The sequence below is a fragment of the Eleutherodactylus coqui genome, chromosome 5 (genome assembly GCF_035609145.1).
Source record: "Eleutherodactylus coqui strain aEleCoq1 chromosome 5, aEleCoq1.hap1, whole genome shotgun sequence".
Lineage (NCBI taxonomy): Eukaryota > Metazoa > Chordata > Amphibia > Anura > Eleutherodactylidae > Eleutherodactylus > Eleutherodactylus coqui.
Genome location: NC_089841.1, coordinates 67,429,965 through 67,490,912, shown reverse-complemented (window position 1 = coordinate 67,490,912; position 60,948 = coordinate 67,429,965). Strand labels below are relative to the sequence as shown.

Sequence of the window (60,948 nt, the reverse complement as noted above, 5' to 3'; positions counted from 1 at the left end):
ATCCAATACATTTGGTCCATTTATCCGCCGTTCCACCATCGTATCAGGAAGCCACATATTGTAATCTCAACCACAACTGCCCATTTCTGGGCGGTGGGGGCCACTGCACCTACCTTCACTGTACAACTCAACAGCTGCTAGAACCACACAATGTATCAACCTGTATTAAGCCAATACCTTCCAAAATGATGTCCTTCGAAGGGGCGGGGGACAATGTCCTTTGATGCACATATAAAGCTTTGAAAACGCAATAACTTATAGCATATAATTAAACAATCCCAAGAAGCGGTCACAGCTTTACCAGTGCTAAACTGCAACCACTACCAAGCAGCCGCCTGAGTCAGGCGCTGGGCCATTGGTTAGGAGCGTGAACAGGTTAGTCTGCATTTTACTCTATTTTTGCACATATTTTAATGACCAGTGTAGCACTAACTACCTAAAAAAAAAAATATATTAATTGCACTAATGTTTGCCGTATCCGGGTACAACAGTCCGTATTCCAGTATAAGCATCAGCAGCTTCACACATCAATTCTTCTCAGTTCCCATTTACACTGCAAAGAGAAAAAAAAAAATTCAACTTCTCAACGGTCGTGCATGTAAAGGTTCAGAAACCTCCTCATTCCTTGGAAGGGGTTAAAAGGTTTGGTGTGAAAGGGCACTTCTTACGATATTTTTGTAGCTGGCGTTTTTGTGAAAAAGGGAAAAAACGAGTAGGACACATAACATGTTAAGACGCAGCAGGTTTGGCCGCTCTCTCTCTGCGCTCCTCTGAACGGAAAGCTTGTCGTAGGATTCTCTTATCCGAACATTTGTTAAGAGCCTATTGTGATAGGAGGTGGAGGAAAGGATTCAGCTAGGGCCGGCGCGTGCCATTAGCTCTTCCAGTGCCTTGTCCTGATCGTTGTTATGAAGTAACAAAACTTCCTTTATTTCTTTCTGTTCAAACCCCATCTCTTTAAATTTGCTCATCAGCTGAAGAAATACCATCGTCTGCAGAGAAAAACAAAACTAATTGTAGCGCAAAAGTATAACATAACATATAGGTCTTTAATACATTAGATCTTATAAGTCATATTTTTGTACATAGGAGAGAGTATATACCGTGTTTCCCCATTAAGACCTACCCCGATAAGTCCTACACTGATTTTCGGGAGGAAGGGGGTAAGGAGGGGGCCTTGAAATGCAAGCCCTACCCCGAAAATATTGAAATTGAGCTCTTGCTACGCTACCTGAAAAGGAAAAAAAAAAGGCCAATACTCACCTAGTAGACGGCATTCGGGTCCCTCGTGCTTGTCTCAGTTGCTGCTGCAGGCTTCTGTGTAGAGCATTTCTTCCTGGTAGCGGGGCTTGAATACCCCTCTTCCTGCAAGCGATTGGTTAATCGAGTGCCGATTCTGATTGCGTGCTGCATTAGCCAATCACAGCCATTCAATAAGTGGCTGTGATTTATTAATCAAATGCTGGCTCTGATTGGTTAATCGAGCACCACGTCAGCCAATCAGAGCAATTGCTTGCTAGAGGCGGGGTATTCAAGCCCCGCTACCAGGAAGAAAGTTTCTGTCCGCATTCAGGAGTACAAGGAAGCCTGCAGCAGCGCTGGGGACCAGCGCACGGGACCCAAACGCTGGCTGCTACATGAGTATTATAAGACACTGCCTCTTTTGGGGCAAAAATTAATTGATTAGGCCTTATTTTGGGGGAAACACATTAGTAGTTCTATTCTTGTACATAAGAGGCAGTATTATAGTAGTTCTATTCTTGTACATAGGGGGCAGTATTTTAATAGTTCTTGTCAACAGGATATACCTAAGCGTGAGAACATCCTGTTGGGTGCTTTGTAAATTACGCTCATACTATAATACAGTATAATGCAGGCGAGCTTCTTTAAATGGTAGTAGTGTTGGGCAGGAAGGATGAATGGACTATAGAGCTAAACACTGGACACATACCTTCTCCTCAGAATAATTGTACATCTCCAAAGCCTCATCCACCAGCAATGGATCAAAGCCCTTCTCACACAGCTGGGAGTGGATGAACAAGTACTCCAGCACCTGTAATAAAGAAGAATTCATAGTCACTAACACCTGTATAATCCATCATTTTGAATAAAACCCACTAGAGCCTAACTTTGCAACCATAGCTGTACCAGACACTGGGACCTTTATATCTCACTCCCCATATCTAAAAGGCTACGTATTTAGAACTTTGGCTATGTACTATAGTGTTTCCCCGAAAATGAGACCTACCACGATAATAAGCCCTAGCTATGCTACATGGGTGGGAAAAAAAGCAATACTCACCCAGCAGACCCCTGTCCGGATCCCTCCCACTGGTCTCCAGCAGGCTTCTGTGCAGTCCTCAGCGCCGACATTCTTGTTTGCTGGCAACAGAGTTTGTAAACCCCATCTCCAGCAAGCGTTTGCTCCGATTGGCTCTCGAGTGCCGCAGCTCAGCCAATCAGAGCCTGCTGAACCAATTACAGCATCACATTGAATGGCTCTCATTGGCTGAGCCGCACCACTTGAGCTAAGCCGAGCAATTGCTTGCTGGATACTGGGTTTTCAAACCCTGTTACCAGCAAACAATGGTGTCGGCAATGAGGTCTGTGCGGAAGCCTGCTGGAGCTCCAATGCTCTGCAGGAGGGACCCGGACGGTGCCTGCTAGGTAAGTATAAGAAACCCCCCGGAAAATAAGACCCTGTGCCCCTTTTGGGCCGGAAATTAATAAGACAGCAGCTTATTTTTAGCAAAACACGGTAGCTAAAGCAATTTACCCTAAAACCCAACTACCGTGTTTCCCTGATAAGCCCTATCCCAACTTTTGGCTTGAAATATAAGCCTTCCCCCCAAAAATAAGCCCTAGCTAAACTACATTGAGTCGGGGGAAAAAAAAAAAAAGGCACACAGCAATACTCACCTAGCCAGCGGCGTCTGAGTCCCTCGCGCTTCGGCAGACTGCCTCCAGCAAGTGAGTGCTGTGATTGGATCACGAGCACCATTGGCTCAGCCAAACCAGAGCCGGTGCTTGATCATTCACACGTGAAAATAAGACAGTGTCTTTTGGGGCAAAAATTAATATAAGACAATCTTATTTTCGGAGAAACACGGTAGTAGTAAATGCCACTAACACAAATAGATTCCAACTGTACCTTTCTGACTAGATGTTCTCATACCCAGAGGTCTGTACTGCATGCCATACACTACTGTATGGGGCCTCTATGTGGCACCAAATTAAGAGGGAAAATAAATACAGCAGGTTACACATAATTTCTTATCTCATGAATTCTGTATTACCAACATCCTGTAGGAACTGGACAGTAAAGTTAATTGGTCCGGCAAAAGACCAAAAAAAATGTAATGCTTGATTGTGCATGTGAAATAATTTATCACATGTTCTAAGGCTGAAGCAGCCGTCCATACATTGGAATCACGTTATTTACCCACATGGCAAGTTATTTTTGGAAAATTCTATATACATACACAGGGTTATTACAAATGATCTTCCCAATTTGAAACCCCTCATAACTCACGTTTAATGACCCTCAGATACATAGGTTTGATATCAATGGAAACAAAACATTTTTGCACATCATCAAAAATGTTTTCCACATCAGAGGGGATCAGTGCGGCCCCGTTTGTAACTGGACACAGAGCCTGTCAAGTTCCTGACATACACGTTGTAGCGGATCATGATTAACAGATGCAATGGCTTCTTGGAGGCGTCCTAGCAGATCATACATGGTGGGCGGTAAGGGGGGCATGTAGACTCCAACACTCCCCCAGAGAAAAAGATAAGATGTGAGATCCGGGAAACGTGGACGCCAAGGAAGAAGTTCACCATCATCACCATCTGCACAACCAATCTGTTTGAAGTCAGAAGTGAACTCAACGGGCGACAACCGCTGTAAAAATGGGGATGAGGTGGGGGCCAGTCCTGTTGGAAGATGAAACAGGATTTCCTGTTCCCGCTGCAGCAGATAATAATTGTAATCAGTAGGAATATCGTCGCAGACGTTTGCGCAGAATCTTCCACAGTCGGCTGTCCAATTCTCTGCTTGCGCCGATGGTGGATTTCTGAGGACTTCATGTGAACTTGCACAGATGCATCCAATGATGGATGGATGGATGGACGGACGATTTTCACTTACAGATGCAACATTTCTCCTTAAGAATTGGAGCACCACTCACGAATTGTGCGCTCACTAGCTGGATCACCACCTAACTTTGCTAGAAAATGACATTGCACAACAGACCGGTAGACATGAAAGTCAGTGACAGAAACCGCTCTCCAGTCTTGTTCGGAAGCCATGTCTCATAACCCCCTAGCGATGACTATGGCAGAATAAAACACCTTGGGTCTTATTTACCAAAACTGTTCAACAGTAACACTGTCCTTGTTGTCCGTAGCAACCAATCACTGCACAGCATTCATTTCTCTAGCTGCTGTGGTACAATAGAAGCTGCGCTGTGATTGGTTGCTATGGGCAACAAGGACAGTCTTACTAAATGAAGCATAAGATCATTTGTAATAAATATGTATATACATATCTATATATCTCCACACATACCCACCCCCTCCCCCTTCACAAAAAAATGCCCACATAGGAATGTTAATTAAGCTTGTGACTGAATTTCAGCAACTTGGACAGACATCATCCTGTTTACAGGACTGGGCTCATTGCAATGGATGTCAGTCAATCATCCGGTCCACAATCCCTCCTTGTGTTCACACCAAGCCCTCCGCCTGGTTGGCACAGTAATGGAGTTGCTACACGGGGTAACAATACAGCATGAAAACTTATCACAAGACTGATGTACTACTAAAGATTTCATCCTCATGTCAGGCTCGTGTCCTCACCCGCTCCACGTTCTGTCCTTGCTTCTGTATGGCTCTCATCACATGTTCATAAGAAAAACCCATGTTAACAATGGTCTCAGCACATTGCCGCTCACCGCTTGACAGGAGTTGGAGAAGCTCTTCGTGGCCCGGGAAACTGAGCTGCCGCACATTAGTTACACTACTGGGCACTTTGGAGACTGCGACCTCATGAGCCAACACCTGCGAAGAAGAAGAAAAGCTACTTAAAAGCACATTGTATTTTTCCAGGCATTTCAAATAAAAAATTGCCTTAACAGGCCAAAGTGCATGAATCTTAAATAAATAGGGTTTTATTTAAAAAATATATATCTATTGCACCATTTGGTTACTGCAGCTTCTAGTTATCAGTTCTATATAACAAACTGCAGAATGCCTTTCACTAGCGGATCAGTTTCCAGCTACCTCATTAAGCTTCCTCACTCTACAGCTACTGTTGCTAACACATAGAAGTGGCTCATTCCTACAGTCCTATTATATTATAAAAACCATGGAATAAATGGAGTCATTTCATAAATACAGCACATGACTTACACCAATCAACCATAACAATCACTTAACGGCACAGGACATAGTTACATCCGCTGATTGTGGACGTTATCCCTTTAAATGGCGCCATCAATTCTGACAGACATCAAAATGTCCGTCAGAATTGAGCTTTTTGGGCCAGACAGTCTTGAAGAAAAAAAAACAAACAAAAAAAAAAAAAAAACACAGCAACATGATCAAAAAGTCAAATGTACTCCAAAATGGCACCAATAGAAACTACAGGACGTCTTGCAAAAAATACAGCCCTCTCAACTAGGTCGACAAAAGAGAAAAGTGACGGCTGTCGGTAGATAGTGTTTTTGCTGCAGTGTATACACCATAGAAACAAGTCCCTCAAAGATGGTGGAATTGCTTTTTTCCCCCCTTTTTTCATTTCACTCCTTAGAATTTTTAAAAACTTTTTCAGTCCCTAGTTTATAACCCGTACATAGTACCATTGAAAAATACAATTTGTCACGCAAAAAAATGAGCTTTCAGACAGCAACGCTGATGGAAAAATATAAGTTATGATTTTTTAAAGTGGGGAGGAAAAACAGAAAATGAAGGGAAAAAAAAAGGAGCGGTCCTTAGAGGGTTGTGTGGTTACTGCACAACATGACTATTTGTGCCGCTGTGCTGAAACAAGAGCAGCAGTACTTACTTGTTCCCTCCGCCACGATCCAGCGCTGTAGCTCCGCTGTGGTCTCAGCGTCTGTTATGGCAGATGAAGTCACGAGTTTGGGAACTGAATGCTGCAGCGTTCATCCAATTTCCCGGGACATCATCTGCCCCAACAAACGCCTGGACCACAGCGGGGCAGTAGATTGTGGCAGTGCTTTATCTTCTGGTATTTCCAGATGTGTGATGGAGTCTCTGGCCGGAGGTTCCAACAGATGTGCAACCGCTCTTTACAGAACAGTTACAGGTTTCTCAACATCAACCTACGTTGCACAATAGTCCATCTATTCCTCCGGAAACTGTCGTAACAGTTCTGCTTCACCGTTAGTGAATTGGTTAATAAAGGCGATGTACGCAGCACACTATGTATAAGCAGCGCTCCCAAAACCGTTCCATACAATTTATAGACATGCTGTGAGGGAAGCAATTAGAAAATGGCATAAAAAAGGAAAATCTCGCTATTTAATTTCCAAAACACTGGATATACCTCACTCAGCAATTCAAGGTATCATTTCAAAATACACAGAAATAGGTTAAACTGCCCTTGGAAAGAAAATGGGCCGCCCGTCGAAAAATTTCTGCACAAGACAGAAGAGCGTTGCACAGAATCGTCCAGTGTCACTTGCTGCAATTTCAAAGAAGTGGAAATAGCCGATCAGCTGATGAAATTCCACTGAAACTGCAGCACAGTGGTACAGAGCGGAAGAGAACTCCGTCCCTGTTTAGTGTCCGACACTGGTAACTGTAGTGACAGCACGCATTAAAATCAAATGACAGCTGTGCTTGTACTTACAAGTGCTGGCCACTAACCAGGAGTCGGAGCTAAATGCTTCCGCTCCGTACTGTATGTTGCAGGGCCGACAGCGAGAGCCCAATCAGTGGACCCCAGCCAATCAACTACTGATGATTTATCCAGAGGATGGGTCACCAACAGTACTTGTCTAGAAAACCATTTAAGGTCTTTTTACATGGGCAATTTAATCAGGCCCAAACATTCTTCTGAATGTTCATTCACCTATCGGGCCAGTGATAAGTCTTCCCATGTACAGTTCACCTATGGTAATTAATGATTGTAGTAAAGATAATTATCGTAATTTGTCTTCATAAGTAGATCCTTGGCCCGTGTAAAAGAAAATGAGACAATCGACAGGTGTGTTGATTAGCGCTCATTACATCGAGCCGAGAAGTCTGCTTGTCTGAATGTTGTGGCTTTTCGCAATGTATGTTTCTCTAAAAATCATTTTAAAGTCTGTTGAACCGTGTACAAGTCTGCAGAATCCTTGCTTCCCTTCACAGTCACATGATAGAATTCTAGCAGCCCACGGGCACCAGCGTGGGGGACTCGTTGCATGCATATTAATACAGCTTATATTGAGCTTTTTAATAAACCTGTATGCAGTGAGCGACCCCTTGTGGTGACAACAGACAGCCAAAATTTCACTATGTAACTTGCAACACTGAGGAAATCCTGAAAACATGACCTGTTGGTGGTCCCCGAAGACTGGAGTTGGGGAACACTGTTCTAATGTACGGAGTTGCTTTGTAGCTGGAAGCAGATAACTCAGTACACTGCCCAGTGGCCCAGCATGGTACTGCAAGCTGAGTTTCAGTGAAGTGAAGGAGACTCAGTCTGCAATACCATGCCAGACCACTGAGCAACGTATCAAGCACTCTGCTTCTGGCAACAAAGCAATTGGCGAACACCAGCCAGTTTTTGTGGACTTATCCTGAACTTCCTTTCTTAGAAATGGGACAACTTCTTTAAAGTCTATTCTGCCTTCCTCTAGAAGTAGAATTTTTTAAGCTGAAGAGGACTTGTGCAAGTCTCACTAACCCAGTATTATGGATTCCCATTACTTTTCTAATGGACACAGCTATCTCTTACCTGTGTATCACTACTTAGACAGGTCCTCGAAATTCCTTCTGTACCACTGACTGGACCCACAGTGGAAGGAGGTAATGCACAATTCAACATCCCCCTGTCTAAATGCAGGGAAGTGCCCCACATGAGGTGTCCATTCAGTTCATCACCATTATGAGACGAGCGGGATTTTAAGGATTCAAGGAAAGTGCCATTCGTCAGGCAGTTAGAGCTTTCATGGGCTATCTTCTGATTGTTCTCATCAGAGTCTAGTTTGGGGAACGATAGGGATTTGATATTGCTGACCATGGTCATGGGGGCAAGTGACACTTTGGAAGACGGGGGCAATTCACAGTTTTCCAACTGTGGTAAAGTGATAAAACCATTGGGTTTGCGGAGATGCTTCAAGTCTAAAGCTTCTTGTTTCAGGGTAGACTGAGTGTCCTCGTCCTTCTGAGGTGATTGGGAGTTCAGGGTTTTGTCAGCATTACTTGAGTCTGAGCTCACAACAACAGGCCTCACGTGAATGTCAAGAATGCTCTTCAACTCTTCTCTGTCATCAAGAGTTTTTAATTCTAACTTGTCGAAGGGATCCTCCTCACACTCAAAGTCGGCAGGGTTAAAGTCTGCCTTACTGAGAGGAGGGCTCAGCACTTTTTGCAGCATGGCACTGCTGTTGGCAGGGGTCGGGGTTAGGATGCTGTTGTGCAGGAGGCTTGCAAGGACAGGGTTGATAGAAGGAGGACATCCTCTATCTTCATCATCCTTACTCTCCGCCTGAGCATCAGAAGCAGCTTGGTAAAGAGCAGCTTCTGCCTTCCTCTCAGCTTCCCTCTGCGCATGTTTGATCCGTTTTACTTCTTTTGCCCACTGGACCGTTTTCTTCTCCAGCGTAAAGTCATACTGTTAATGAAAAGAAAAACACAGAAAGGCTTACAATGTGATGATCACTATATCCCAACATGTTCCCATATGTCCTACTGAGGTCACAGGGAGCGCCCCAGAGTTGTTGCTATTGAGAAGAGTCTATGGGTGGTCACCTGATTTAATTGGACATTGTGTAATGTCAAGTTTCCCCGGCAGCATTACAGTAGTTGCACAGCAGATGGAAAAATCTGCTGCAAATCTGCCACGCATTTCAGATTTCATTGGTTTTTCTACCAATTTTACCCCTCTACATTGAAGGGGTGAAATCCACCATGAAAATCCATAGCAGAAATTGACATGCCGAAAATTTAGAAACTCACCACAAGTCAATTTCTGTGACTAAATAAGCAGTATGTGGTAAGACCTGCACGTATCTACACTGAGAACGTGCAACCTTTTCGTTACCATCTGCATACACACTTATGTAAGCAAGCGCTCTCATACTAAAGAAGCTTCCAATTACAGCTATATACTGCGTTTCCCCCAAAATAAGCCTTACCCCTATTTTCGGAGGGTGGGTGGAGGTTCAAATATAAGCCCTCCCGCAAAAATAAGCCCTAGCAAATGGAATTTTTTTAAAAACCTTAAGGCTGGGGTCACACAGGGCGGATTTGCCGCGGATTGCCGTTGCATATCCGCACTGCGGCAAAACCGCTGCGTTTGCAGTGCAATGCAACACAAATGAGATTTGCCAAAAAGCTGTTCTCACAGGACGGTTTTTTTCCACACAGCCGCAGTGCGGAAATGCAACTGCGTCGCAGTTTTAAAAGATTCAGCATGTTCATTCTTTGGTCTTTTCCGCAGCGCTTTTGTCCATAGACCTCTATTGAGGCAGCCAAAACTGCACCAAATACGCGACAAAAGTAAAAAAGCGCTGCGGAAAAAACCGCTTGCAGATTTTTCCGCACGAAAATCCGCAGAAAAATCCGCAAGCCCAAATTAACCTTTGAAGCGGTTTTGCCGCAGAAGCAGTTCTTCTGCGTCAAAACCGCAACGGAAAAACCGCAGCAAAACCGCGACAAATCAGCCCTGTGTGAACCCAGCCTAATACTCACCTAGCCGGCGGCGTCTCTTGTGCTGGACCCCGGGGCTGCAGCAGGCTGTCGTGTCTTCTGCACTGACACAGAACTCTCCTTCTGGTGACGGGGCTTTGAATACCCCGCCTCCAGCAAGTAAGTGCTGTGATTGAATCGAGCGCCAGCCAATCAGAGCCAGCGCTTGATCATTCAGACATTCAGTAAATTACATCACTGAATGGCGGCGATTGGCTCATCGAGCGCGGTCTCTGACTGGCTGAGCCGCGGAGCTCGTGAACCAATCACAGCACTTGCTTGCTGGAGGCGGGGTATTCAAAGCACCGTCACCAGAAGGAGAGTTCTGTGTGAGCGCCGAGGATACTGCAGCCTGCTGCATCGCTGCCGGAGATCAGCAGCACCAGGGACTCAGACGCTGCGGACCAGGTGATTGTAAGCCCCTTCCCCCACCCGAAAAAAAAACAAAAAAAAAACTGTGCCTCTTTTGGGGCAAAAATTAATATATGACAGGGTCTTATTTTCTGGGAAATAGTAGTAGAAAAGTGAGCAGTAGGCAAAGTTTGTTTTTTTTGTTAACGCTTAACTTGTTTTTATACTCAGTTGTACAGATTTGCAAGATTGTCGATCACAACTGAATAGAAAAATCCTGATCGCTCTTACTAAAACAAGCATACAAATTTTGATAGGGTATGGAAAATGAGGTCCAATAATACAAGTTGCTTGCACATTATGAAACCTAAAAGCTATGGACACCTTCACATGGAAATTCTTTATTTGCAAAATTCCAGAGACCGATTTTTTTTTTCTCTAAGTTTTCACACATCCACCAAACCCTCACCAATCCAAGAATGGGAGGGGGTTCAATTGATTTCCATTGAGAGTAGGCTGCTCAGGCTCACAGCCGCTCCCATTTATTTCAGTGCTAGCTCTGGGGATTTCTGAGCTTTGTTTCCCAGCTTTGTGCTTGGCAATCTACGGTGCCCTCACTAAAATGAATGGAACAGCGGTGCGCCTGTGACACCTCTGCTCTATTACCTTGTAGACTAACTCGACCCCCATTCTCAGGCTTGGTGGGGGGCCCTGTGGTAAATTTCCCACCAATCATCAGTTTTCACCCATCCAGCTGATGAATGAAAACCTGAAAAAAACTCGGTCTCCAGAATTTCCCTTTAAGCTACTTTTTAAAGTGTCTTAATGACGGATGTCCTAATAATTTGCTGTTCTAACATCTGCAATTCCTTCCTGTAGCTGTTGATTCCGCTGCCTCTGACACAAGTCAGACAGCACACTGCTCCTGCTCCACCCTCCCTTCTGTTAGGCCTCAGGTCCACGGGGAAAATCTAACCCACTACGGATTCTCCATGGAGAATCCGTAGCGGGTCCCTCCTGCCCCGCGGACATGAGCGCTTAAAATAAGAATAAACTCCCCTCTCGCACGCTCCGGATCTTCCCTTCGCCGCGGCTTCATCTTCTCTCCGTTGCGGCCGGATCTTCTTTCTTCGGCCCGGCGGATGTGCATGGCACGTCGGTTGCGTGCCGCGCGTATCGCCGGCCGGAAGAAAAAAGATTCGGCCGCGACGGAGAGAAGATGAAGCCACGGCGAAGGGAAGATCCGGAGCAGGTGAGTATATTCTTATTTTAGGTCTCCCGCGGATCAGGACGGCTTCCATAGGCTTCAGAGACCCGCACAAAAATGGAGCATGGTCCACATTTTTTCATGCTCCATTTTTTTTAAAATCCCTTTTATTGACCATCCGCAGGTATTTATCTACCCGCGGGTGGTCAATGCATCCCTATGGGATGCGGATCCGCGGGCAGGATTAGAGTTAAAATCCGCTGCTGATTTTAATTCTTCTTTTGCCCGTGGACATGAGGCCTTAGTGTGTGAGACAGCAGCAGGGAGGAGGAGTGTGGAGAAAGGAGGAGGAGCATCCAAGTCTTCTCGGGGGCAGATCACACAGGATGTGCTGTACTACTGGGTGAATATACAGAGCATCATTACTGTTGTCACCACTTGAATGAGGTTGGGGGGCTGATTAGCTAAGACATACACCGATATTGTGGGGTTCAAAACACACTGTTTGCTCCATGCATGTTCAGGCCATGGTTGTGGCTTGCCACTATATTTCGTCTGTGCTAGATTTCACTGTGTCCTGATTGCTGCTGCACAATACTGAATGCAGACAGGAAGATGGTTGGAGAGGACAAAGATAGTGTGGGAGGAAGGTGGAGTAAAAAAAAAAAAAAAAAAACACACTGGGAGGTGGAGTGTGCAGACTTTGGGTCCTTTTACACAGAGCAAGAAATTGTTGGAACAAGCGAGTGATGAGTCATTTGCTTTAAAATGCCGTCACTTTACAGATAATCTATATTCTCTTATCGTCAGGGACTGTGCCAGGAAACGCAAAAAGCCATCAGTTGTTCCCAAGTTCTGACTTGCAAACAACTGAACAATGATTTTCATGCCTGCATAAAATGAATGACAAACAATAAGCAAAAGAATTATCATTCATCATGGAACCGTTGCTTTGTTTACACGGAACCATTGTCACTTTGTTTCCCACTTTCCAATGAATGACAATCGTTCCGTGTAAAAAAAGAACACAACAAAAACCCTCAGGAACCACTAGAGCGGTGTACTGGGTGTGCCTGGAGGGCATCACAAACTACTGCTGCCAACTGGAAGTGCAGTGTGCAAACAAACGGACATGTGCCAGCAGAATCCGAGTGATCAACATATTCTAACAGATATCTGGGTGGCTGTATTTCAGCATATATAATGCATTCAGACGAGTTTCAGAAATGTACGAGTGTATCTAAACACTCCTTTAAAACATTGTATTTATACACCAGAGCTGTTTATTAAAGGTTTATTAAAATTTAAAGGACTTATAGGCCACTGTGACTTCTATACACCAGAGCTGCATTCACAATTCTGTAGGCTTCAGAGCTGAACTCTCCTAGTATTCTGTGCTTCTTCGCGTCCGCACATTGCTTACTCTAGAGATTTACCTTCCACTAAGTGGTGTCTTTATGGAAGGCACTGTAAAGCTGTGTGATGCAGATAAAACTGCCTTCTATATCCTGGAAGCTAAGCTGCTCTGGGTGTCTGACACCAAGCTTGCTGATCGTTTTAGGTACAGCCAATACAGAATTGGAACTGCAGCTCTGGACCATCATATAGGCTTCAAGGCCCCCTTGTCCGTGGCCCTGACAGAATATTGCCAGTGATAGTCCACCGCAGGGGACCAGGGTGGGGTTTACCGACAGGCTCACCACGGAGTTTAAATGTGACATACTTCATACTTCAGCAAAATCGAGAAGAGGCTTTGCAAAGACATTAAATACAAAATTTCCACTTAAAGGGGTTGTCAGAAATATATATTTTTTCCTTAAAACTACATTCCCCCCTTCAAAGAACAGTCATATACTCACTTCTTCCTGCTGTGTCGCACACTGCTCATCCGCGTCTCCCGTGACATGCTTACAGCCTGCGACGTTCTCTACACAACTAGACTGCAGCCAGTAAGCAATGGGCACGGAGGATCAAGCAGCGCCGCCGCCGGAAGAGGAGAGTATATGACAGCTGCCTTCTTGCATATAGAACTTTTTCCCCCTCTTGAACAACCCTTTTAACCACAGAGGCAAATATACAAATGGCTATTAGATAACACACAGATGAAAAGCAGAATCCCCCACCTGGACTTCACTGATGAGCTGGCTGATGTCCGGCACGCAGAAACCAACAGGTAAGCCAACCTTATCCGGCACTCTGAACCTGTCACCAATCTTAAATGGGACATCCTCTAAGTAACTGAAAGGGCCTTAAAAACAAATTGCACAAAAAGAAGCATCAGTCAAACAGTCCAGCTGCGTATTCATTGTATAATAAACAGGTTCTGAAACTTTCTAAAATATCTTAGGGGAAGTTTATTAAGACTAGATGTTTTTAAAAATGCCGTTCTTAAGGTGGGCGGGGGAGGGGAAGAGTATTCAGATTTAAAGAGCTCCCAATCCCCAAAACGCTATAAAAAGCAACATACTCATTATGACGACAGAGCGCCACTTTGGCACCATGGCATCTGACAGGTGACGACACAAGGTTTTCTGGCCTGGGGACATTCCGTAGACCTATAGCAGTCATGGAGAAGGACCAGCACTACTGCTGTACATATAGGTGTCGGTATCTAGTATCTTTCACAGATATCTTCTACATACCTTAAACAGGTTGTCCAGTTGTAAACTACTGATGGCTTATCCTTAGGATAGGCAACGGTATTAGAGCAACATGTGTCTGTTCCCTGGAAGCCCTGCAGATTAGCTACTCACCAAGCTAGTGTGCTTGTGCATGGAGACGATTTCTGCAGGAAGCAGACAGCCTTGTTCCCACTGCAGTGGTCAGTGAATGAGAGCTGTGTCTGTAATACCATATCTGACCACTGCAGTGGGAATGAAGCAGGCTGCTACCTGCAGAAATCAGCGTATGAGCACACTGACCTAAGAGCTGATCAGCTAGAGCTACTGGCTTGCAGATCCCCGGTTATTCATCGTTGATGGCCTATTAGGTCTGTCATTCAGTGAATGGAGGCAAGCATGCCGGAGAACTCTTCCAGCCACCTGCCTCCATTCACAGTGAGCAGGCAGTTGTTCATATGTGTACGGCTGCTTGTTGACAGGGAGCAAAAGGGCGCTCATTAGTTACTTCACTTCAGTGAATTAAAGGGGTTTTCCCGCGAAAGAAAGTGGGGGTATGCACTTCTGTATGGCCATATTAATGCACTTTGTAATGTACATCGTGCATTAATTATGAGCCATACAGAAGTTATTCACTTACCTGCTCCGTTGCTAGCGTCCTCGTCTCCATGGTGCCGTCTAATTTTAGCGTCTAATCGCCCGATTAGACGCGCTTGCGCAGTCCGGTCTTCTCCCTGGTGAATGGGCCCGCTCGTGCCGGAGAGCTGGTCCTCGTAGCTCCGCCCCGTCACGTGTGCCGATTCCAGCCAATCAGGAGGCTGGAATCGGCAATGGACCGCACAGAGCCCACGGTGCACCATGGGAGAAGACCCGCGGTGCATCGTGGGTGAAGATCCCGGCGGCCATCTTGCTAAGGTAAGAAAGAAGTCGCCGCAGAGCGGGGATTCGGGTAAGTACTAAACTGTTTTTTTTTTTAACCCATCCCTTGTGTTTGTCTCGCGCCGAACGGGGGGCCTATTGAAAGAAAAAAAAAAAACACGTTTCGGCGCGGGACAACCCCTTTCAGACTAAAGGTCCATTTACACGGGATGAAAGTCGGGCAAACGATGCCCGACACTCGTCCCTGTGTTTCCTCGCACGGGAGCAAGCATAGCTGGCTCGCTCACTGAGAGGCCAGCATGGCGGCGGGGTAGTGCAGGAGATTTCTCTCCTCTCGCTCCCCCGACCCTCTCCATTGGCATAAAACAGCGGCCGTTCACAAACGAACGGACGCTATTTAAACTGAACGATGAGCTCATAGTCCATTGTTTATGCTGTATGAAAGATGAGTTCATCGCTCAGTTTAAATAGCGGCTGTTCAGTAGTGAACGGCCACTGTGTTATGTCAATGGAGAGGGGCGGGGGAGCGAGAGGAGAGAAATCTCCTGCACTGCCCCACCCCCCTGCTGGCCGCTCCATGAGCAAACCAGCATCAGTAGCTCCCGTGTGACAGCATGGGAGCACAGACACACAGGAACAAATGTCGGGCATCGTTTGCCTGACATTCGTCCCGTGTAAATAGACCAGCGAATAATGGAGCGATTTCTCATATGTGTCAGGTCCCGCTTTTACATAGGATGGCTATCGGTCGAAATAGCTTGTTTGATTATTCGGCCAATAGTCAGCGCGTGTGTATAAGTACCCTAAGGATAGGCTATCAAAAGTTTACAGCTGAACAACCCATTCAATACAGAAAAAGCAGATATATCAGAATCCCCAACTCCTTACTTTTATTTGGGATCCGCGTGGTGAAGCAACTGGTGAATGCTATATATTTGTATATAATAAAACCACATACGTGAGAAGAGATCTATGCACGTCTGGTAATAAATCATCTTTTAGTCTTACCGTGTAGATCTGACGCCGACTTCCTTGAAGCCATTTAGAGTCTGCAAAAACAGGAAGACAGTAGTGAGAGCAGAGCAATGGGATTTAAATGAAAGCCACATGACATGCCAACTGTAAATATTAATTCAGAGGATATAGCATGTTATCAGTCCGATCCTCAAAGACAAAACAGCAAGCGCAGTCTTATGGCCGCCTGCCAACACAGTGTTGTCTAATTCCAGTAACAACTAGTAGAATTACGAACGCAGCTCTGGGTGTGTATGGAGTATAAGGGTCTTTTTAGATGGCTTGAATTGCCGCAAGCTATGGAACTGATAATTTCATTACTGTTGGGTGTACATTCCCAGTTGGCATGGGGAGATGTGCTGCCAACAACGATAATCTGTGGTGGTGCATGGATGAGCATTCACTGGTTCGCAGAGTGATCATCAGCACTTTCACACAACACGATGATCGGGCAAACTTTCCAACAAATGTTCTGGCCCAATTAGGGCTATGTAATAAGGCGCTTATAAGGGGTTGTCTGGGCACCTGCAAGGGGAGTTTTCCGGCTAATCAACATGTAATGATGTGCTTGGCTTTTCAAAGAAAACAGTTAAAATTAAAAAAAAGGTGGTGTGGTGTTGTCTGGGACTTAGGACATCAATAGAAAAGATGCCCAATTCACAGGATGGGTCATCAATGGATGAACGGCGGGGTCAACTGACGATTAGCTAAATTCCGATGCTGCTGTCAGCACTGAGTGCATGAAGCAGACTGCGCTGCCTGCCATTCAGTGGTCCAGATTGCTATTACAGTAACAGCTCCAACTGAATCCAATGTGAGCTTGGTACTGGTGCATCTTGTCTCCACCGGAAGCTTGGGGCTGACTGGCCTTTGTTGGGGTTTACGCCCCCTGCCATGCCCCTAGCTTCTGATTGGCTGCTGGTGTGTCTGCAGTACCGTCCCAACAGCTGTTCCATCCCCACAGTCACTTGCTGGACTCCATGGATTCTTGCGTCTGCAAAGAAGCGGTGGCGCCCAACACCGGCCACACAGCAGCTAATGGGCCAGCAGAAGTCACTTGTCAGACTCCATGGATTCTTGCCTCTCCAAGACAACGGCAGCACCTGACACTGGGCACAGAGCAGCGATAGGGGCAGCGGGAGAGACTTGCCTACCGACCAGTCGGGGAAAAGGAACTGTCATGTGGCATCGCGAGCTGTCTGGGGACAGAGCTGTGAGGCAACATCCGGCCAGCACAGTACAGCGGCAGAGACATGACGGCCCACCACAGCAGACTTTTACAGCGGGGTGGGGAGGGGAAATGGTAGTGCGGTGAGGACGACACTCACAGCAGAGGTGGTAGAGAGCTGGCACGAAACACTCACAGCAGGGCCAGGAGCACAGCCTCTGCTTATGGTGATACTGATGGCAGCGTTCTTCGCCAGCGCATATGAGAGGCCACACACACATACAGCACCGGTTTCGAGAGCGGAGATGGGAGCAGCAGCGACGCTAGGGCAGGGACGCAAGCAGCTGGGTTTCCAGGGCAGATGCAAGCGGACATGGTACACTGACAGTGGGTTCCTACAGCGTGCATCAGCCAATCAGCACCTGTGGCCATCACCTGGCCCTCCCCAGTATCTCAACCCAGCTAACCCATGTCTCCACCCACACAGCCAATGGAGACAAATCATGCTGTTGCTATGTTGTCCGTGCTATCTGCTTCCAGCATCGACAGCGGCACTCGAAATCAGCTGATCGTCAGGGATCCTGAGCGGCACATCCCCACTGATCATAAACAGAAAAAATGCCCACAGTACAAGACTACTTCTTTAATCCTTTCCAATCCAATTTCGGATTCAGGGTTTCCTAAAAAGCTTTCTCTTATTGCTGTTACACAACGGTGCCATCTGCTGGCTAAGGTCAGTGTGTGTGCGCCAGAGAGGCTCCGACAGCAGAGTGGCTGGCAATAGACGGTAAGAACACCCTGTCGGACGACTTCTGACATTGGAGCTGTACAAGCTTCAATCAGAACGTAGGAAGACATCAGACTGTGGATTGGAAAGGGTTAAGGCTCGATACAAGAGCAATATAAAGCAGAAGTAGACGATTTGACCAGACAATGAGAACATCCATAAACATTACAGAAAACAGGAAAAGGAAATATAGGAGGTAGCAGCTAGGTTGAAATATACGTGGTCTGGTGCAAAGTACAGTGTATTAACAAAACCAAAACCATATTACGTTCACAAGTATCGGTTCTTTTCATGTGCAAGTTCCATCCATATCGTAACTACAGAACTTGTGCGTGAAACCTGCCTGAATGAATGAACCTTAAAGGGGTTTTACAGTGAATTACTATAGATGACCCATCATCAGGATAGATCAATAGGTGATCGGCTGGGGTCTGTGATCAACCGATCAACTGTGCGAGCGCATGCTGTCAGCACCGCAACAACAGAGATCAGGACGGAAGTCTCTTTACTTACCTCCCATGTAGTGGCTAATGCTAGTAACTGCAGGCACAGCTCCCACTGGTTCTAATGAGCCATGCCTGCTGTTACAAGCGCCGGCCACTACACTAAGGTTGGCGCAGAGGCTTCCGCTCCAACCTCTGTTATTGCGGCGCTGACAGCATGTGCACGCACAGCTGATTGGTCGGGGTCCGTAGAGGCGGAACCCAGCTGATCAACTATTGATGACCTATCCTGAGGATAGGTCATCAATAGTATTTAACTGGAAAAAAAAAAAAAAAAAAAACTTTAAAAACGACCAAAAAACTTTGTAGACTGTATGTACACCAAAAAGGTACTTCTAAAAACTACAGCTTGTTCCACAAAAAGCAAGCCCTCACAAAAGACCAATAGACAAGACATACACCCCCCACCAAAAAAAAAAAAAAGTTACGGTGCTCAAAATACGGTGATAGTAAGAAATTTTTGTATAAAACGTTTATCTTTTAAAAAGTAGTAACACGCAAAAAACAAGACAAATTTGACATCGCAAGCATACTGACTAGAGATGAGCGAGCGTACCCGGTAAGGACAGATACTCGAGCGAGTATCGTCCTTACAGAGTACCTGCCTGCTCGCCTGCAAAGACGCTTGCAAGTTATGGCTCTGAAATGGTCAGAAAAAAAAAAAAGAAAGAAAAATCTCTGGTATTGAAGGAGTTAATGTAACCAGTTAATCCAGCTGATCTAGTACACATCTTGTCAGAGTCATTGAATGAACATTAAGTGGATCTTGTATTAAAAAAGCTGGCTAAACCACTGATTCCTCCCCCCCCCCACCCCCCCACCAGGGCTACCAAGGGCTGATTTTTGCAAATCACGGAAAGAAAATGTAAAAGTACGTAATTGGTTGTTGTGGGTGACGGTGACGACTTGTAATCTTCCTGGAATGACCTGTTTATATGATTATTTGAGAACATGCCAAGTCATTAACTGAATCAGAAGACTCTGATGCTTCACTGCTCACATGATTCATTATGTAAATACTTTGGAGACTATTGCCAAGTCATATGAACCATTTCTCGCTGAACTTTGGATCTGAGATCAACAAGAAAGCATCTAAAGTTAAACAGTAACTGCACTTGTAAGACATCAGCTCATATATGATGTAATACTGACCAAATACCCATCCACTACCGCTTCATGCTAAAACAACGCATCATCTTATAGTTTGCTGATCGTGGGAAAAGCAAATGTACAGGAGTGACACCAGAAAGGTTTCCAGGCTAAAATCATATACAGATAGAGCAAAGGGGGCAGTACTATCTGTACCTACATGATATACAGGTAGAGCTGGTACTATTGTATATTGTCACCACCGGAAATAGGTGTGGAGACAGGATTGAGGGTGCTTGACAGGCCGGTTACACCCCCTGTTCATGATTGGTTGCATGGCTGGCTCCCCTTCCTCAGCCTCACAGGTCCTGGCAGTGAACACTGCGGTCTCCTATTGCGAGTGTCCCGCTGCCAACTCCCCTCCCGCTCTGACTGTTGCCGCCAGCGCCCTCCCAGCAGCGCTGCTGTCACTGTGGTCTCGTCTCCCCTTACCATGTCCCCTTAGCGGCCCCACTGTCACTCTCCCTGGTGGCTGTAGTCTCCCACCTGCAGTCCCCTTTACCGGCCCCGCTGTGACTGTCCCCGGCGGCTGTAGTCTCCCACCTCCGCTCCTCTTACCTGCCCTGCTGTCACTCTCCCCGGTGTGGAGGAAGCTGATCGGCTCGGCTCCCCTTTACAGACTCATCTGTCACTCTCCCTGGCGGCTGTACTCTCCCACCTCTGTTCCCATTAGCTGGGCCACTGTCAATCTCCCCGGCGTGGAAGGTGGTGATCGGCAAGCCGGCTCCCAATGCAGTGGGGGGGGGGGGGGGAGAAGCCAGCAGAGAGACCCGCCGGTCGCCACATGTCAGCGCCGCTGTTGGCCATCCAGCTCCTGATACAGTGGAGGAGAAGCCAGGAGAGATACCAGCCGGTCGCCACATGTGAGCGCTGCTGAGCGCCAATGGGGCGTGCACACGGCTGACAGCCACAGCATGGGGGAGGACAGTCTTTGCCACGGAGGGGTGTTATGTTCCCCGGCCCAAGTCTGCATTGATTTTTGTCTGTGCTGGAGGGTTACTTTTCCTGTTAGGCTTACATTATTAGGTCTACATGCTTCTATGTTACAGCTGTAACATAGAAGCATTTACAGCTAATAATTTAAGCCCAACTGGAAAAGTAACCCTAAACTTCCAGCACAGACAAAAATCAATACAGACGCTGGTAGGACCTTCAAGAATTCACCCAATGGGGAGCTAGGGGCGTGACAGGGGCGTTCCTCCTTGCAAGCCCTGTCAAAGTCCTAGCTTCCGGTGGTGACAAGGTAAAATAGTACTGGTAGCGCCAAGGGGGCAGTACTATCTGTACCTCCATCATATACAAGTAGAGCCAAGGAGGCAGAACTATCTATATGTACATCATATACAAGCAGTATTCCATAACCTATGGCTCTCCACCTGCTGCAAACTATAGCTCTCACTGTGCTGCAGGCAGACGTAGCCTGTCAGGACACGAGGCAAGATCTAGTTTTGCAACAACTTTCTATTTAGAGAAAGGAGGGTAACAATATGTACGTGTCTTCATTATAAGCTGTTGCTATAGTCAGTGGTAAAAAGAAAAATAATTACTAAGGATGCCCGTACATGCAGCATTTCTCCACTGCAAAATGCAGGCGCAGCTCCATTGATTGCCTGTCGGCCTCTGGACTTGTAAATTCAATGTGTTGAGTCCGGGTGCCGGCCGGCCATTATGCAGCAGGCACACGTTAATAAAGATAATAATGGGAAGAAGGTATACTAGTCAGATGCATGTAGAAGCATATTAGAGAACAGTTTTCTAGAGGGATCTGCCTGTACGCAACCACAAATAAACAGCTAACTTGTAGCAAGCAGGCCTGGCCATACTGAATGACTCTATTTATGGGAAGTGCACGTCACCTTAATTATGCAAGTCAGAAGTAACCGAAAGTGTCTGCAAGCTTCTGGGAACGTTCCAGCGTCAGATTACCTACATGTTATAACGCAGACTATATAATATGAAAACATCAGGATGCCCCAAATCTGCATGTACTTCTAGAGGCTGCCTGATACCACTGGGCTGGGGTTCAGCACGCTGATTAACATAATGACCTCCCACGGGCTAATAAGGGTAAGCAATGGCCTATACATGCAACTAAATACCAGGGTGAGCCGGCAGGAGGGTTATTTTAGGCACTAAATTACAGGTTTAGAAATGAAGGGTGGAGAAGGGCTGGCAGCGTGCACAATATTTGTCTTGTACTGTGTACACGGCTTTCCTTTTCCTCTTGGGAGAGATTTATGGTTTCCTTTTGACAATATGCAAAAATAAATATGTGAAGCCATATTAGAACAGTTTTCCTTGCATGAGATTTAGGCAGGGCTCACAGGAGCGGGTTGGATTCCCCAGTAAAACACATGCAAATGATCGCGGAAACAAATTGCGTACGGTCGCATGTGTGTGTGGTTTTCCGTGTAGATGGACAGCGTATCTTCTGCACGGAAAACTACCCGCAAGCAGGGAATGACATCAAAAGTCGTCCAACCCTCTGGAAACACCCTTCTATCACTCAGGAGACATTCCCTTATGCCCTCATGGTGAGATGTTCTGAGAACCTTCAGGATGGGATGCTGCTCTCCAGGCTTGGCTGGTTTATACTACTTTTTTTGGAAGTAGTATAAAAACAAAACAAAAAAAAACCACTAAGGCCACTCTCACAGAATGCTTTTTACCACAACTACGGTAGTGTGGCGTCTCAATCGCTACGCTAACCACAGTACAATGCTCTTATTTATTTCAGTAGGGCTTCGCAGACCTGCACTCGTGCTTCTAAAACTGACTTTCAAGCACCGTCTGCCCTATTTGCATGCGCTTTAGCGCTTTTTAAAACGGTATTTAAAAAAAAGTTTGGTACAATGTTAGCCAGTAGAGCAAAGTGTGATTGTTCTCAGTGAGAGAAACCAAGTAATCCTGTAGATATGATACCTTGAATGTGAGGCGGTCTCAAATTTCTGTGTGTGAACATTTATTTAGAACAAAAGGGGCATCATCTCTGGATTTGTGTTATATTTGTGCCCCATCCAAACCAGTTTCATAGTCTGACGAAGGATCGATAAGAGAACCACCCGAAAGCTCGCTATATCATGTATTTTTGTAAGCCATTAAAAGGCATTATATCTACATGATTACTTGTTTCTCTCACTGCGAACAATCACACAGTACTTTTTAACGTACCTCATCACCCATCATAATGCTGAGGTGCATTAAAAAGCACAGTCAAATATATTTAAAGACGCTGCTCGAAATTGTGGCAAGACACTGCGATTTCGAACATGGCTTTTTGTGAACGCATGTGTTAGGCTGGGTGTACACGAACAAGTCGATTCCGCAAGTGGATTTCCACCCCAAAAAGCCCGGAATTCATTGTGGAAACAAATTGCGAGCGTTAGCGAACGATCACGGATGCAATGGATTTTCTGCGCGGATGTACAGCATATCGTCAGCGCGGAAAAAATTGCATTACATCAGAAACTTGCCCAACCCCCTGGAAAACCCTTCTATACAAAGGGTTAATGCCTACATATTCTCTTGTGCTTCTGTGGTGGTGAGAGCGTTGAACTCCCGGCTTGGGAGAGCAATGAATCTGCCCATATTCAATTCCCTAGTTACAGCAATGGACAGTGGGGTGTTCTTCCCAGACAATCGTTCCTGCACTCTTTTCCTCGCCCTCCTGTTTCCTTTTATTCATATTGTTGCCAGCTCCCAGCAACCTGCAAGCTGTCCGTGTTAAAATCCGCACTCATCTGCAGTGTAATTACGGATGCACTGCGATCCGAACACATCCATGGAGATCGCTAAAATAGTGCATTCGCCAGTTTTTTCCACAGAGGGGGAGAAGAGGTAATAAAAAAAAAATAAAAATTGTAATTCACATTCGCACGTCTGCTCCAATCTGCAGAAGTTAATGCCTTCCAACGCGCGAATAGTACAGCAGATCGTCCACGCAGCTGCCGATCGCAGATTCCGCAAAAAAATACGTTTGTGTGGCCTTATTCTTGTGGAGTAAGAGCCCAGTAGCAGCCCCGGATGGGTGCATTGCTCCCTAGACTCAAATTCCTAGTTTCTTTACTCCAATTTTATCAGGTCTCCTAGCAATGTGCGTATGAATCCGCGTCCATATGCGATGTTAAAGCATTCATAGAAATGAATGGCGCTCATACATGCTGAATCCGCGGTAAAACAGAGCATACTGCGTTTTCTTCTGCTCGTGGAATCCGCAAATTCTACTCACAAGTGGGAGCGAAACTTCGAAAGTCAATGCCTTTCAATGTTTATGTATTACCACGCATCATACACACACGGATGGCGATTGCGGAAACCGTTTCGGTAAGCCCAGCCAAACCCTTCAAATTTCCATCCTATACACTTTAGTTATCAAGAGCCACCAACTAATGTAACAAACACAAAAACCACCGGATTACCCCTGATGTCAGGGGAAAGAAGGACTGAGAATGTCAACATCCAATATGCACCATACTTTATTTACCGGCCAGCACTGTAGCTCCACCTCCAGCTCACAGGTCCTACAACTTACCAGCACCAACCTCCCTCTCACTCAGAGAAGGCCTCCTGAAGCAGACAGACCAGACCGTCCAAAGCTGAGCTGCACATGAGCAATACAGTGCAGTACGTCCACCCTTGTCCTCCCATCATGCACTGCTCACAGGAAGTTGGAGGCCATGATCAGGAGAGGAAGTAGAAAATGTGGACAAGATGTCAGAGAAAGTGGAGATATTATTCAGGAGGAGGGTCATGTGGGCCTTTCTGACATCGGACCAAAAGACAGACTTTTTGGCAAGATTTTTTCTTGTAAAAAAGTGCGTCTTAGTCCGAAAAATATGGTCCATCCTTTTGTACTCCATCTTCATTCAAGTAGAGCATGTGCAATTCCTCCTTTTTAAGTTTCTACACCATACCAAAAGGTGTGCTCGGTATTACTGTATCCTGACGTCACCACGTCACCAGGAAGTCCTGATGGTGTCAAGATTGACCTGGGCAGGGGGGGGGGGGGGGGGGGGGGGGGGGGGGACTTCTCCTGCAGTCCACAAGCACCCCCACCCCTTTTCCTTCGGGGCGCAGCTGGGGGGACATCTCGCCAGGGGGAGGCAGTGTAACAGCCGGCCGGACGCACAGTGCAGGGCGACAGCAGGGATGGCAGAGCGCCACGGAACAGCAGCACGATATTTGGTGATGCTGGCACACGGGCATTAGCTGTGCGCGGGGACACGCCGTAAGGGAGCAGAGACTTTCCGGCATGGTGGCAGCTGGCCGCCAGAACAGAAGACACAGACGCCGGCCATCAATCAGACCTCATCCTCCGCGTGGCGAGGAGGCATCGCAGAGAAGAAGCGCGGTCACCAGCGGTGAGAGTCCCAGGTGCAACCTGTACATTGCTTTTTGCCGTCCACGGTGGCTTAGGGTGAGGGTTCCTTTTCTTTTTACAGCTCATAATGTAAGGCTACAGGGAATAGGTACCCTCACTGTAAGCCACCAGGAACGGCAACAACTAATGTACACTGTGCTGCTAGGACCTTCAAAGCTTGACCCCATCAGGAGCTGGGGGTGTGACAGGGGCATTCCTCTTGTCAAACCCCTAGCTTCCGGTGGCATCAAGGTACAATAATACCATTTTGCACCCGCAGGAGCAATACACAGACCACTCCAGGCTAAAAGCACACAGACACAATACCACCTGCGGAACTAGAGCTCAACTTGCACTGGGCAGCACACAGACGTGCCGTCTAATAATCTCCACTGACGCTGCACATCCTATTCTCTTTTCTTTTGAAAAATCATGTGAATAGCTTCATAGGCTATAAATCATCCGCATGCCATCAGTGCAATATGGCCATGTACTTTTGGCCTAAAGCAACAATTCATGTAAGAACATGAGTTCCGGCAAGTTGGTCACCACAAACTCTTTGGGTGCAAAACCAGATAACAAGTAGTTCTAAGGCCTCCACCGACTTCATTGTGGTGCCAAAACCCATTGCAGGTCTGCTGCTGGACTGCCGCCCTGGTAACTTGCCGGCCCTTGTGAGGCTTGGCACTGTGCAACTTATCAAACACTCGATTACTGAGCTAGAGGAACTGCCCGTAGCGCCCATCATGGAGAGATGCAACTGCATGCTGGGCACTACCAAGGCAATGATACAAAGCTGGCGAATGTCATGCCCTGGTCCTATTCTAAGTAACATGAATTCACCTGCAAACAAGTACATTAGATTTGCTGTGCCTTTAATTCACTGACTCAGCACTGCAACTGCAAACTCATCTTAAAAATAAAAAAAAAGGCAATAAATGTTGTTTTAGCCACATAGAACATTGTTTGACTAGATCTCAGATACCAAATAGCCATGTAACGATGGAAGCAGGACAGATACAATCTTTACAGCCTCAGTGTCTTCTCAAACTTTCCATCCTCATAATTGGTGACCCCATGCACGGCAAGCTGCGCCTCTCCTGCTGACAGCCCAGCATTAATAATTAATAGTTCTGCTTTAAATATTTAATCTCATTGAAATGGCTGACAAAGAGCAGCGAACCCAAACATGCAGCTCCCCCTCCACAAACAGTCATGTCTGTAACCCAAACACCGTCACACGGGACTCAGCAAACAGATGGTTCTCAGTGGTTCCTAAACTTGTACTGAGAGCAGGAGAACATGACATGACTGTACTGTAAAGAGCTCAGTGCAGACCCTGAACAAGCAGAGGCTCCGCTCTGGAGCATAAGGTCCCATTCACACCTGCACCTATCTGTTCAGCTTCCTACTCGCGGTTAACCCTTTGCAATCCAATTTTTGATTCAGGGTTTCCTAGGGGGCTTTCTCTTTCTGCCATTATACAATGGGGCCATCTGCTGTCTAGAGCCAGTACTGCGGTATGTGACATGCTGGAGAGGCCCCCGACAACAGAGTGGCTAGTAATCTACAAAAAGAATACCCTGCCGGATGTCTTCCGACATCGGAGCTGTACAGCCTTCAATCAGAATGTCTTTAGATGTCAGACAGTGGATTGGAAAGGGTTAAACAATGAAAATGCCAAAACATCCGTGCGGTGGAAAGTAAATTCACGGCAAAGCGCCGATTTAAATGGCGGCGCTTACCACAACACGTGTGAGGGAGGCCTAAAGCATGGTGGAGAGAATGAGCAGCAACATGAACCTAATGAGATAGACAGACTCTGGCCGGCTGCACACAAACGAGTCGGACTCCACATGCGGGAGCCCCCAGCGGAATCCAGCTATGACCCCGGCCAGCGACCGTACATACCTGTCCTTTCTGTACTGCGGACGCTCGCTGTCTGTCATGCACAGTACAGATTGCTCTTTATAAATATTTGTTTTTCGCATGCGATGGCATGGGTACCCACAGCAATGGCAACTGGGGATGGGCTGCGGGTCGGACAGCTTCCAATTACTTCAGAGGATGGCCGTCGGTGTGGATTCCACACAAAAGTAGAACATGCTGCGATTTAAATCCGTTTGCGGAAATCGCAATTACTATCCACTTATCTGATTGGACATGCGGAAGTTCTAGCGTATGCGTATCCCCTGCGTGGGTGACCATCATGGACTCTGCAGTAAACATCTGACTGTGTGATGCCGGCCTCTCAAACCCTGCAAATGCAGATAAACTGGAGACACTAAACAGCCAAGTCCTAATTTAGCAGAGCTAATTGATTTGAGTCATCACAATCAATCGCGAGATTAAGGGATTGCCCAGGATTAGAAAAACAAGGCGGCTCTCTTCCCAAAACAGCACCACTCCTGTCCACAGGTCTGATTGTGGCCGCTCAGGTGCATTCACTGAAGCTGGGTTACGATACCGGACACAACCCAACATTAAGGCCGGTCTTATGTGACCAGATAGGAATTGCGGATTCCGCAAAGCGTTTAATCCACGGATCAATCAAATGCATTGGATTACACAATCCATCTCGCATCAGCGGGTCAGAATTGCGTAATATGCTAGTGGAAAACAGAACGCAGCATGTCCTTTTTTACAGCGGATATCCACAACAGAGCCCATTGTTCTCTACGGTTGTGGATATACATTGCGTGTGGGCTGCGGGTATCCTCGGCATGGGAAATATAAACAAAAAAAGTGTACTGCACATGACTGCCTGCGTGAGTGCGCAGTCATACGCAGTACATTACGCTGCCATACGCAGGGTCACGGGCAGACCACAGTGGATTCCACATACAGCGTGTTAGCCGGGCCTAATACAAAAGGAAATGGGGAGAACGCAAACTACAGACCTAGAATCCGCTGTGAATCCCTGATAAGGCTCATCGTCATCTTTGAGCACACTGAAAGACAACGATGAGCGAAGGGGTAACGAAAACTGCACAATGTCAGTGCGGTCACACACAACGATTATCACTCAAAACACGGCTTTTGAGCGATAATCATTGTGTCTAAATGGGCCTTAAGCAATGCTAGAAAAATAATCAGGCCTCCCTTTTTCACAAAACAAAAAAAACGATGACACAGAAGCAGACGGACGCGGGCGACGCTTATGGATGCAACACGGAAAGATTAACATGGGTCCCATTTCACGGACTAAGATTGGACAGGCTTATCTGAAGTAGTAAGCCCTTAGAGGTGATACATGTTGCAGTCGGGGTGCAGTCACACGGGGGAGGGGGAAGGGGAGGCGGAGGCAAAGTTTCCATCCAATAGCAATATGGGCTGCATTTGTACGTGAAGAGAAAAAAAAAAAGTGATTTTCCTTTAAGCCGGAGTGAGGCAGATATAAACAGTCTCCCCTCGCAGACAGGCACACTGGCATCTTTGTCGCTTGGATCCCTTGAAAAATAATTAACATGCAGGGAGAAAATTCTGTCCTGTTAAATCAATGAAAGCTGAGAGCGCCGGCCACGCCAAGACTGCAGACGCCTCAGAACGCGCTTCGTGTTCACAGGATATGTTTGCACTGTGGCAGCGGCGGGGCAGGAGGGCTGCTGGGAGTACATTGCAGCAGATCTCCGCAGCGTTATAACCCAGCAGTCCTGTGAACACGTACATGGAGGCTTTTACGGAACTAATCATGTCCCCCATAATCGGCTGCCCCCCACGCACATGGGCGGATTTTTGCTCCAGAGTTTTTAGCGAGCGTGCGCGGATCCACAGCAAATACTGTACAAAGCATGCTATGGAAAATCAATTCTTCCGGCACACGAGCGGAAACCAATAGCGATTTCCACTCATGGGGGGGGGGGGGGGGGGGAAAGGGAGATATTAAATTGCAGCATGCTCCATTTTTGCGTGGATTCTGCGCAGACGACTTCCACTAAAGTCAACAGAAGCCATCAGCCCCACAGCCTGTCCGCAATTAACATTTGCAGCTAGGTCGCCGGTAACGACGTCATCACCTAGCGGCGCGGTGGGAAAAATAAACATTTGTACTGCGCATGTCCAACAGCAGCTCGCTGCGACCATCCACAGTACAGAAAAACATAGGTACATAGGGTCGCCGGCTGCGGTTGGAGCCGGAAACCACATGCAGAATCCAGGTTCTGCCTTGTGCAGGTGGCCTAAAGCTTTAACTATTTTCAAAACCTCTGCTTGCTGACAGTGGATGGTAGCATTCATTATTTACATCCAGAAGCAGAAAACCATAATGGCCCCACACGTCTCAGAGCTGAGGGTTTGCTATAATTGTATCCAGTCTACACAAGCCCATGTGCATTGAATAAGGCCGCATGCGGGAGCCCGCTGAGAATTCTGACCCTGTGCCCAGCCCGCACCTCTGCTGCGTACATCAAAGAGGTATGCCCATCTTGGGAACCCCATTTCAATAAATTTAAAACTATGCACTCACCCATAAGATATTTTTAAAATGCTCCATTCTCCAGATATTGATTCCTCTGGCTGTTCACTACTCGTTACCAGGAAAACGGATCATCTCCTCTATGGAAACAAACAAACAGAGGAGGCCGACGCTTGCGCACTTTTCACCTAAATCTGGTGGTCGGGATCTTAGGAGCGCACGCACACTAGCTCCATCCACCAGCTAATGCTGCCCTCTGCTATGTCTTTCCATAGAAGAGGTGGTCTGTTACCCTGGCAACGAGCAGTAAACAACCAGAAGGCAGAGGAATCAATATGTGGAGAACAGAGCATTTTGGAAATCAACATCTTCTGGGTGAGAGCATTGCTTTGTGATTTCAAACACATTGAATTGGGGGGGGGGGGGGGGGGGGGAATAGTTGTTGGCTGACCGCTATCTAAAATACATCACAGCTTAAAGGAATTGTCCATGATAAGAAAAACATAGCTGTACTCTTCCAAATACAGCGCCAACACCTGTCCAAGGGTTGATTCTGGATTACAGGTCTGCTCCTTTGAAGTAGAGTGGTCTGAGATGCAATACCATGCACAACCTGTGGACAAGCGTGGCGCTGTTTTTGGAAGAAAACAGCCGTGTTTTTCTAATCCATGAGAACCCCTTTTAGTTTCATTCTATCAGCACATTCAATAACAGAAGTGAAGAGTTAGTTTTAGAGTGAAAACAACCAAAGACTGAAAAAGATCTGAAAATATAGTAAACTGTGTTTAATTCTCTGACTGGCTAATCTACAGCCGATCGGACCTTCAGGCAACTGTAATAACGACGCATTACACAGGGTTTTCAAATATGTTCGATAGCGCTTTCAAACCCCCCTGGTCATTACAATGGGTGATGAGGCGAGAGTCAAAAGCAAAACAAAAATGCTGAATCACACGAAAATAGCCCCGAACTTGAACACTCATCTAAGAAGTCCCATTGAGATTAATGGAGGCGGTTTACAGCTTATAGCGCAGCATTGGAAATGGCGCACTAAATTTCCGGCTAGAACTATGTCCCATTAATCACTGTCCCTCTGCCGCCGCATATCCCGCCGCTCCCAGTCTTGCCACGGTCCTCCTGCCGTGTCAAAACAGCACTTCGGCGAGGAAGTTACACCAGGGCTGGGGAAGACACAGCCAGCGGGTAAGCAGAGAGAAAAGGGAGATAGACAGCGGGGAGCAAGGGTCAGTGATAGCAGCAGTGGGGAGCTTACATCAGGGACGGGGAAGACACAGCCAGTGGGCAGGTAGGGAAAGAAGGGAGACGGACAGCGGGGAGCAAGGGACAGTGATAGCAGCAGCGGGGAGGTTACATCAGGGCCAGGGAAGACATGGACAGCGGGGAGGTAGGGAGAGTGACAGCACCAGCGGGGAGGTGAAATCAGGACCAGGAGGCTAAAATCAGCATGGCGCCGAGTGACAGACCTAGCACACTGGGAGAAGCTTAGGGGGCTGCCAAGACCTGCACGGGAGGCAGCTCTGCAGCCGATCAGGGGGGCATCACCAGCCTGTCAATCTTGTCTCCACCACTACTTCCAGTGGTGACAAGATACAATAGTACCTGATCATATAGGGAGGATTTATCAAAATGAGTGCAAGTGGAAGATTTTCCGGCGCAGCCAATCAGATGTCGGCTCGCAATTTTTAGTGCACTCTTGGAAAGTGAACACAAACAACTCATCCGAACACCTGTGTCTCCCAGTGCCAAGTCGGCATCCCCTCCACATTATCCCTCAGTGCCCCCGTATACCAATGCGCTCCGCCAGCGTGTGTTTGTGCCAATGTACCAACCACCTCCTCCACGATGTTCCTCAGTGCCGCCATATACCAATGTCCCCCCACCATTTCTGCTACTTGTACCTATACCAAATACCCCCTGCTGTGTTCTAGTCTCCTCCGTCTCAGCCCCCTCCGCCATGGTGACCCCCAGCGTGGCCATATAACAATCCCCACCACCATACCCCCTCAGTACCTCTGCATCCAGACACCCTCTGCTGGGTCCTCCAGCTACCAGATTCCAATCCCCTTTTATCATACAGCACCTGCCATACCCCTAGCACCACCATGTAGACCCCTCCGCCACGTCCCCCCTTCACCCCCATACCACACTGCGGACAGCCCTCCCCCTGTGCTCCTTACTGCCCCCCGACCATTACCCAGCATGGAGGGACACAGGCGGCTCCTCCCTGACACACACTGCGGAGCTGCAGACGCAGGCGGCTCCCCGGGACACCGCAGCGAGTACTGAGGGGACGACCGTTAATCTGCCTTCCCTTCACCTCCCACTGCTGCACTCCTCCCGGGGCCGAGACAGGAACACCCGGAAGACAAAAACCAGCAAGTCCGACAGAGATAAAGGCCTGGGCTTCACTCACCCGCTGAGCCGCCTCCTCCGCCCGTTGTAAGCCGGCCACTCTCCTACACACCCAACGCCTCGGCCCCGGCCTCAGTGCGCGACGCCATCTTGGGACACTTCCTCCTTCCTGCAAAAGAGGGCGTATGACGTCATGACGCCAAGCACGTGATGACGCCACCAAGGCGCGCCTTATCCGAGACGTACGCCACATAATAGCTGGCGATGAGGTAGTGAAACGTACACAAGGGCTGGGGTATGAGGTGTTACATCCCGCTGAGCGGGGTAATTAGTCATCCTGCATAGTGACACTGCCCTACCAACCAATCAGATCACCACTTCCATTTTCCAGACGGCCTGTGAAAGATGAGAGCTGTATTCTGATTCGCTGTTGAGTAACTCCCGTCTTTCTCATATGGTTTTACTAAATCTCACCTAGTGGAGGTAACCATAGCAACTTGGTTAGGAAATTAGAGCAGTCACCTTATTGGTTATAAACATGTTTTCTGTGTCACTTAGCTTATAATTTTTCTAAGAAGCCATTAGGGCTGCCGGAGTCATCCTGGTGTCTCTAAGGGTGCGTTCACACGAGCGTAGGCGTATTTACGTTCGCACGAGCGCAGCGTATAATCGCCGGAAAGGACGTTTTTCGCCGATCATGACCAGAGCTAGAAAGCGTATTTTCGTTTGTTCCTACTTTTCGAACGGTCTTTTCGGCCATCGAATATGCGTTGGCGCGTATTTCGGTCGCGTATGTTGCGGGGTTTTTTCGGGTTGCCGTTTTTACGCGCCGTAAAATCGCCCGTGCGAACGAATACATTGGAAACCAATGCCTCAGATGGTCACGTTTATACGATTGGGCGCAAAAACGCGCCATTTATGCGCTCGTGTGAACGCACCCTAAGGATGAGGTGTGGAGATTACAGTAAATTTACTGGCCCTGGCGCTGGGCTTTAATCACGGTCAATAGTAAAAATACAGAACAGGAGTAAGGCCGCCTGCAGACGGGCGGGTCGGATCTGGCGCCGAGGATTTTCGCCGCGGGACCTGACCTGGGCGCCTGCAGGGACCAGCGCGTACTCGCTCGCGGTTCCGGCTGTTTGATGTGCCGGCTTGCCGGGCAGCCGGCGCATGCGCAGACCGGAGCCGGCGGTGGGTGAGTGACATTTCAGAAATAGAGCATGCCGCGATTTGTTTGCTGTGAGAGATTTTGCGCGCCCGTCTGCATAGGATTGCGTTTGTTAACGCAATCTTATGCAGGCTTCCAGCGGCGGAAATCCCGCCGCGGAATTTCTGCTCGTGTGCAGGCGCCCTAAAGCTCCTGCAATCTAGCAGGTCAAGTCCTTGGCTGTTAGTCACAGCCGAGGACCAGGAGGAGAAGGCAGAAGTGTTTTTTAACTGCCCCTACCTTCACCTTTACAATCTACATACCCCTCAATGAGTGCAATGTAGTGAGGAGATAAAGCTGAAGTGTTACCTCCGCTATTGAACCAGGCGATCACGTGACCAATGGGTACCCCCTGCCATAGCAGAGCTGCAGGGTCCTAACATACCCAGGTCAGCTCTTTTAGTGAATACCAGCACAACAGGGGAATGTTTTCCCTTATAACAGGGGCTCCAGGTACATTGGAAAATTGTGAAAAAAAATGAAAATGTGGTCATATATGATGTCATGGGGGACATAGATGTTTAGAAAATAGTTACAAGATTAAGTAAAAAAAAAAAAATCATAGAATAAAATATACATACAAAAAAGAAAATAACCTCCGATGCCAACCAAAACCATCACCATATGCAGCCTGTGATCCAAAACTATACAAATTATATATCAAAACGTCCGAAGTAAGGCCGGCTTCCCACGGCCGTGACGGGCTTTGCCGCGGAATTCCGCGGCGGAGCCCGTCACAGCGCCCCCCAGAGACCCCAATACTTACCTCCGGATCTGGCGTCCTCCGTCCCGCATAACGCTTCGGCGCGCATGCGCAATACAGCGCGTGACGCGCCGGCCGTGTCATATGACACGCCCACAGCGTCACATGACACGCCGGGCGGGGAAGCGGTTTTACGCTATCTTCCGCTGTGCTACAGTGGAAGATAGCGTGACGGACGGCTTCCATAGACTGCAATGCAGTACACCCGCGGCAAATAGAGCATGCCGTAGGTGAGGTGGGGTGATTTCACGGTGCGGAATTCCGCGATGGAGTTCCGCACCGTGAGCATTGAGCTATTAGGTTCAACAGAACCTAATAGCTGCGGGCAACGCGGGGGATTTTCGCCGTGTGTTATGCAGCGGAAATCCGTCTGTGGGAAGGAGCCCTAAGACGAGGGAGACCCATTCCTCTGCTTTATCTTAGCGTAATGTACCAATGGGGACACATTGTTTTGGGATCGGCAAAGGTGTCCGACAGGGCTGCATCCTCTCACCCTTCTTGTTTAACCTATATCCGGAAGTGATTATACGTAAAATTGACCTAGACAAATTGGAAAGTAGGGTGAAAATAGGTGGCAGAGACATTAACAATCTCTGTGACGCAGATGACACAACTCCAGAAACAGAAGCAGGTCTGAAGTCGCTGATATGGAAGATTAAGCCTAGGGTCACACGGGGCGGATTGCCGTCGGAAATCTCGCGGTTTGGCCGCAGCAAAAACCGCGAGATCTCCGCCGGCAGAGCCGCCGCGGTTTAAGCCGCGGCGGCTTTGAAGCGGTCCGGCCGCTTGCTCTTCCGTTGCGGCCGGCGATCCCATAGAGGAGAGCGCGGCCGCAGCGGAATGAAAAAAAGAATGAGCATGCTGCTTCTTTTGAAACTGCGGCTGCGGCCGCCGCAGCCGCGGTTTCAACCGGATTTACCGCAGCGGATTAGCCGTCCCGTGTGGACGAGATTTCTGAGAAACCTCGTCCACATGGCTGGCTAATCCCGGGCTTAGCGGCCGCGGGCGGTTTTGCCGCGGGCGGATCTGCTGCGGCAAAACCGCGGCAAATCCGCCCTGTGTGACCCCAGCCTAAAGCTAAAAGTGAAAAAATGGGCCAACACCTGAATTTTAAGAATTTAAAATTATAACAACTGCCAAAAATGGCCAAATTCAAATCAAAATCGACCACGAGGTCATAGAATGCGTGCGGCACTTCATCTTCCTTGGCTCAAAAATTGATCAGGCTGGAGAATCTATGCCAGAGAAGTCCTGAATCGTCTGGCCTTTTTTTCCGTGATGACCTGTTCTCTGGATAGATCATCAGTAGTTGATGGATGGGGGTCCGCTGCTCTGGGCCGCCGTCTATCAGCTGATAAGCAAACAGAGGAGGAAGCGCGAGCTCAGGCTTCATTTTCATTCAAAATAATGGGAAAGCCTCCTTGCTACAGCACTTCCTGCTTCTCAGTTACTCAGGACATCATGTGATAATCAACTATTGATGACCTAAGGGCAGACACCCCTATAAGCACTCTCAATATATATTAAAAAAATGCACAACTAAAGCTAAACTAAGATTTAGGGGTTATTTACATTAGCGTATATCGACCAGCGTTTTCACATCCGGCCAATATATGCTTCCATCTGAGCAGTCCCTCCCCCTCATCGTCTCTCTGCCTCTCTCCTCCATTCCGGCGTTTGCAATTGGAGGGGGCGGAGCTAAGCTCTGCGCTGTCCTGCCCACTCCCATTGCAGGCTATGGATAAGAGGGGAGGGGGGGGGGAGCTTACCTTCATCCCTGTCCCGTCCACTCTCATTGCAAACCACTCAAAGGGGAGGAGAAAAGCAAAGAGCTGGTGAGGGGAAAGGAAGGCGGGGACTGCTCAGATGGAAGCGCATGTCGGCCGGCCCTGAAAATGCCGGCCGATATACGCTCATGTAAATAAGCCCTTGGTAACACACTTTTTCTATTCTACAACAGATGGATGGATGGATGTTTTTCCAAAGTCGTTAATCATAAAAGAAACCAGCGGATTAGTTACGATGCTATACTTTGTAAATTATGTTGCAAAATGATCCAGCTTAACCCTTTAGGATTACGGCCCTTTTTTTCCCCAATTTTTGATTTTTTCTCACCCTTTTTAAAAAATCAGAACTCTTATTTATCCCTCAACGTCGCTGTATGAGGACTTGTTTTTTGCAGGACAAGTTGCATTTTTAATGGTACTATTTAATGTATCATATTATGTACTTTTAAACTTTTAAAAATTCTAAATTAAGTAAAATGGAAAAAAAATGAAATTCCACCATCTTTGGGTTTGTTTTGTTTCTACGGCGTACGAACTGCAACAAAAATGACCTGATAACGTTATTCTATGGGGCAGTACGATTGATACAATACCAAACTTATATAGTTTTTCTTTACTGTAATACTTTTATTTGTTTTCAAAAATATTTAATTCTTTTAAATTATTTTCTGCCACCATCACTTTTTTATTTTTTTGGTGACATAGATGTGCGGGGGTTCAGTTTTTGCAGTATGTGCTGTGATTTTCGTTTCTACCATTCTCGAGTTAATACAACTTTTTAAATTTTTTAATATATTTTTTCTTGGAGGGTGATTGAAAAAGCACAATTCTGGCTCTTGTTCTTTTAAAAAATTTTTTGGACTCACTCAACTCCTCCGATATGTCACGGTCTTCTGGGACCTAAAGTCCCCCTTTGCGCATGCGCGCCCGATGTCAATCATCAGGCACGTGCACAGAGGGGCTCAGGCCCCGGGAATTTAAAATCCCTCTGCTCCTGGCTGCCATGTGTAGCCAAGAGCAGAGGGATGTCACTGGGGACATGATCACTTTTATCCAATGGAAAAAAAGGTGTAAAAAGTAAAAAAAAAAAGGTTGAAAAAGTTAAAAAAAAAGTTTATAAAACCTATCCGTGAGGGAGGATGAAATTATGTTCCTAAGGCCCCCGGATTTATCCGCGGACCCTACCCCAACTTCTGCACACGCGCCCGTTGCCAAAACGGCAGACGCATGCGCAAAAGCCGATTATTGCCAGGATATTTTAAAATCTCCCTGCTCTTGGCTACAAAACTTAGTCGAGAGCCTGGAGATTTCACGGGGGGCTGCGGTGAGCGGTTCCTGATCACGTGTTCGCCTTTATCCAATCGATAACGGCGATCACGTAAAAGTAAAAAAAAGGTTGAAGTTTCATCTCCCCTCACCGATGCAATTCTGCGCATGCGACCGCCAGCAAAATGCTGGACACAGGCGCAGGAGGCGGGGAGCCCAGGAAACCTAAAGTCTTCTTGCTCCCAGCGACCAATGGTCGCCGAGAGCCTGGAACAGTGAGGGGGGGTCCCCGGTCACATGATAAAAAGATAGCGATCTACCTTTGGCCGGTCTCACATGACCAGATAGGAATTACGGATTACACATAAGTCTGATCTGCGATAATACGCAGATCAATCGCATTGGATTACACAATTCCGCTCACATTAGCGGGTCGGAATTACGTAATCCACTCACAGAAAACAAAACGCAGCAGGTTCTATTTTACAGTGGATATCTGCAGCATATTGTGCTCCATGGTCGTGGATATACCCGCAGCCCATACGCATCTACATTGTGTACGGGCTGTGGGTACCCGTGTCATCGCTAAGTGACGGTATGGGAAATACAAACGGGAAAAAAAGGTGTACTGCGCATGACTGCCTGCGTGAGCAGGCAGTTATGCGCAGTACATTACGTGTCCGTATGCAGTGCCACAGCCGGGCTCACAGCTAGGATCCGCTGCGGGACTCCGCAAGCACATTCCAATTACGGCCGTGTGAACCTGGTGTTATTCAGATCGCTTCTTGTAGTCCATAATTTACAAGAAGCCCCGGGAATGTTCGCCTTCTTGCAGTTCCAGGAGCAGCTTGTTGAGCGCCTTCTGTGTGAGACCGCCGCACCCCCGCAAGCTTACGGAGACTCAGAGCACCACTTTTTAGGCTGGGTTCACACTGCGCAGATTCCTGGCAGAAAGCTCGCTGTTTGGCCGCAGCGAAGAACCGTGAGATTTTTGCTGGGAATCCGCTGCTTCAAAACCCGCAGCACTTAGCCACGGGTCTTGAAGCGGCCTGGCTGCTCGCTTCTCCACTGCGGCCGGCGCTCCCATAGAAAAGAACGTGGCCACAGCGGAAGAAAAAAAAAATGAACATGCTGCGGCCGGCGAATCTGCCACGCCAGCTTATGCCGGGTTTGCTGCGGCGGGTTTGCCGTCCCATGTGGACGAGATTTCTGAGAAATCTCGTCCACATGGCTGGCTAAGTCCAGGATTAGCTGCCGCAGCGAAACTCTGGATGGAATTTTCGCGGCAAATCCACCCAGTGTGAACCCAGCCTTACACCCTATCCCTGCCACTGAGGTAAAGAAGTACCCCACAAAAAGCATGAGAGGAGGGGGGATACCAGGTTTTATTGCCCAATGTACCCATCCCAACCAAGCCCCCGTAATTACTCCTGCCTTCGAAAAAAAAACGCAGTTTACATTATTACTTTTATCTAAGATTTGGGGAAGGCCAAAAAGGGCGCGGAGTTGGGGTGGGGGGATTATTTTTAGGGGGTCAATTTTTTTTTCCGCACAACTGAGCAATGGGGCCTGGAATTTATTCAGTTGTGCCCTGCAATCCAACGCGTGTTCCCTGCATTATAGGCCTAGCCATGTGTCCTGGACGTAGACTAGGGCCACAATGGGTATGTTTCTGAACACCGGACAAACAGGGGGATTCCATTTTGGGGTGAATGTCTTTATTCCTATATACACTGTACAAAAAAAGACTGTTTTAAAATTGACACAATTGCCAAAGCAATGAAAATTTTTTCCTTCTGCTTTGCTTAGATTCATTCAAATACTGTGGGATCAAAATATGCAGTACACCCTAGATTAATTCGTTAAGGGGTCTAGTTTTCAAAATAGGGTCATTTGTGGGGGTTCTTTATCATTTTGGCCGCTTAATGACTTTACAATTGGGCAATGGGGCCTGGAATTAATTCAGTTGTACCCTGAAATCCAACGGGTCTTCTTTTCATTATGGGCCTAGCCATGTGTCCTGTAAATAGATTAGGGCCACTATGGGTATGTTTCTGAATACGGCACAAACAGGGGCATCCATTTTGGGGTGAAAGTCTTCATTCATATGTGTGCTGTACAAAAAAACCTGTTTTTAAAATGGCACAATTGCCAAAAAATTAAAATGGTAATTTTTTTCCTACTGCTTTGCTTAGATTTATTCAAAAATTGTAGGGTGAAAATTCTCAGTAGACCCCCAGATGAATTCGTTAAGGGGTCTAGTTTTTAAAATGGGATAATTTGTGGGGGTTCTCTATGGTTTTGGCCGCTCAAGGGCTCTACAAGTGTGCAATGGGGCCTAAATCACCTTCATGCAAAATGTCTGTTCTGAAAGCCACCGATTACTCCTTTCATTTTGGGCCCCTTCGTGCATCCAAACATATGATTAGGGCCACAATGGGTATGTCCCTGAACATAGGATAAACAGGAGTATCCATTTTGGGGTGCAAGTCTTCATAGACGTGTGTGCTGTACAAAAAAAAGCTGTTTCTAAAATTACAGAATTTCCAAAAAAACGAAAATCACAGTACACCCCTAGATGAATTCGTTAAGGGGTCTAGTTTTCAAAATGAGGTCATTTGTGTGTTTTTTTATGGTTTTGGTCACTCAAGAGCTCTACAAGTATGCTATGGGGCCTAAAAGGCCTTCAAGCTAAATTTCTGTTCTCAAAGACACTGACTACTCCTTTCATTTTGGGCCCCGTTGTGCATGCGGACATAACATTAGGGCCACAATGGGTATATTTCTGAACACAGAACAAGCAGGGGTATCAATTTTGGGGTGTCAATCCTCTTTTTTATGTGCACTATAGAAAAAAATATGTCTTTAAAATGACATATTTGTAAAAATATGAAATTTTATTTTTTCTCCTCTCAATTGCATTAATTCCTAAAAAAAACTATGGGGTCAAAATACTGATGGCACCCCTCAGTGGATTTATTAAGGTGTGTAGTTTTTAAAATAGAGTCATTTGTAGAGGTGTCCATTAGAGATGAGCGAGTATACTCGCTAAGGCACATTACTCGAGCGAGTAGTGCCTTAGCCGAGTATCTCCCCGCTCGTCTCTAAAGATTCGGGGGCCAGCGGGGGGAACGGAGGGGAGATCTCTCTCTCCCTCTCTCCCCCGCCGCTCCCCCCTGCTCCCCGCCGCAACTCACCTGTCACTGGCGCCGGCCCCCGAATCTTTAGAGACGAGCGGGCAGATACTCGGCTAAGGCACTACTCGCTCGAGTAATGTGCCTTAGCGAATATACTCGCTCATCTCTAGTGTCCATCATTCTGACAGCTATGAGTCTTTGAAATCTTGGCTTGATGTAGGAAAACAAAGTGTTCCTCAAAATGCTGAAAAGTAATGTTAAATTTGTAAGTCTCCTAAATAGTTTAAAACAAACGACAGTCCAGAATAAAGTGAACAGATGGAAATATATATCTTAGCAAAAATTTGTACAGTATGTTTGCACATATTTGAGATATTACAGTTAAAGGGGTTGTCCCGCGCCGAAACGGGTTTTTTTTTTTTCAATAGCCCCCCCCGTTCGGCACGAGACAAACCCGATGCATGTGTTTAAAAAAAAAAAACGGATAGTACTTACCCGAATCCCCGCGCTCCGGTGACTTCTTACTTACCTTGCGAAGATGGCCGCCGGGATCTTCACCCTCGGTGGACCGCAGGTCTTCTGTGCGGCCCATTGCCGATTCCAGCCTCCTGATTGGCTGGAATCGGCACACGTGACGGGGCGGAGCTACGAGGAGCCGCTGTCCGGCACGAGCGGCCCCATTCAGAAGAAAGAAGACCGGACTGCGCAAGCGCGTCTAATCGGGCGATTAGACGCTGAAAATTAGACGGCACCATGGAGACGAGGACGCTAGCAACGGAACAGGTAAGTGAACAACTTCTGTATGGCTCATAATTAATGCACAATGTACATTTCAAAGTGCATTAATATGGCCATACAGAAGTGTATACCCCAACTTTGTTTCGCGGGACAACCCCTTTAAAAATGTGAAAAAATGACAATTTTTTCAAAATTTCCCCAATATCGGCACTTTTAATATATCTACACAAATTCTATTGGACTATTTTTACCACCTAAATGAAGTGCAATATGTGGCGAAAAAAAATCACTTGGATAATGCAAAGCCTTTACGGAATTATGACATGTTAAGTGACACATGTCAGATTTCCAAAATTTGGCCCCGTCACTAAGGCGCAAACAGGCTTCATCACTAAGGGGTTAAACATAATATTAGAAAATGCAGAATTAAAGTTGAACTAAGTTTCTTTAATACTCGGGTTCTTTCCTACAGCAGATGGATGCAGAACTTTCCAAAGACGATATTCGTGAAGAAGGAAACCAGCGAATCACTTATGATGCAGGATGGAGAACTATGAATGCTGCAGCCTCATAAATCAAACACCTCTCGCCTGAAAGAAAAAAACGCACCACAAATACAAGTGGCAAAAATTGGAGAGAGAGTAGTCTGAATTGAGTTGGGAAAGTCTGCACTCTCCTCTCAGTCATTGAGCTCAAACTGGCCAACTGTGAGTCAATTCCAAACTTGACAACTTTGAATCTGTAGCAGCACTCTATTCTAAGTGCTAACTACTTCTTGTTCTTTCAAGTTGCAAGCTGACCAAGGTTGATGGGAACTCACTTGCTTTGTTCAAACAATGCTTTGTGAAAGCAGCATGTAGCTCTTAACTCAGACTTTCCCCAAGGCTAGCTGAAGAGCAACTACAGTACTCCGCATGGAGCCTCAGCACTGAGCTTCTCTCCACATGACTGGCTAGCTCTTGCAATGGCTATTTAAATGTCATCTCGGAAAGCCCCAGTTAACCTAAGGTGACAACAGATTGTCCAAAAAAACAAGATAGTACACAAAGACAGTTTTTGTTGTTCAGACATAATATTGTACAATGTTATAAGCCCATTTGACTAGATCTCTATCAAACCATTCGGCTCGTTGATTCCGCATTTGACATGTATGCAAATCAGACTGTAAGACAACAAATGCAATTTTATCTGATTTGAGAGGAGGATGTGTACAGAAACATTTTATTCAATCCACTGAAGAGCTTTTTTTCCAAAAGAATCCACAATGGTGTTCTGTCTGAGTGGGCCTATGATCTAATATTTTAATTTTCACCTTTACGCTGGCAGAGCAGATATCGAATTCCTTAAGAACAGAAAAAGTTAGAAAGTAGTAGAGACTTCCCATTTCCAAGTAGAATTATCTCAGTTCTGCGATCATACCGTTTTCTCCTCTAAATACTGTTTACCAAGGACTGAGGGGGAAGTGCTGAGTTCCTACTTAAAGCTAAATACCTTGAAAAATCATGGCATTATCAGATAATAACAGTAGATACTTTAAGTACTCTCAACACATATTAGAAAATGCAGAATTAAAGTTGAACTAACTTTCTCTAATACTCGGGTTCTTTCCTACAACAGATGGATGCAAAACTTTCCAAAGATGATATTCGTGAAGAAGGAAACCAGTGAATCACTTATGATGCAGGATGGAGAACTAAGAATGCGGTAGCCTCATAAATTAAACACCTCTGGCCTGAAAGAAAAAAACGCACCACAAATACAAGTGGCAAAAATTGGAGAGAGAGTAGTCTGAATTGAGTTGGGAAAGTCTGCACTCTCCTCTCAGTCATTGAGCTCAAACTGGCCAACTGTGAGTCAATTCCAAACTTGACAACTTTGAATCTGTAGCAGCACTCTATTCTAAGTGCTAACTACTTCTTGTTCTTTCAAGTTGCAAGCTGACCAAGGTTGATGGGAACTCACTTGCTTTGTTCAAACAATGCTTTGTGAAAGCAGCATGTAGCTCTTAACTCAGACCTTCCCCAAGGCTAGCTGAAGAGCAACTACAGTACTCTGCATGGAGCCTCAGCACTGAGCTTCTCTCCACATGACTGGCTAGCTCTTGCAATGGCTATTTAAATGTCATCTCGGAAAGCCCCAGTTAACCTAAGGTGACAACAGATTGTCCAAAAAAACAAGATGGTACACAAAGACAGTTTTTGTTGTTCAGACATAATATTGTACAATGTTATAAGCCCATTTGACTAGATCTCTATCAAACCATTCGGCTCGTTGATTCCGCATTTGACATGTATGCAAATCAGACTGTAAGACAACAAATGCAATTTTATCTGATTTGAGAGGAGGATGTGTACAGAAACATTTTATTCAATCCACTGAAGAGCTTTTTTTTCCAAAAGAATCCACAATGGTGTTCTGTCTGAGTGGGCCTATGATCTAATATTTTAATTTTCACCTTTACGCTGGCAGAGCAGATATCGAATTCCTTAAGAACAGAGAAAGTTAGAAAGTAGAAGAGACTTCCCATTTCCAAGTATGGTTATCTCAGTCCTGCGATCATACCGTTTTTCTCCTCTAAATACTGTTTACCAAGGACTGAGGAGGAAGTGCTGAGTTCCTACTTAAAGCTAAATACCTTGAAAAATCATGGCATTATCAGGTAATAACAGTAGATACTTTAAGTACTCTCAACACATATTAGAAAATGCAGAATTAAAGTTGAACTAAGTTTCTCTAATACTCGGGTTCTTTCCTACAGCAGATGGATGCAGAACTTTCCAAAGATGATATTCATGAAGAAGGAAAGCAGCGAATCACTTTTGATGCAGGATGGAGAACTAAGAATGCTGCAGCCTCATAAATAAAACACCTCTCGCCTGAAAGAAAAAAACGCACCACAAATACAAGTGGCAAAAATTGGAGAGAGAGTAGTCTGAATTGAGTTGGGAGAGTCTGCACTCTCCTCTCAGTCATTGAGCTCAAACTGGCCAACTGTGAGTCAATTCCAAACTTGACAACTTGGAATCTGTAGCAGCACTCTATTCTGAGTGCTAACTACTTCTTGTTCTTTCAAGTTGCAAGCTGACCAAGGTTGATGGGAACTCATTTGCTTTGTTCAAACAATGCTTTGTGAAAGCAGCATGTAGCTCTTAACTCAGACCTTCCCCAAGGCTAGCTGGAGAGCAACTACAGTACTCCGCATGGAGCCTCAGCACTGAGCTTCTCTCCACATGACTGGCTAGCTCTTGCAATAGCTATTTAAATGTCATCTCAGAAAGCCCCAGTTAACCTAAGGTGACACCTTTTGTCCAAAAAAACAAGATGGTACACAAAGACAGTTTTTGCTGTTCAGACATAATATTGTACAACGTTATAAGCCCATTTGACCAGATCTCTATCAAACCATTCTGCTCGTTGATTCTGGATTTGACATGTATGCAAATCACAGTGTAAGACAACAAATGCAATTTTATCTGATTGTAGAGGAGGATGTCTACAGAAACATTTTATTCAATCCACTGAAGAGCTTTTTTTTCCAAAAGAATCCACAATGGTGTTCTGTCTGAGTCGGCCTATGATGTAATATTTTAATTTTCACCTTTACGCTGGCAGAGCAGATATCGAATTCCTTAAGAACAGAAAAAGAAAGTAGTAGAGACTTTCCATTTCCAAGTACGATTATCTCAGTCCTGTGATCATACAGTTTTTTTCCTCTAAATACTTTTTACCAAGGACTGAGGGAAAATGCTGAGTTCCTACTTAAGGCTAAATACCTTGAAAAACCGTGGCATTACCAGTTAATAACAGTGGATACTTTAAGTACTCTCAACACATATTAGAAAATGCAGAATTAAAGTTGAACTAAGTTTCTCTAATACTCGGGTTCTTTCCTACAGCAGATGGATGCAGAACTTTCCAAAGACGATATTAGTGAAGAAGGAAACCAGTGAATCACTTCTGATGCAGGATGGAGAACTAAGAATGCGGTAGCCTCATAAATTAAACACCTCTGGCCTGAAAGAAAAAAACGCACCACAAATACAAGTGGCAAAAATTGGAGAGAGAGTAGTCTGAATTGAGTTGGGAAAGTCTGCACTTTCCTCTCAGTCATTGAGCTCAAACTGGCCAACTGTGAGTCAATTCCAAACTTGACAACTTTGAATCTGTAGCAGCACTCTATTCTAAGTGCTAACTACTTCTTGTTCTTTCAAGTTGCAAGCTGACCAAGGTTGATGGGAACTCACTTGCTTTGTTCAAACAATGCTTTGTGAAAGCAGCATGTAGCTCTTAACTCAGACCTTCCCCAAGGCTAGCTGAAGAGCAACTACAGTACTCCGCATGGAGCCTCAGCACTGAGCTTCTCTCCACATGACTGGCTAGCTCTTGCAATGGCTATTTAAATGTCATCTCGGAAAGCCCCAGTTAACCTAAGGTGACAACAGATTGTCCAAAAAAACAAGATGGTACACAAAGACAGTTTTTGTTGTTCAGACATAATATTGTACAATGTTATAAGCCCATTTGACTAGATCTCTATCAAACCATTCGGCTCGTTGATTCCGCATTTGACATGTATGCAAATCAGACTGTAAGACAACAAATGCAATTTTATCTGATTTGAGAGGAGGATGTGTACAGAAACATTTTATTCAATCCACTGAAGAGCTTTTTTTTCCAAAAGAATCCACAATGGTGTTCTGTCTGAGTGGGCCTATGATCTAATATTTTAATTTTCACCTTTACGCTGGCAGAGCAGATATCGAATTCCTTAAGAACAGAGAAAGTTAGAAAGTAGAAGAGACTTCCCATTTCCAAGTATGGTTATCTCAGTCCTGCGATCATACCGTTTTTCTCCTCTAAATACTGTTTACCAAGGACTGAGGAGGAAGTGCTGAGTTCCTACTTAAAGCTAAATACCTTGAAAAATCATGGCATTATCAGGTAATAACAGTAGATACTTTAAGTACTCTCAACACATATTAGAAAATGCAGAATTAAAGTTGAACTAACTTTCTCTAATACTCGGGTTCTTTCCTACAGCAGATGGATGCAGAACTTTCCAAAGATGATATTCATGAAGAAGGAAAGCAGCGAATCACTTTTGATGCAGGATGGAGAACTAAGAATGCTGCAGCCTCATAAATAAAACACCTCTCGCCTGAAAGAAAAAAACGCACCACAAATACAAGTGGCAAAAATTGGAGAGAGAGTAGTCTGAATTGAGTTGGGAGAGTCTGCACTCTCCTCTCAGTCATTGAGCTCAAACTGGCCAACTGTGAATCAATTCCAAACTTGACAACTTGGAATCTGTAGCAGCACTCTATTCTGAGTGCTAACTACTTCTTGTTCTTTCAAGTTGCAAGCTGACCAAGGTTGATGGGAACTCACTTGCTTTGTTCAAACAATGCTTTGTGAAAGCAGCATGTAGCTCTTAACTCAGACCTTCCCCAAGGCTAGCTGGAGAGCAACTACAGTACTCCGCATGGAGCCTCAGCACTGAGCTTCTCTCCACATGACTGGCTAGCTCTTGCAATAGCTATTTAAATGTCATCTCAGAAAGCCCCAGTTAACCTAAGGTGACACCTTTTGTCCAAAAAAACAAGATGGTACACAAAGACAGTTTTTGCTGTTCAGACATAATATTGTACAACGTTATAAGCCCATTTGACCAGATCTCTATCAAACCATTCTGCTCGTTGATTCTGGATTTGACATGTATGCAAATCACAGTGTAAGACAACAAATGCAATTTTATCTGATTGTAGAGGAGGATGTCTACAGAAACATTTTATTCAATCCACTGAAGAGCTTTTTTTTCCAAAAGAATCCACAATGGTGTTCTGTCTGAGTCGGCCTATGATGTAATATTTTAATTTTCACCTTTACGCTGGCAGAGCAGATATCGAATTCCTTAAGAACAGAAAAAGAAAGTAGTAGAGACTTTCCATTTCCAAGTACGATTATCTCAGTCCTGTGATCATACTGTTTTTTTCCTCTAAATACTTTTTACCAAGGACTGAGGGAAAATGCTGAGTTCCTACTTAAGGCTAAATACCTTGAAAAACCGTGGCATTACCAGTTAATAACAGTGGATACTTTAAGTACTCTCAACACATATTAGAAAATGCAGAATTAAAGTTGAACTAAGTTTCTCTAATACTCGGGTTCTTTCCTACAGCAGATGGATGCAGAACTTTCCAAAGACGATATTAGTGAAGAAGGAAACCAGTGAATCACTTCTGATGCAGGATGGAGAACTAAGAATGCTGCAGCCTCATAAATAAAACACCTCTCGCCTGAAAGAAAAAAACACACCACAAATACAAGTGGCAAAAATTGGAGAGAGAGTAGTCTGAATTGAGTTGGGAGAGTCTGCACCCTCCTCTCAGTCATTGAGCTCAAACTGGCCAACTGTGAGTCAATTCCAAACTTGACAACTTGGAATCTGTAGCAGCACTCTATTCTGAGTGCTAACTACTTCTTGTTCTTTCAAGTTGCAAGCTGACCAAGGTTGATGGGAACTCACTTGCTTTGTTCAAACAATGCTTTGTGAAAGCAGCATGTAGCTCTTAACTCAGACCTTCCCCAAGGCTAGCTGGAGAGCAACTACAGTACTCCGCATGGAGCCTCAGCACTGAGCTTCTCTCCACATGACTGGCTAGCTCTTGCAATAGCTATTTAAATGTCATCTCAGAAAGCCCCAGTTAACCTAAGCTGACACCTTTTGTCCAAAAAAACAAGATGGTACACAAAGACAGTTTTTGCTGTTCAGACATAATATTGTACAACGTTATAAGCCCATTTGACCAGATCTCTATCAAACCATTCTGCTCGTTGATTCTGGATTTGACATGTATGCAAATCACACTGTAAGACAACAAATGCAATTTTATCTGATTCTAGAGGAGGATGTCTACAGAAACATTTTATTCAATCCACTGAAGAGCTTTTTCTTCCAAAAGAATCCACAATGGTGTTCTGTCTGAGTGGGCCTATGATCTAATATTTTAATTTTCACCTTTACGCTGGCAGAGCAGATATCGATTTCCTTAAGAACAGAAAAAGAAAGTAATAGAGACTTTCCATTTCCAAGTACGATTATCTCAGTCCTGTGATCATACTGTTTTTTTCCTCTAAATACTTTTTACCAAGGACTGAGGGAAAATGCTGAGTTCCTACTTAAGGCTAAATACCTTGAAAAATCGTGGCATTACCAGTTAATAACAGTGGATACTTTAAGTACTCTCAACACATATTAGAAAATGCAGAATTAAAGTTGAACTAAGTTTCTCTAATACTCGGGTTCTTTCCTACAGCAGATGGATGCAGAACTTTCCAAAGACGATAGTGAAGAAGGAAACCAGTGAATCACTTCTGATGCAGGATGGAGAACTAAGAATGCTGCAGCCTCATAAATAAAACACCTCTCGCCTGTAAGAAAAAAACACACCACAAATACAAGTGGCAAAAATTGGAGAGAGAGTAGTCTGAATTGAGTTGGGAAAGTCTGCACTCTTCTCTCAGTCATTGAGCTCAAACTGGCCAACTGTGAGTCAATTCCAAACGACAACTTTGAATCTGTAGCAGCACTCTATTCTAAGTGCTAACTACTTCTTGTTCTTTCAAGTTGCAAGCTGACCAAGGTTGATGGGAACTCATTTGCTTTGTTTAAACAATGCTTTGTGAAAGCTGCATGTAGCTCTTAACTCAGACCTTCCCCAAGGCTAGCTGAAGAGCAACTACAGTACTCTGCATGGAGCCTCAGCACTGAGCTTCTCTCCACATGACTGGCTAGCTCTTGCAATGGCTATTTAAATGTCATCTCGGAAAGCCCCAGTTAACCTATGTTGACAACAGATTGTCCAAAAAAACAAGATGGTACACAAAGGCAGTTTTTGTTGTTCAGACATAATATTGTACAACGTTATCAGCCCATTTGACCAGATCTCTATCAAACCATTCTGCTCGTTGATTCTGGATTTGACATGTATGCAAATCAGACTATAAGACAACAAATGCAATTTTATCTGATTTGAGAGGAGGATGTGTACAGAAACATTTTATTCAATCCACTGAAGAGCTTTTTTTCCAAAAGAATCCACAATGGTGTTCTGTCTGAGTGGGCCTATGATCTAATATTTTAATTTTCACCTTTACGCTGGCAGAGCAGATATCGAATTCCTTAAGAACAGAAAAAGTTAGAAAGTAGTAGAGACTTCCCATTTCCAAGTAGAATTATCTCAGTTCTGCGATCATACCGTTTTCTCCTCTAAATACTGTTTACCAAGGACTGAGGGGGAAGTGCTGAGTTCCTACTTAAAGCTAAATACCTTGAAAAATCATGGCATTATCAGATAATAACAGTAGATACTTTAAGTACTCTCAACACATATTAGAAAATGCAGAATTAAAGTTGAACTAACTTTCTCTAATACTCGGGTTCTTTCCTACAACAGATGGATGCAAAACTTTCCAAAGATGATATTCGTGAAGAAGGAAACCAGTGAATCACTTATGATGCAGGATGGAGAACTAAGAATGCGGTAGCCTCATAAATTAAACACCTCTGGCCTGAAAGAAAAAAACGCACCACAAATACAAGTGGCAAAAATTGGAGAGAGAGTAGTCTGAATTGAGTTGGGAAAGTCTGCACTCTCCTCTCAGTCATTGAGCTCAAACTGGCCAACTGTGAGTCAATTCCAAACTTGACAACTTTGAATCTGTAGCAGCACTCTATTCTAAGTGCTAACTACTTCTTGTTCTTTCAAGTTGCAAGCTGACCAAGGTTGATGGGAACTCACTTGCTTTGTTCAAACAATGCTTTGTGAAAGCAGCATGTAGCTCTTAACTCAGACCTTCCCCAAGGCTAGCTGAAGAGCAACTACAGTACTCCGCATGGAGCCTCAGCACTGAGCTTCTCTCCACATGACTGGCTAGCTCTTGCAATGGCTATTTAAATGTCATCTTGGAAAGCCCCAGTTAACCTAAGGTGACAACAGATTGTCCAAAAAAACAAGATGGTACACAAAGACAGTTTTTGTTGTTCAGACATAATATTGTACAATGTTATAAGCCCATTTGACTAGATCTCTATCAAACCATTCGGCTCGTTGATTCTGGATTTGACATGTATGCAAATCAGACTGTAAGACAACAAATGCAATTTTATCTGATTTGAGAGGAGGATGTGTACAGAAACATTTTATTCAATCCACTGAAGAGCTTTTTTTTCCAAAAGAATCCACAATGGTGTTCTGTCTGAGTGGGCCTATGATCTAATATTTTAATTTTCACCTTTACGCTGGCAGAGCAGATATCGAATTCCTTAAGAACAGAGAAAGTTAGAAAGTAGAAGAGACTTCCCATTTCCAAGTATGGTTATCTCAGTCCTGCGATCATACCGTTTTTCTCCTCTAAATACTGTTTACCAAGGACTGAGGAGGAAGTGCTGAGTTCCTACTTAAAGCTAAATACCTTGAAAAATCATGGCATTATCAGGTAATAACAGTAGATACTTTAAGTACTCTCAACACATATTAGAAAATGCAGAATTAAAGTTGAACTAACTCTCTCTAATACTCGGGTTCTTTCCTACAGCAGATGGATGCAGAACTTTCCAAAGATGATATTCATAAAGAAGGAAAGCAGCGAATCACTTTTGATGCAGGATGGAGAACTAAGAATGCTGCAGCCTCATAAATAAAACACCTCTGGCCTGAAAGAAAAAAACGCACCACAAATACAAGTGGCAAAAATTGGAGAGAGAGTAGTCTGAATTGAGTTGGGAAAGTCTGCACTCTCCTCTCAGTCATTGAGCTCAAACTGGCCAACTGTGAGTCAATTCCAAACTTGACAACTTTGAATCTGTAGCAGCACTCTATTCTAAGAGCTAACTACTTCTTGTTCTTTCAAGTTGCAAGCTGACCAAGGTTGATGGGAACTCACTTGCTTTGTTCAAACAATGCTTTGTGAAAGCAGCATGTAGCTCTTAACTCAGACCTTCCCCAAGGCTAGCTGGAGAGCAATTACAGTACTCTGCATGGAGCCTCAGCACTGAGCTTCTCTCCACATGACTGGCTAGCTCTTGCAATAGCTATTTAAATGTCATCTCAGAAAGCCCCAGTTAACCTAAGGTGACACCTTTTGTCCAAAAAAACAAGATGGTACACAAAGACAGTTTTTGCTGTTCAGACATAATATTGTACAACGTTATAAGCCCATTTGACCAGATCTCTATCAAACCATTCTGCTCGTTGATTCTGGATTTGACATGTATGCAAATCACAGTGTAAGACAACAAATGCAATTTTATCTGATTGTAGAGGAGGATGTCTACAGAAACATTTTATTCAATCCACTGAAGAGCTTTTTTTTCCAAAAGAATCCACAATGGTGTTCTGTCTGAGTCGGCCTATGATGTAATATTTTAATTTTCACCTTTACGCTGGCAGAGCAGATATCGAATTCCTTAAGAACAGAAAAAGAAAGTAGTAGAGACTTTCCATTTCCAAGTACGATTATCTCAGTCCTGTGATCATACTGTTTTTTTCCTCTAAATACTTTTTACCAAGGACTGAGGGAAAATGCTGAGTTCCTACTTAAGGCTAAATAACTTGAAAAACCGTGGCATTACCAGTTAATAACAGTGGATACTTTAAGTACTCTCAACACATATTAGAAAATGCAGAATTAAAGTTGAACTAAGTTTCTCTAATACTCGGGTTCTTTCCTACAGCAGATGGATGCAGAACTTTCCAAAGACGATATTAGTGAAGAAGGAAACCAGTGAATCACTTCTGATGCAGGATGGAGAACTAAGAATGCTGCAGCCTCATAAATAAAACACCTCTCGCCTGAAAGAAAAAAACACACCACAAATACAAGTGGCAAAAATTGGAGAGAGAGTAGTCTGAATTGAGTTGGGAGAGTCTGCACCCTCCTCTCAGTCATTGAGCTCAAACTGGCCAACTGTGAGTCAATTCCAAACTTGACAACTTGGAATCTGTAGCAGCACTCTATTCTGAGTGCTAACTACTTCTTGTTCTTTCAAGTTGCAAGCTGACCAAGGTTGATGGGAACTCATTTGCTTTGTTTAAACAATGCTTTGTGAAAGCTGCATGTAGCTCTTAACTCAGACCTTCCCCAAGGCTAGCTGAAGAGCAACTACAGTACTCTGCATGGAGCCTCAGCACTGAGCTTCTCTCCACATGACTGGCTAGCTCTTGCAATGGCTATTTAAATGTCATCTCGGAAAGCCCCAGTTAACCTATGTTGACAACAGATTGTCCAAAAAAACAAGATGGTACACAAAGGCAGTTTTTGTTGTTCAGACATAATATTGTACAACGTTATCAGCCCATTTGACCAGATCTCTATCAAACCATTCTGCTCGTTGATTCTGGATTTGACATGTATGCAAATCAGACTATAAGACAACAAATGCAATTTTATCTGATTTGAGAGGAGGATGTGTACAGAAACATTTTATTCAATCCACTGAAGAGCTTTTTTTCCAAAAGAATCCACAATGGTGTTCTGTCTGAGTGGGCCTATGATCTAATATTTTAATTTTCACCTTTACGCTGGCAGAGCAGATATCGAATTCCTTAAGAACAGAGAAAGTTAGAAAGTAGAAGAGACTTCCCATTTCCAAGTAGAATTATCTCAGTCCTGCGATCATACCGTTTTTCTCCTCTAAATACTGTTTACCAAGGACTGAGGAGGAAGTGCTGAGTTCCTACTTAAAGCTAAATACCTTGAAAAATCATGGCATTATCAGGTAACAACAGTAGATACTTTAAGTACTCTCAACACATATTAGAAAATGCAGAATTAAAGTTGAACTAACTTTCTCTAATACTCGGGTTCTTTCCTACAGCAGATGGATGCAGAACTTTCCAAAGATGATATTCATGAAGAAGGAAAGCAGCGAATCACTTTTGATGCAGGATGGAGAACTAAGAATGCTGCAGCCTCATAAATAAAACACCTCTGGCCTGAAAGAAAAAAACGCACCACAAATACAAGTGGCAAAAATTGGAGAGAGAGTAGTCTGAATTGAGTTGGGAAAGTCTGCACTCTCCTCTCAGTCATTGAGCTCAAACTGGCCAACTGTGAGTCAATTCCAAACTTGACAACTTTGAATCTGTAGCAGCACTCTATTCTAAGAGCTAACTACTTCTTGTTCTTTCAAGTTGCAAGCTGACCAAGGTTGATGGGAACTCACTTGCTTTGTTCAAACAATGCTTTGTGAAAGCAGCATGTAGCTCTTAACTCAGAACTTCCCCAAGGCTAGCTGGAGAGCAACTACAGTACTCTGCATGGAGCCTCAGCACTGAGCTTCTCTCCACATGACTGGCTAGCTCTTGCAATAGCTATTTAAATGTCATCTCAGAAAGCCCCAGTTAACCTAAGGTGACACCTTTTGTCCAAAAAAACAAGATGGTACACAAAGACAGTTTTTGCTGTTCAGACATAATATTGTACAACGTTATAAGCCCATTTGACCAGATCTCTATCAAACCATTCTGCTCGTTGATTCTGGATTTGACATGTATGCAAATCACAGTGTAAGACAACAAATGCAATTTTATCTGATTGTAGAGGAGGATGTCTACAGAAACATTTTATTCAATCCACTGAAGAGCTTTTTTTCCAAAAGAATCCACAATGGTGTTCTGTCTGAGTGGGCCTTTGATGTAATATTTTAATTTTCACCTTTACGCTGGCAGAGCAGATATCGAATTCCTTAAGAACAGAAAAAGAAAGTAGTAGAGACTTTCCATTTCCAAGTACGATTATCTCAGTCCTGCGATCATACTGTTTTTTTCCTCTAAATACTTTTTACCAAGGACTGAGGGAAAATGCTGAGTTCCTACTTAAGGCTAAATACCTTGAAAAACCGTGGCATTACCAGTTAATAACAGTGGATACTTTAAGTACTCTCAACACATATCAGAAAATGCAGAATTAAAGTTGAACTAAGTTTCTCTAATACTCGGGTTCTTTCCTACAGCAGATGGATGCAGAACTTTCCAAAGACGATATTAGTGAAGAAGGAAACCAGTGAATCACTTCTGATGCAGGATGGAGAACTAAGAATGCTGCAGACTCATAAATAAAACACCTCTCGCCTGAAAGAAAAAAACACACCACAAATACAAGTGGCAAAAATTGGAGAGAGAGTAGTCTGAATTGAGTTGGGAGAGTCTGCACCCTCCTCTCAGTCATTGAGCTCAAACTGGCCAACTGTGAGTCAATTCCAAACTTGACAACTTGGAATCTGTAGCAGCACTCTATTCTGAGTGCTAACTACTTCTTGTTCTTTCAAGTTGCAAGCTGACCAAGGTTGATGGGAACTCACTTGCTTTGTTCAAACAATGCTTTGTGAAAGCAGCATGTAGCTCTTAACTCAGACCTTCCCCAAGGCTAGCTGGAGAGCAACTACAGTACTCCGCATGGAGCCTCAGCACTGAGCTTCTCTCCACATGACTGGCTAGCTCTTGCAATAGCTATTTAAATGTCATCTCAGAAAGCCCCAGTTAACCTAAGGTGACACCTTTTGTCCAAAAAAACAAGATGGTACACAAAGACAGTTTTTGCTGTTCAGACATAATATTGTACAACTTTATAAGCCCATTTGACCAGATCTCTATCAAACCATTCTGCTCGTTGATTCTGGATTTGACATGTATGCAAATCAGACTGTAAGACAACAAATTCAATTTTATCTGATTGTAGAGGAGGATGTCTACAGAAACATTTTATTCAATCCACTGAAGAGCTTTTTTTCCCAAAAGAATCCACAATGGTGTTCTGTCTGAGTGGGCCTATGATGTAATATTTTAATTTTCACCTTTACGCTGGCAGAGCAGATATCGAATTCCTTAAGAACAGAAAAAGAAAGTAGTAGAGACTTTCCATTTCCAAGTACGATTATCTCAGTCCTGTGATCATACTGTTTTTTTCCTCTAAATACTTTTTACCAAGGACTGAGGGAAAATGCTGAGTTCCTACTTAAGGCTAAATACCTTGAAAAATCGTGGCATTACCAGTTAATAACAGTGGATACTTTAAGTACTCTCAACACATATTAGAAAATGCAGAATTAAAGTTGAACTAAGTTTCTCTAATACTCGGGTTCTTTCCTACAGCAGATGGATGCAGAACTTTCCAAAGACGATAGTGAAGAAGGAAACCAGTGAATCACTTCTGATGCAGGATGGAGAACTAAGAATGCTGCAGACTCATAAATAAAACACCTCTCGCCTGAAAGAAAAAAACACACCACAAATACAAGTGGCAAAAATTGGAGAGAGAGTAGTCTGAATTGAGTTGGGAGAGTCTACACTCTCCTCTCAGTCATTGAGCTCAAACTGGCCAACTGTGAGTCAATTCCAAACTTGACAACTTGGAATCTGTAGCAGCACTCTATTCTGAGTGCTAACTACTTCTTGTTCTTTCAAGTTGCAAGCTGACCAAGGTTGATGGGAACTCACTTGCTTTGTTCAAACAATGCTTTGTGAAAGCAGCATGTAGCTCTTAACTCAGACCTTCCCCAAGGCTAGCTGGAGAGCAACTACAGTACTCCGCATGGAGCCTCAGCACTGAGCTTCTCTCCACATGACTGGCTAGCTCTTGCAATAGCTATTTAAATGTCATCTCAGAAAGCCCCAGTTAACCTAAGGTGACACCTTTTGTCCAAAAAAACAAGATGGTACACAAAGACAGTTTTTGCTGTTCAGACATAATATTGTACAACGTTATAAGCCCATTTGACCAGATCTCTATCAAACCATTCTGCTCGTTGATTCTGGATTTGACATGTATGCAAATCAGACTGTAAGACAACAAATGCAATTTTATCTGATTGTAGAGGAGGATGTCTACAGAAACATTTTATTCAATCCACTGAAGAGCTTTTTTTCCAAAAGAATCCACAATGGTGTTCTGTCTGAGTGGGCCTTTGATGTAATATTTTAATTTTCACCTTTACGCTGGCAGAGCAGATATCGAATTCCTTAAGAACAGAAAAAGAAAGTAGTAGAGACTTTCCATTTCCAAGTACGATTATCTCAGTCCTGCGATCATACTGTTTTTTTCCTCTAAATACTTTTTACCAAGGACTGAGGGAAAATGCTGAGTTCCTACTTAAGGCTAAATACCTTGAAAAACCGTGGCATTACCAGTTAATAACAGTGGATACTTTAAGTACTCTCAACACATATTAGAAAATGCAGAATTAAAGTTGAACTAAGTTTCTCTAATACTCGGGTTCTTTCCTACAGCAGATGGATGCAGAACTTTCCAAAGACGATATTAGTGAAGAAGGAAACCAGTGAATCACTTCTGATGCAGGATGGAGAACTAAGAATGCTGCAGCCTCATAAATAAAACACCTCTCGCCTGAAAGAAAAAAACACACCACAAATACAAGTGGCAAAAATTGGAGAGAGAGTAGTCTGAATTGAGTTGGGAGAGTCTGCACTCTCCTCTCAGTCATTGAGCTCAAACTGGCCAACTGTGAGTCAATTCCAAACTTGACATCTGTAGCAGCACTCTATTCTGAGTGCTAACTACTTCTTGTTCTTTCAAGTTGCAAGCTGACCAAGGTTGATGGGAACTCACTTGCTTTGTTCAAACAATGCTTTGTGAAAGCAGCATGTAGCTCTTAACTCAGACCTTCCCCAAGGCTAGCTGGAGAGCAACTACAGTACTCCGCATGGAGCCTCAGCACTGAGCTTCTCTCCACATGACTGGCTAGCTCTTGCAATAGCTATTTAAATGTCATCTTAGAAAGCCCCAGTTAACCTAAGGTGACACCTTTTGTCCAAAAAAACAAGATGGTACACAAAGACAGTTTTTGCTGTTCAGACATAATATTGTACAACGTTATAAGCCCATTTGACCAGATCTCTATCAAACCATTCTGCTCGTTGATTCTGGATTTGACATGTATGCAAATCACACTGTAAGACAACAAATGCAATTTTATCTGATTGTAGAGGAGGATGTCTACAGAAACATTTTATTCAATCCACTGAAGAGCTTTTTTTCCCAAAAGAATCCACAATGGTGTTCTGTCTGAGTGGGCCTTTGATGTAATATTTTAATTTTCACCTTTACGCTGGCAGAGCAGATATCGAATTCCTTAAGAACAGAAAAAGAAAGTAGTAGAGACTTTCCATTTCCAAGTACGATTATCTCAGTCCTGTGATCATACTGTTTTTTTCCTCTAAATACTTTTTACCAAGGACTGAGGGAAAATGCTGAGTTCCTACTTAAGGCTAAATACCTTGAAAAACCGTGGCATTACCAGTTAATAACAGTGGATACTTTAAGTACTCTCAACACATATTAGAAAATGCAGAATTAAAGTTGAACTAAGTTTCTCTAATACTCGGGTTCTTTCCTACAGCAGATGGATGCAGAACTTTCCAAAGACGATATTAGTGAAGAAGGAAACCAGTGAATCACTTCTGATGCAGGATGGAGAACTAAGAATGCTGCAGCCTCATAAATAAAACACCTCTCGCCTGAAAGAAAAAAACACACCACAAATACAAGTGGCAAAAATTGGAGAGAGAGTAGTCTGAATTGAGTTGGGAGAGTCTGCACCCTCCTCTCAGTCATTGAGCTCAAACTGGCCAACTGTGAGTCAATTCCAAACTTGACAACTTGGAATCTGTAGCAGCACTCTATTCTGAGTGCTAACTACTTCTTGTTCTTTCAAGTTGCAAGCTGACCAAGGTTGATGGGAACTCACTTGCTTTGTTCAAACAATGCTTTGTGAAAGCAGCATGTAGCTCTTAACTCAGACCTTCCCCAAGGCTAGCTGGAGAGCAACTACAGTACTCTGCATGGAGCCTCAGCACTGAGCTTCTCTCCACATGACTGGCTAGCTCTTGCAATAGCTATTTAAATGTCATCTCAGAAAGCCCCAGTTAACCTAAGGTGACACCTTTTGTCCAAAAAAACAAGATGGTACACAAAGACAGTTTTTGCTGTTCAGACATAATATTGTACAACTTTATAAGCCCATTTGACCAGATCTCTATCAAACCATTCTGCTCGTTGATTCCGCATTTGACATGTATGCAAATCAGACTGTAAGACAACAAATGCAATTTTATCTGATTGTAGAGGAGGATGTCTACAGAAACATTTTATTCAATCCACTGAAGAGCTTTTTTTTCCAAAAGAATCCACAATGGTGTTCTGTCTGAGTGGGCCTATGATGTAATATTTTAATTTTCACCTTTACGCTGGCAGAGCAGATATCGAATTCCTTAAGAAGAGAAAAAGAAAGTAGTAGAGACTTTCCATTTCCAAGTACGATTATCTCAGTCCTGCGATCATACTGTTTTTTTCCTCTAAATACTTTTTACCAAGGACTGAGGGAAAATGCTGAGTTCCTACTTAAGGCTAAATACCTTGAAAAATCGTGGCATTACCAGTTAATAACAGTGGATACTTTAAGTACTCTCAACACATATTAGAAAATGCAGAATTAAAGTTGAACTAAGTTTCTCTAATACTCGGGTTCTTTTTTACAGCAGATGGATGCAGAACTTTCCAAAGACGATATTAGTAAAGAAGGAAACCAGTGAATCACTTCTGATGCAGGATGGAGAACTAAGAATGCTGCAGCCTCATAAATAAAACACCTCTCGCCTGAAAGAAAACAACACACCACAAATACAAGTGGCAAAAATTGGAGAGAGAGTAGTCTGAATTGAGTTGGGAGAGTCTACACTCTCCTCTTAGTCATTGAGCTCAAACTGGCCAACTGTGAGTCAATTCCAAACTTGACAACTTGGAATCTGTAGCAGCACTCTATTCTGAGTGCTAACTACTTCTTGTTCTTTCAAGTTGCAAGCTGACCAAGGTTGATGGGAACTCACTTGCTTTGTTCAAACAATGCTTTGTGAAAGCAGCATGTAGCTCTTAACTCAGACCTTCCCCAAGGCTAGCTGGAGAGCAACTACAGTACTCTGCATGGAGCCTCAGCACTGAGCTTCTCTCCACATGACTGGCTAGCTCTTGCAATAGCTATTTAAATGTCATCTCAGAAAGCCCCAGTTAACCTAAGGTGACACCTTTTGTCCAAAAAAACAAGATGGTACACAAAGACAGTTTTTGCTGTTCAGACATAATATTGTACAACTTTATAAGTCCATTTGAGCAGATCTCTATCAAACCATTCTGCTCGTTGATTCTGGATTTGACATGTATGCAAATCAGACTGTAAGACAGCAAATGCAATTTTATCTGATTGTAGAGGAGGATGTCTACAGAAACATTTTATTCAATCCACTGAAGAGCTTTTTTTCCCAAAAGAATCCACAATGGTGTTCTGTCTGAGTGGGCCTATGATGTAATATTTTAATTTTCACCTTTACGCTGGCAGAGCAGATATCGAATTCCTTAAGAACAGAAAAAGAAAGTAGTAGAGACTTTCCATTTCCAAGTACGATTATCTCAGTCCTGCGATCATACTGTTTTTTTCCTCTAAATACTTTTTACCAAGGACTGAGGGAAAATGCTGAGTTCCTACTTAAGGCTAAATACCTTGAAAAATCGTGGCATTACCAGTTAATAACAGTGGATACTTTAAGTACTCTCAACACATATTAGAAAATGCAGAAATAAAGTTGAACTAAGTTTCTCTAATACTCGGGTTCTTTCCTACAGCAGATGGATGCAGAACTTTCCAAAGACGATATTAGTGAAGAAGGAAACCAGTGAATCACTTCTGATGCAGGATGGAGAACTAAGAATGCTGCAGCCTCATAAATAAAACACCTCTCGCCTGAAAGAAAAAAACACACCACAAATACAAGTGGCAAAAATTGGAGAGAGAGTAGTCTGAATTGAGTTGGGAGAGTCTGCACTCTCCTCTCAGTCATTGAGCTCAAACTGGCCAACTGTGAGTCAATTCCAAACTTGACATCTGTAGCAGCACTCTATTCTGAGTGCTAACTACTTCTTGTTCTTTCAAGTTGCAAGCTGACCAAGGTTGATGGGAACTCACTTGCTTTGTTCAAACAATGCTTTGTGAAAGCAGCATGTAGCTCTTAACTCAGACCTTCCCCAAGGCTAGCTGGAGAGCAACTACAGTACTCCGCATGGAGCCTCAGCACTGAGCTTCTCTCCACATGACTGGCTAGCTCTTGCAATAGCTATTTAAATGTCATCTTAGAAAGCCCCAGTTAACCTAAGGTGACACCTTTTGTCCAAAAAAACAAGATGGTACACAAAGACAGTTTTTGCTGTTCAGACATAATATTGTACAACGTTATAAGCCCATTTGACCAGATCTCTATCAAACCATTCTGCTCGTTGATTCTGGATTTGACATGTATGCAAATCACACTGTAAGACAACAAATGCAATTTTATCTGATTGTAGAGGAGGATGTCTACAGAAACATTTTATTCAATCCACTGAAGAGCTTTTTTTTGCAAAAGAATCCACAATGGTGTTCTGTCTGAGTGGGCCTTTGATGTAATATTTTAATTTTCACCTTTACGCTGGCAGAGCAGATATCGAATTCCTTAAGAACAGAAAAAGAAAGTAGTAGAGACTTTCCATTTCCAAGTACGATTATCTCAGTCCTGTGATCATACTGTTTTTTTCCTCTAAATACTTTTTACCAAGGACTGAGGGAAAATGCTGAGTTCCTACTTAAGGCTAAATACCTTGAAAAACCGTGGCATTACCAGTTAATAACAGTGGATACTTTAAGTACTCTCAACACATATTAGAAAATGCAGAATTAAAGTTGAACTAAGTTTCTCTAATACTCGGGTTCTTTCCTACAGCAGATGGATGCAGAACTTTCCAAAGACGATATTAGTGAAGAAGGAAACCAGTGAATCACTTCTGATGCAGGATGGAGAACTAAGAATGCTGCAGCCTCATAAATAAAACACCTCTCGCCTGAAAGAAAAAAACACACCACAAATACAAGTGGCAAAAATTGGAGAGAGAGTAGTCTGAATTGAGTTGGGAGAGTCTGCACCCTCCTCTCAGTCATTGAGCTCAAACTGGCCAACTGTGAGTCAATTCCAAACTTGACAACTTGGAATCTGTAGCAGCACTCTATTCTGAGTGCTAACTACTTCTTGTTCTTTCAAGTTGCAAGCTGACCAAGGTTGATGGGAACTCACTTGCTTTGTTCAAACAATGCTTTGTGAAAGCAGCATGTAGCTCTTAACTCAGACCTTCCCCAAGGCTAGCTGGAGAGCAACTACAGTACTCTGCATGGAGCCTCAGCACTGAGCTTCTCTCCACATGACTGGC

At 44.6% G+C, this 60,948-nt stretch overlaps 1 protein-coding gene across 1 annotated transcript; it reads right to left on the bottom strand.

The window, feature by feature from the left end:
* Nucleotides 1-448: 448 nt before the first annotated feature.
* On the bottom strand, nucleotides 449-31,940 carry UBAP1 (ubiquitin associated protein 1). The gene is made up of 7 exons (XM_066602661.1): nucleotides 31,808-31,940; nucleotides 15,988-16,028; nucleotides 13,606-13,730; nucleotides 7,970-8,848; nucleotides 4,861-5,061; nucleotides 1,952-2,053; nucleotides 449-992 (listed from the first exon to the last, which is right to left on the bottom strand). Exons 2-7 carry the CDS (start codon nucleotides 16,019-16,021, stop codon nucleotides 852-854), a joined length of 1,482 nt encoding a protein of 493 aa, XP_066458758.1. The 5' UTR covers nucleotides 16,022-16,028; nucleotides 31,808-31,940; the 3' UTR covers nucleotides 449-851.
* Nucleotides 31,941-60,948: the final 29,008 nt, after the last annotated feature.

Excerpts from the sequence above, each read along its gene's own strand:
- UBAP1 (XM_066602661.1), bottom strand. The coding sequence starts at position 16,021 with ATGGCTTCAAGGAAGTCGGCGTCAGATCTACACG. Across the intron at positions 8,849-13,605 it reads AGCTCATCAGTGAAGTCCAG|TATGACTTTACGCTGGAGAA; the intron begins GTGGGGGATTCT and ends TTTCATTAACAG. Across the intron at positions 993-1,951 it reads ACAATTATTCTGAGGAGAAG|ACGATGGTATTTCTTCAGCT; the intron begins GTATGTGTCCAG and ends TTTTCTCTGCAG.